The sequence below is a fragment of the Falco peregrinus genome, chromosome 5 (assembly GCF_023634155.1).
Source record: "Falco peregrinus isolate bFalPer1 chromosome 5, bFalPer1.pri, whole genome shotgun sequence".
Taxonomy (NCBI): Eukaryota; Metazoa; Chordata; class Aves; order Falconiformes; family Falconidae; genus Falco; species Falco peregrinus.
The window spans coordinates 37,226,113-37,298,201 of NC_073725.1; the positions used below are offsets into that span (position 1 = coordinate 37,226,113).

The 72,089-nt window shown below is 42.8% G+C and overlaps 1 protein-coding gene across 1 annotated transcript; it reads left to right on the plus strand.

Annotated features, from left to right (window-relative positions):
* The first annotated feature begins 20,071 nt into the window (after positions 1 to 20,071).
* On the plus strand, positions 20,072 to 26,816 carry SEM1 (SEM1 26S proteasome subunit). Its single transcript, XM_055805810.1, has 3 exons — positions 20,072 to 20,232; positions 24,551 to 24,644; positions 26,613 to 26,816. Exons 1-3 carry the CDS (start codon positions 20,157 to 20,159, stop codon positions 26,653 to 26,655), a joined length of 213 nt encoding a protein of 70 aa, XP_055661785.1. The 5' UTR covers positions 20,072 to 20,156; the 3' UTR covers positions 26,656 to 26,816.
* Positions 26,817 to 72,089: the final 45,273 nt, after the last annotated feature.

The window sequence follows — 72,089 nt, forward strand, 5'->3', positions numbered from 1 at the left end:
CAGTAGGGAACTCGGTTGTGAGATTTGTAGGAAGCTTTAGCTTGTGTGAAATCTGTGAGATTATTGCTTGAATTAACTTTTAGCTGAGGAATAAAGTATACTTAATGCACTTTTAAAGCTCTGTGTTTTACTTCCCCGTTTGTTTCTATAAAAGGATGCTTTCCAAGCTGATCTGTGCAGTATATTTGTCCCTCTGGGTTTTACCTTAATTTGCTTGGTTGATCCAGAACTAAGAGACTCAAATATCTGGTCCCAGAAGTTATTCTTTTACTGTGAACCACTGTAATTTCTTTCTTGCTTTCCATTTATAAGACTCCAGCTTGCAAGACTGCAGTTTTCAGGTGCTGGAAACCTAAAATGCCAGCGCTTCTTTTTAGTGTAGTAACTGCAAAGATAAAAGAAATCAGTTAAAAAACCCAGAACAGTTGTTTTAGCCCATTCTGCAGGTGATGTGGAAAAAAATACCAGGCTGTTTAAAATGAAAAGAAAGAACAAAAAAACCCCACCAACCCCAACTTTTGCATATGGCTGCAAGGCAGTTTATTTTGAACAAAACCCCTCTAAAGTTATTCCAAAATACTTGCTTGTAGAGGCAAGGCCTTTCTGTAGCAGCGAGCATATTTAGGTGTGTTGCCATCTGCGGGGTTAGCAGATCTGCTCCGACCAGACTCTTCCCCCATCAGCTGCCAAAGGCCACCTCAAATAGCAGAGCAGCAGGAGACAGTGCCAGCCTTCACCCCTTTTATGTCAGACAGAAAAACTTTTCCATGTCCCCCCTATGGGTTTCTTCACTCCTCAGTAAAATACTAGAAGAATTGTATTAATTTCTCTGGCCAATCTGAACAGGAAACACTGCTGGCAAATAATGATGTTTTATATTTGCAAATTTGCTTCCCCCCCGCCCTGCATCTAGCTCCTTTTTAGGGTAGGTAGGGTAGGCAGCAGCCTACTTTGCCTACCCTTAAAGCTGGCCCTGGCAAATGCTGTGTTGTATTCCCACTGAGTCTATGAAGTTTACAGAATAACAGTACTGCTTTAATGTGGCAAATGGAAAGGCCAGAGACGGGCCAAAATTACTTTGACATTTAAAACAATTCAGCATCTTTTGCTTTACACTTTCGCTGACTGCTGGAGTTGAGAAACATTTAAAAAAATAAAGCTTTACAGTTTCCTGTTAAATCTAACTATTTCATACTGTGTAATTAATTGTGCCCTTGCTCTTTCAATCCTCTCAAACTGAAATTATTAACATTGTGGGAAGCTGTGACTTTTACAAAGATGTGTAGTTTAAAAACTGTGAAGAAATACTGACTCAAAGAACAAAGCAAGAGGAACATATAAACATTCTGTCAGGGAAGGAAAAAGCCCATTTCTTCACTTTTTGTCAGCTGGAGTCTCTGAATTCCCCCACCTTGGAACCTCTTGTGAAGGGAGTAATTTGAAGTAGGTGACTGTGGATGTACAGTATGGTAGCATGAAAATCTTCTGGCTCCACAGCACTCACGTGCTTTCATCTATGTTACGTGCTGTCAGCTGCACACGACTCAAGGAAATACTCTGTTTGCCTTTCCATCCCATTTAATACCCAGGATCAACTGAAGATGAAAAATTGGGGACTGGAGTTATTTGTCCATAGTCTATCTATTTGTTTCACAAAGTGGGGCAAGTAGCTCTGTGTTGTTCCTATTACTATACCGTAACTCAAAAAGGAAACACTGCTGTGTGTTTTCTTACTATTTTCCTGCAGCCTGGCCAACATAACTGCTGGCAAAAGCGCAAGAGCAAGCACTGGGATAAAACACTGCTGGCAAATGTCCTTGCTGCTGCTTCCCACACAGGTCCTACTGGTGGCCTCTGTGTCTCTCGTCTGGCGGATCCTTCTGTCTCTGGAGGCACATACCATCCTGCTGATAAAGGAACCAAAGAAACTTCATTACTGCAATGCCAGATCAAAACCAACATGAACCGTGATGGTTAGAAGGGTGATGACTCCCTAGAGCTGCCCATGACGACTTTGTCATACTATAGAAAGATTGAACAGTATAGTTCTAACTTAAATGCCTAGCCTCTGGCTCTCTTATCCCCTAGTGAAGCAAACAAGAAAATAAAAACAAAGGAGCCTGAAGTTTCTGGGGAACATTATTGACAGGCCAATAAAATACTCAAAGAACCAAACACGAATCTTGCTTGAAGAAGAAATCAGGACTTTTACCACCAGCTCTGGTTGAAGCAGGCTGTGTCTGCATTAGGGCAGGATGAGATGTAGTTGTTTTTATCCTGGGATCAACTAAGCAAGGATGCAGAGTCCTACCAGCTTCCTCCAAGTCATGGAGAACTGCACCCAATGCTTCGCACCAAGAGGACTGGATCATGGCTACTGACTTCAAGGAGATGGGCACGAGGTCTTTCATCTCAGTGGCTCCTGTGCTGATGCCAGTGGATTCCTGTGCTGACTGGAGGTGAGATCTCCTGTCACTACCCTGATCTCCGCACCCGACAGAAGTGATTTTTCCTGGCGTCTACCTGTGTGTCAAGTCAAACCCTGCTGCAAATTTTAAGTAGAAAAATTTAGTTAATGATCAAACAAATCCTTTCAATGAGATTGGCTGGCAGGAAGAAGGAATAATCACAATAGGAATAACACAAAAGGGAATAGAGGTGTGGCTGGGATCTCTAAAAGAGACTTGGGAGGTGAGTATTTGCGATGTCTGGCAATTAAGCATCCTGCTGCCTGTGTGAGTTTATCACCCCAAGTTAGGTGTTGAGGGTCCATACAGAGGGTAAGGGCTTAGTTTCTCAGAAAAATTAAAGCAATTAAAATTAGCTGTTCAGTGTCTAGGAATGAAAGTCCTAAAAGTCAGCAGCTGGAGAAGGGAACTGCCCAACCTAAACTAGGAAGAAAGGCCAGTATTTCTTACTTGCAAAGAGAACATGTTATATCAGAGCAATTTTCCCTCCTCTTTTAATCTACAACTATACTGGACACCCTCATACAGATTTGTATGTGTCTGTGGAGAACGGAAACCTGGATTTACCAAAGTTTGTAACCCAAAATGTAGGTAAAACGAAATGCAGAAAGAAATGTTGATCTGTCACCTCTATTTGTTGTTCTTTAAATGAGGCAGTGAGCCTGCTTCTAATGAGTAACTCCAGAGACAAAAGAACGGGAGGCAGGAAAACAGAAAGCTCTGAGATTAGGTGGGAACTTCCCAGGAATTCAGGAGTAAAATCCTGTTTTTCTGTGAGGTGAAACGATTTTTTGAATTTTTACCCCAAGACGGTGCAATTTGGGCATTAGAAGTCTGTATTGCTTAGGGAATAAAATTACTTGCTACAGCTCCTGGAGTAATTTATTCCAGAAACAAAATATATTTTAGTCTTTTCACTTCTATATTTTTAAAATAAAAGTTAAGATAGTCAACACACATGCAACGCTAAGGGAATTCTTGTTTGTAACAACAGTAAGAATATAGTGAGATCCAAATTACTCCAGCTGGTAACATATAGGAACAAAAAATCTCTGTCCTTCGGATATTTCCATATCTTGGGCAAAAAAATATAGCTGACACATTAGCATGGATTAGCTTCACAGACACCACCAACTACTCCATATACTAAGAACCAACTTATACACCACAGCAGCTTTCACCGTTTCCTTTTTCCCTGTCTTTCAGAGTGATCCCTATTTATCTTAATTCCCACCCTTCTTTCCTGAAAGTCCTTGTGTGAGAATGTTCTGGGGCAGGATGTGCTTGCTGCTCTGAACCAAGGATTGAATAGACAATGTCCCATTGCTGTTGTCTTGGCAATATTTCACTATCATTATGGAAAAAATGGATTTATTTGGTGTCTAAAAATTATTGCTGGTGTTCATAACACTATTAACATATTTTTTTCATCAGCTATTGTTATCTATTTACCTGATCCTATTCAAATCATAACATATGTAAATGAATAAAACAAAAAAGCATACTGGATACAGCACTCCCAGCTTTATCTCTTGGTTGCTCTTTACCTACTGGTGGGACACAGCCAAAAGACACAGCACAGGCAAAATAACATTTTACAGGTGGCAACTTCATCCCGTTGGGAGAAGAATTATTTGCCACAGCTGGCTGTAGTAGAAGACAGCTGGACCCCAACAGCTAGGACGTTAATGGCAGTCCTCTATTGCAAGCTTTTTCAGTAGTGTTGTGACTGCATTACTTTCTGAGCTGGGGACACTTACTGGCTCAAATCTGCACACACTAGTTGTTTCAATCACAGGAATAATGTGTGAAGCACATACAGAAATGTTTCCATAAAGGAGTTGCTTTATACACTGCCTTGCAGCTGCCCTCATTTTCTGAATATGAGTCAATTGAGGGTAAGCAACTTCCCACCTTGCTTCTCATGGAAAAGATATTCCAAGGCAGTAACTATCAACCTTTTTTTTTTTTTTTTTTTAATGTGAAAACCTGAAAACCCTTTCCAGGGCAGAAGTGGATCAGGCTGAAACCTGTTAACAATAAGGCTGCTTTTCGTAGGGCTTTTTGCAGACTTCCCTACAGTAGTCCCTCTCTCTTCTCCTTCCAGACTGTCTCAGACCATGGGTTTAAAAACACTGTTCTGAAGCTAGTTTCCAAATGACAAGATAAGGCAATGAAACATAAATCCCTCTGGCACTGGTATGTTATATTAGAATATTTTTGAACTGCAGGGCAAAATGATGTTCACAAAAGAACAAAACAGTAAAGTTGTTTCATAGGGACATAATCTAACATTGACTTCAGAAAAGTGTATTTGAGTTGTAATTGATTAAACAATTTAAAAGCCTTTAATGAGTTAAAAATGTGATTTCTTTGTGGCTGCGTTATGGTTGGAAAATTGATTTCTTAAAGACAAGACCGCAAATTCCCAACCTGGGTTACTGTGCTGTCCCCCACCAGTCCTCAGACGAGATCGAGCTTTTGAAGCAATTTTGCTTTTTACTCTGGTGTTATTTAGGTATGAGCATCAAAGTTGTGCAGTCCTAAAGTTACAAGTGTGAGGATTAACTTCTGGTTTCCTTCCTTACCCTCATAAACACTTATCCCATTGAGATGGGTTGGTGACTAGTTTTTTACTATTGCTCTTTTATTGTGGTACTTTTGTCAATGGTCTTACAGGAAAAGTGTTGGGGTCTCAAAGGTTACTTTAGGATTTTGACACTTTCATCCTTCTGTGGCATTGTACAAGTAATTCGGTGGCATCTCAGAGCATAAAAACAATCATTTGTGAATTTGTAATGAGCTGGTTAACTTAGTTCCCTTTGCAAATCAAATTAAAGAAACCAACTGGGAAATGTCCTGTTTTGAAGGATGGGTGGTTTTTTTTCCAGGGATGGCAAACAGGCAAAGTAGATAAAAGCTGATATTAGCATTCCTGCGTTTAGTTCCTGTGACTATAGACATTATAGACATTAACCTGTTTAATATGAATACCGTCTCTATAGCCCTCACAAAATACCCATAGTAGGCTTTATGCTGGTAATAAGAGCTAAACCGTGCTGTATTTCATTTCATTCCTGCTGATAGCATTTATCAGCGAAATCTGGATTTAAAAACCCCCAAAATATGCAATTTAAGCCTCATCATAACTGGACTGCTGAGGAGGAAAGTGAGGGGATTATCTGGAGCCTGGAAGCACAAATATAAGAGTGTATTGTCAGCATGGGCTATAGGCCTTTTGGCAAACGGTAGTGTAAGCTTCAGCTGACAGGCCTTTTCGCAACTGACAGATGAAAATATGAAACTTAAATTCTTCATGACAGATAGCTGTGCTGAATGAAGAGGCCAATGGGACAGTGCTGAACTGGGGGCGAGTGACATGTACAGGCCCCGTGTCTGCGGCGCAGGGTGGCTCTTTGTGACTTGCACACAATTAATTTCTCCTTAAGACTCTCCCACTTTGCCAAGCAAACTGTTATAGCAGACTGTGGTTCCCCCCCCCCCCCCTTTTTCTTTCAGATCAACATCTTTTTTTCAGCAGATGAATGCAGAGTCTTAAAAGACCCCTTAAAAGGGGTGGCAGATTAAATTTAATATGTAGGCATGAAAGATGTTTCCTGGATGTTTCTCCATCGGACCTTTCCACCCAATCTAACACGCTGCTATTGTAGGAAGCCTATTCACTGGTTTATGAACCATGCTTAATCCGCAGTGATGGCAAGCTTTGTCAAAATTTTTTAAACATTGTATTTTGAAATGATTGCTCCTTTCTGTCAGCACACCACCCCTCCAACCCTTCCTGCTCACAGGGTCACACTCCCAGCCAGGATGCCCATTGGTGCAGGATGGGGCTCCTGGTGCAAGATGAGCAAGATGCAGCGGAGCCCAGCCCAGCTCCCTGACTCCAGATATGGGTTCGGGATAGCAGGGAAAGCCCAGCTTCCACACCTGTGGTTCTGTGCAGTCAGAGGCTGACAGGGGTCGTGGCTGCCTTTGCTTTCTGAGCCACTCCCAGCCCTGCTGCCTGGCTCTCTCGTGGCTCCATGACTGGTGCTTGCAGCACCTGCCCATGGGGAGGTCACTCCTCTGTGGCCCCCCGGGAGCCTCCTGAGGTTGCAGCCGCCCCCCATGGCCATGCAGCTCCTGTGCCTACCACCACCTCGGCTGCCAGCACCAGTTTCCAAGTCAGTCTCCTTCCAGCTGTGCTCCATCCAAGACACGGCCAGCGTGGCTGCTGGCTGGTTTCCTGGTAGGAAAGCTCCCGGCTTGGCATCCTTATCCTTCAGGGTAGCAAAGGTCTCCTCTGGCCTTTGAGTCTATGAAGAAGAAAAAAACAACCAAGGAGGTTTTGTTAGTTTGTTTGCTCCTCCTTTGCAGGGGGAAGGGCCCTGCTATGGAGCCGTTATGGTCTTCCCTGTGCTTTCAGCCTCATCACTGTGCTATAAAAAGGGAAGGTGGGAGCCAAGAATAACAACACACAGTACGGCCTCTGGCCAATTCCGGAGTCATTACCTCCACAGAATTCCCTCTGAAGTCAATGGACTGTAGGATCCAACCCTTAATATTTGTCTTCTTTTATACAATTTGTAATTATCAATACAAAAAAATAGAAAACCCTGAGGTAATATGTTAATTCTTACCAGATGTACTGTACATATCCTTATATGCTAGAAGCCTGGCAGGACTGCAATGTCACAACAGACATTTACTGAAGTACCTGGGGAAATGTAACAAAAAGTGTTAGTAGAAAATGGTCTTTCAGCTAAATTACCTAATATATTTGCTAATGGTATCTGATTTAAAAGCCATAAAAATACTAAGTTAAAAGCACATTAGAAGATGTGGTATATTTATAAGTGTTTGTCACCTTGGCAACAAAAGCGAAATTCCAAATCTAACACTAGCTTTGATGGGCCAAGACCTTTGAAAATTGATAAATACCAGCTCTTTATAGCAATGATCTGCTTTCAGTGAAGAAATACCGCTCTGTAAAAGGAAGTTCTTCATCGCATAACAGGATTTCTGTCAGCTTTCAGCTATGGTTTTGCCCTGTCTGCCCACTGTAGTTTAATTTTTTTAAGTCTTGACAATGAAAACAATAAATTTTCTAATATGGTAAAGCACTGATCTCTGTTTTACCCTTTTTTTGTAACCGCAAGCCTTAATTTCCTGTATACAAACTAGGTTGGTTAGTGTTGCACTGAGCTCTAAGCTGGCCTTGGTCAGTTTGCAGATCTATAGCTCAGATCTGGTGGCTGTGATGGGGGCTCTTTTTTTCCTGCCTATGAATAGTTGTGCCACAAACACTAAATTATGTATGCCCTGATAAATGTAGTACCAGTTTCAGCTCTGCCTCCCTATGTAACATATAGTCCCATAAACCCATGCTTTAAGACTAAAAGGAAAGCTCTTTACTCACTTGTAATGTGAATTCTTCCAGTATATTACCTCTGCGTACAACCAGGTATAGATCCTTGTTATCTTAATTCTTGTAATTCCCTGGTTTGCCCACTGATCATGACTGGAGAACATAGGTCAGACCTACACAAAGAACCACAGTAACCAGAAAGATTCTCATGCTGTCTAGTGGACCCCCTTCAACGCTGCAATGCTCTGTCTGTGTGATGGCAGCAAGCCTCTCTGAGGAACTGGGAGTCAAATTAACCATGAGAAAGAATGTCCCCAAAACTGAGCAGAAGGGTGGGGGGGTTATGTGTTTCCAAAGGTATGCAGACAACAGACTAATAACACCCTTTCTCTGTTAAGGATTGTTTCCATAAATTCCCCTTTCTGAGCAAACAACTACTAGAAACCCACCTTTGGCAGATAATGGCAAAATTAATGGAAGGTACTAACACTCCCCTAGTCATTTAGACACTTTCAAGATGGAGAAGCATTACCAAGCATAATTACCCTTCACCTTGTATCCTCAAATGTGATGGAATGGATTAAACAGCTTGGCCACAGAAAGATAAGTGAAATTTGTGGTATGTGGGTCATCTATAAGCAGAGGTGAAACCCCAATGGGTTCAAGGGTCCAAAATGTCTTTAAGGAATAGAGAAGCCTTTAGAGAGTTTTTGGTAGTGCTAGATTAGACCACTGAACACCTCATATCCCTCTTTTTCTTTCTCTTTTGTGGACACTTTCATTTTCCTTTTACATCTGATTCATGAGGTTGACAGGTGGCCAAGAAAGGCAAAGCAAGTATGAGAATCAACAGGAAAGGACAGAACCAGAAAGGACATGTGAAGGGCATGGAAGGAGTGGAAGAACTGCACAGCAGGAAAAGTTTCCATCAGCAAAATTAGGTTAGGACAAGCTCAGAAACATGTTTTGCATGTTGAGCTGTTGTGGTGGAAGTACCTAGGTTTTATTTAAGGCATAGTAAAGCACAGCTAAATTGTCCATGATCTCAGGAGACACTGAGCCAAGCTGCTCAGAAAGTCTGTATTTATTTTTCATTCAAATCAAGTATCTAGGGGAGAGAGGAAATGTGTCAATATCAATGAAAACTTTGGAGAAGTTGCTTTGGAAGGAAGAACTTCTCATTTCAGGTGTTTAGGACATCTCAGTATCAGTGCATAATTCTGCTGGCCTGAGTCTAGACTAAGTTTGTTTTTACATTTTATAGGAAATCTAAAAATACATAACTCTATTCTGATTTAGATTTCCCAGTGGAATTGGTAGTGTCTAATTTTCATCATGAACATATTTGGCTTTTGTTAAAATGGATGAGGACTGCGAGTGTCAATCAGAGCGGGCCTCCAACCTTGTACGGTGTTTCAGTGGATTGAAGACCACAGCTCGATCCTTCTCCGTCCATTCTGTCAGTTGTGCCCCAGCATCTCCTGAGTGAAAATCTTCAGTGAACCATAGAGCTGACCCTTATATTAGTGAAATTGCTTTCTAGCAAAATACATGCAATTTATATGGAGCTGATAAAGCCTCTATTAAGACACTGGTTAATAGATGTGGTTGGAGCTATTTTTCAAGTATTGATAATAGGGTGGAAAAAGCATTTCAATTAACTGAGGTAGCAAGAATCATATAGATAGACATGTGCTCTTACACTCAAGTGCACAATTTTCACTGATTGATAAACCTAACACACCACTTGAGACTACATTCTAGTTACATCACTTCACCATTAAACTCTTAATTTACCCCCAAATGAATAGATTAACATTAAGTAAACTCTACTGAAAAATTGTCCAATTCAGTGAAGCTTTAATATAAATTTGTAACAGCCATAAAAGAAAGTTACAATTTATCATTTGAAAATCATTATTTAAAATGTATAATTCAAAGTTTCTATGCAGTAAGTGTTTCAGATGTGCTTGTCAAGTTTATGCAAAACTGCAAAGGACCATCTGCAGCATGTATATAATATAGTATATATGTATATAACATACACAACTACCTGTGTGAATATAAAAAAAAAGAGTGATTAAATTTTATTATGAAGATTACCAGACACATCGCTTTAGCAAATTTATATTCATAGTTTCTGTTTGATCTTATGTATACCTTAGATAGATTGGATTTTCCTTTTGTTTAAAACAAATAAGTAGGTTATATGATTCTGTCAATCAAATCAGCAATTTATATGTTGAAGAAAAAATTACTATATTATAAGGGCATTTCTGAAAGTCTTTGAAAATGCAGAGAAGGTGGAATCACCTTAAGAAGAGGTGTAAAACCAGTACTGTTAAATGATTGTCAGTACTGTGGGCCAAATTCTGAGGAACCTGGAGTTGTTCTGTGAACACCAGATAGCTGAAACCCACTTTGTAGTATCTCAAAGAATTTGGACTCTGGTATGCAAGGTTTGGCTGTACACAGAGCTAAAGGCCAACTGCTACTTGCTTTGTGCTTTTAAGAGAAGATAATTTTCCATTATACCCAAAAGGCACAAGTCCTTGGTGAATATTTGGAGATCCTTAGGGTCATTAACAGTATGACAAAACATGATGCTTCTAAATAGTCTTGTGTATCTTAGTTAGGAATTCTGAATATCTGACAGCATAGGTGAGATCTCTCGGTGTCTCTTTTCTTTCAGTGTTAAAAAGTATATCCATTTTTCCAATTATCTTTTTATCTTTGTGTTTAAACTCACATAAATCAAGGGCTAGGCATTTGGATGTATTCAGTTACACTGTGCCAATAAACCATGCATGTGATAACTGGTTGGGAAATCAAATTCTAAATTTAGTCATATTTATGGGAATTGAGGAGCCATTGCTTCAGTTGCATCTCTCAGATCTGCATGTGGTTGTTTAAATTTATTTTTCCTTGTGGCTTACATACAGCCTGCATAAACACTGAACATACAATTTCAAACCTAATCGTTTTGTTTTGGTTATAGTTCAGACTGCAGCCATGTTAAACCACTTCTGAGGGAAGACACAATGGCAAATATGAATTCTTCCCTACAGATGGCAAGGCAGTGAAAGACAAAGAACATAAATACTTTTTTTTTTTTAGGTGCTGACATTTTATACAGCCTATAAATCCTTTGCCATTGATGTGCAAGAACTTTTGTAATGATGGTGCTATATGCAGGCAGAATGATGCAATGGAGAGGATCTAAAAGTCCCAGCATTGCAGAGACTTTTTTTTTAAATAATTAATGTTATCTTAACTTTAAATATATTAACAGTTTCCTGAAAGAAGGGAAATTGTCCTACTGACTAAAGTTATGTATCTTACCAGTCAGCACAAAACCGTTGCCTTAAAACAGCTATGTGTTCTGAATGGTTTTAATAAAATCTGTGCTACTACATGGGGAAAAAAACTGACTTTGTAGGTTTGCAAGAGCATGAAAATAAGATTATAAAACAATCTTTCAGACCTCAAAGATCTGATCTACAGAAGTGCTTAGCTTTAGCATCTCTGGGTGTTCGGGATCTTACAAAATCAGGCCCAGAGCCTGAATAAGAATGTCACCACAAGACATTTTCATGCTATTTGCAGATTTTCTTTACAATACCTCCAGCTTTTGATTGTGCTAAAGCCTTAAAAGCAAATCAGAGAAAAGACTCCCCTATTGTGTATCACAAAAGATACAGCCAGAAACAGAAAAACTGAGGGAGCTGTTTCCTAATGCAATCCTTCACATGACAATCAGTTTAGATCTTTTACTTTCTTTCTCAGCCAGCCTCAGTAACAACGTACTCAAATCTTTTTTGCTGTAATATACTGCTGTAGGTGATCCTACCTGCTTTTAATTTTCTTTGTATGTTAGAATAATAATTAGCACCACTGTAATATCATATGAGCCTGCTTAATTGTATAGTTTGCCTGTTGTAGTTTAATAAGTACTTAACACATAAATATATGTATACATATACAATGCAGACAAAAGGATACATATAGTGTATAAAACCATTGGTTTTGTAGATTGGTTTGACTTTTTACTCTGATTTTTTCCGTGTAAAACACCCTTCTACCTTTACATATCTAGATAGTGGCTAAGGGGGTGCCAGAATGAAGTTCAACCCAATAAAATCAAATGTTGCAGCTTGGGAAGGATTACCAAGCATTATTTCTCATGTTTTGCTAGGTCAGCAGGGCTACTCGTTAGCAATGCTGGCAGATTTATTGATAGATACCTAGACGATTTCAAGGGTGAAAAAATGGTGATTTTTTCACCATTTACTCTGTTGCTATTTTTATAAGCATTCCAGCTGTCACTGGTGCTATCATATTTGAGTCTCAGAATTAAAGTTACAAAAGATTTATGTGCTTTGGAAAGCAAGCCAGGAACAGAGAGAGCCTGTTTTCCAGGGTTTTCTTAAACATACCGTTCAGAATAAACTACTGTCTACCAGAAGTGGAAAGGACTATCAGTTATGCATGGTTGTATGCACAACAAGTCAGAGTCTGCCCTGGGCTGCTGCATTTGTGTGGACAGGTTGGATGAGTTGGATTAAGATCAGGATTTGACCCAATAGCTCCTCACGGTTCTGATTTGACATACTGCATCAACATCACTTGCTAATCTAAGAAAAACAGCAGACTTTGATTAGGGTCTCAAGACTGTCCACATTTAGAAAGAAATTAATTGATGCCTCTGCTAGTGGATAGTGGCATAGCATTTCTTCATTCATTTCTGTGGAAGACCGCTAGATGGTTCATCGCTGGTGCTGAAGGAGGCATGACATGTTAACAGGAGCTCTGAGAAAGAAGGTATCCTCTGCTTTGCAGGATGGATGAGGAAGAGCTTTGGGGCTCTGTGGGTTTCTACATATAAAACAACGCTTTGGGTCATGCCATGGTCACCGTGATCTGCTTTTCCAGCCGGGGTGGTTCTGCAGCCCCTCTGCCTGAGTGGCAGCTGGCAGCATGTGAGCTGGGGTGGCCAGCATGGTGGTCCTGCTCATGCCCTGTGCTGGCCCTGTGCTGCTAGCACCTGTGCTGTATTTCCCAGGAGCTACATCCGTGGCTTCAGCATCAAAACATACCTTAGACATCTGACTTTCATTTGCTGCAGAAGTCTATGTGATAAAATACACCCATCTTGCTGTCCTGGCATGCTTGCAACAAAGATGTGTATGCAAGCTTAGGAAGTAAACTACCAACGGCAAACGCTTCTTCACAGGTGACAGGTGAGCCGTGCTGGGGCAGAGGAGCGGTGAGAAGCAAGGAGCAGTGGAGGGCAAGGAGTGAACTGCAAGGGGCAGCAGACAGAAACCACTGTGCCTTGGCCCCAGCTGCCTGTGTTGCCCCTCGCTGAAGGGACTGGGAGGGAGGGAAAGTGGGAACCAGTGGTGAAAACAAGGGGAGCTGAGGTGAGGAAGGAGGGAGGAGAGGGGTTTGTCTGAAGTTGAGCCTGAGGAAAGGTGGTTCCCTGAGTGTTTTTTCAATAGTATATGGTTTCTTCTTTTTCCCCTCAACACCCAAATCAGTAATTAAAAGTTTGTGTTAACTGGCAATAAATTAAAGTAAGTGAAATTGCCAGAGCTGAGGCTGTGTTGCCTGTGAACTGCGGAACAGCTGAAGGACAGCCAGGGCTGGTGAAAGCAGGCTCCAGGGTACGGAAGGGCTGTAAGTGTGCTCTGCTTACTAGCACAGAAAAGCCAGTGTGCAAGCTCTGAGTGACACGTAACTGCCACCGCCAGCTCCCACCAGACACACTGGTGAAGCTCTTGAGGGGACAGCTGAGCTAAAAATGACTTGGAGGAACTCTGCCAGAGGAAAAAATGTGGGCAACGTGGGTGACTCCTGTTACCTGAACTTGTAAGATATTATTTAAGTCCCCTGACTTTCAGTACGTAATTATGAGGCAAGTCTTCCTAGGCTCCTTAATATAGTCAGAGATAAGACAGGTCCCTTCAAATGACATATCAGGACTGATACTTAACCCAGGTGCTCTGAATCTCTACCTGGAAGAGCCCGTTTATCTCTGTTTTCTGAACTGAGAGTCCAGAGGGGATGTCTGGATGAGTAAGTTCCCTAAGGTGAGGCTGGTTTTAGGTTTGGTGGCCTGACTCTTGCCCTTGAAATCGTCTAGGTATCTATCAATAAATCTGCCAGCATTGCTAACGAGTAGCCCTGCTGACCTAGCAAAACATGAGAAATAATGCTTGGTAATCCTTCCCAAGCTGCAACATTTGATTTTATTGGGTTGAACTTCATTCTGGCACCCCCTTAGCCACTATCTAGATATGTAAAGGTAGAAGGGTGTTTTACACGGAAAAAAAGACCTACTCTGTTCACCTGATTCCTAGTGATTCATACTAACCTGTCCAGTGAATAGCTCATGTTGAGGTTACCACAGTAGAGTAATCCCAGGGTAGACCTGGCAGAAATAAGGACAGTTGCACAGTAACGTGAAAAAGATACTTAAGCACCAATAGCAGTTATTCCAGTAGGAATGCAATTCAGTTGCTTAAACACAGGCAACTGGTACCGTTTTAGAAACCCTGGGGTATTTTGCCCCATCTCCAACTGCCATTGGGAAGTGCCAAGGTCTCCCAGATTACATCAGGCACCCCTGTGTTTTAGGGCATCTCAATGAACATTAGAAACCTTTGTTTAGGCAACTGAATTATACCCTGACAGTCTTGATACTCCCACAGAAATGCAAGTCATGGTGAATGGTACCTAGTAATCAATCATATTGTGATTACCCCTTACATATTCAAAACATCAATACAATTTGCATCGAGGCTCAGCAATAAACATTCTGCCAAAATAGCTACATGGAATATACAGCTGTCCCAGAATTACTTGGCTTTTCAAAATCTGGTTCTGGATGCATCTGTTACTCTTCCAGGATGTAGAGCTGGGAGGCCAGAGATCGTGTGGCCAGAAAATGAAAGGGGAACAATACATAGGAAGCTTCCTGCACCCTGTATGGAAGAAGATTCAAAGGAAAATGATGGTGAAAATTTGCTATGATGGACTAAGAGAAGAAAGATGATACTAGGAATGGTAAACAAAGACAGGAAATAGCCTCCTGGTGCTGTTAGTTCTTGATTAGGAGCCCGTTCGGTTTTGGCTAGAGGGCTAAACCCAAGGAGACATTTTGTCAGCCCAAATGTGGAGAGAAAACAGAAAGACAATAGAACAATTAGACAGAGGAAGAGAGCAGAAGTGAACAAACATATTGCCCCTATTACAATGACACACAGCTACAGCTTTGTAGCAATACTGCCCAGCTGCCTTTAGACTAACTGAAAATGAGAAAATAAATCAAACTTTCTTTTGACTGTCAAGGGTAAAGAGAACTGTTTCTTTTTCAGCCACTGGTAACCTGATAGCTTGCCATAGTGTATTTCCCATAAGGAAGTCTGCAAAGCAACATCTAAGTGTTCCTTGTGATTAATATTCCTTATGATCTCCAGCCATCTAATCACATCCTGACCTCAGTGAGGGTCAGCTGTGAGAAGGGATGGGCTGTGGGATCAGGGTGGGCTACCAGGAGGTGCTAGTGAATGATGGAGCAGCTGGAGAGAAAAAGAGGACCTCTGCAGACGTAAGTAAATAAATAGTGGGAAACCAAAGGCACTGACCTCCAGAATAATGCCACAGGTCCAAAGCTACACAGAGCTATCGGAAGAAGCAGGGCAATCCATTCCTAATGTCAAGATACAATGAATGTAGGATATGCTTTTTTCTTCAATTGAATCCTTCAATTGACTGCTTGGACTGCCAGACAGGCTATAGAGCACAGGACAGATATTCTGCCCTGCATGGTTAAATCTTGCATTCCGAATGGTAACAAGCTTTCCTATGTTTTTGCTTTTGTTTTTTCCAGGAGCTAGGTGCTTTCCTGGACATCTACCAGCCTGGACTGTAAGACACTGTCTCTGCCATCCAGATAAACTGCGTGGGCGCTGCTGGTCTGAGCCAGATGCATCTGAGCTGGTGGTCTGTTAGATGTAGCACCTCTGCACACGGATTTCACATTATGTCAATGAGCCCAGCTGGATCAAATACACACAATGCCAATTTTCTTTGCAGCACAGGGTTTCTCTGAATAGGTACTGTTTGGTAGCCTGAGACCATGCAGACCTCCAAACCAACAGTTTACCCAGGGTGTCTAAAATCCTTAATATGGCTCTGAGATTTTCTTTCAGCAGGACACCTTTAACTGCTTATAAGCAAATTAATTTCCAATCTGCTCTATTTTCGTTTCTTAATATTTTCCTCAGAATATGCTTTCAGCCATTAAAGCATCCAAGTCGAAGAAAATGGGCCCAGGCATTGGAATGACTAATAGTCCCCCTAAAAAAAAAACCCTGGAAATCTGAACTAGCGTACTACACACATTTTTGTTTCACCTTGAAGAAAAAAGAAGGTTCTAATTCCAAAAAAATGCTTTATTTCGATTTTTCATTTATGCAAATTACACTTTGAATAAATAAATCTACATAATCTCACCTCCCTGCTAGACAACTTGCAGTAACATTTGCCAAGAGAAAGACAGGCTTTTTTGATCCTAATGCATAAAACATGCTGAATAAAAAAAATTAAAACAAATCATATTGAGTAAATAGCTGTTGTGCAGCTCTGGAAAGAATAATAGAGGGACTGATGAATTACTCAGGATTATCTTGTTCAATTCTTTCAAACATGCTACCAGTTAAGGGTATATTTAAATTAAGGTTTTAATAGATACAGACATATTCCAAACACTGAAATCTATAGGAGTTTTTTCCCTTAATTTCCATGGAATATGCATGTAGACCTCTCTGCTGAAGTATCCAATAGTGTCAGGTTGTTGGTCCTAGAAGACCAATCTACTCATCATGTAGCTGATGTGCAGGGGCTGCAGCTCCATGAAAGCAGATCTCTTAAACTGTTCTGGGAACGTAGAAAGTGCCTTCCCTGATTTGATCAGAACTGTTCCTTGCTCTGTGTGTCCTCTGTCCATGGGAGATACAGGCTTGGTGACTGTAAAGATTGCCACTGGTCTTGGGACTGCAACAGGGGAAGGATAAAACAAAGATCAATGGCAGTATGTTCTGATTAGGTATCAGTGGCCTTTTCCCACTCTGATTGCATAGGGTGGATGCTGAAAAGCAACTCTTACTCTTGATGGTCCAGAAACCATCAAACTCCAATTGTCCTTGGGGCTTGGACGCTCTTCTGTAACCCTTCAAATCTCTTCTCACACTGGAAAAGCTATTCCGGACAGCTGAAGCCTTATGCTCTCCTCTCTAATTAATTAAGACTAGTCAGTGGGGCTAGGTCCACCAAAAGGCTTGAGTATTATAAACTGCATCACCAAAGTTTTAGATGCTGTGATGATTTGTAGGATTTGAAGATGTTTGTCACATGCTTCCTGAGGGTAGTAACGTATGGAATATATAAAGCCTACTGACTGAGTAGGAAGTTACCTAAGAATGCCAGTAAGAAACCTTAAGAAAATATGATTTAAAACCATGCCTCTGCTAAGAAATCACTGTTACAAGATTGGCACTAAAATCAGTGTTTTCTAACAGCTACCTGCAGGAGGATAAGCTCTTTCTACCTGTTTACTTTATAGCCTGGTACTTAAGAGCATATATCTGGGATATGGCATGTCACCACCAACAACCACCTGCCAAGAGGGTTTCTCTTTGTTAGGCTATTTGGCGTTGCAGACTGAGTTACTTGTCAAATCCGCTCCGCCATGAGTGAAAATACCTGAATATACTTTGGAAGAGAAAAAGTCTGACCCCTAAATAACCAGCAAACAGCCTGGTGGTTGTGGCACTCGGCTTTGACATCAGGTCAAATCCAACTTGGACACAGTGCAGGTTTGAAGGCAAGCCTGTTACCTTGCCCACCAGGCACCTCTTCCTGCAAGGTCTAGCAGGCTGGCTTGGAAAACACCTTGCGCAAATCACGTCCTTCAAGCAGCGTAGGATGGGCATACGGCAGATACCTATGCCCTTGGAGGCCTTGCTAGCATAGGTAAATCTGAAATACTTTTTGTTCATATTTTCAAGGTCATTTCAAATTGCTTGGACTAGAAACTTATTTTTCTCCTTTTTAAACAAGAGCTAGGTTCCTTATTTAACCACAAAACTTCAGAAACTGTAAATTTAAAAAAGCCATAAAAATGTTGAGATTTATAATAAAAGGAGGAGGCTTTGACACTATAGATTTTTGTGACAACGTAAGATTAAATCTGGCTTACTGATGATACAGGAATACCCAGCTCCATAGAGGGAAGTGCAAAGGAGGACTCAGATCCAAGCCTGACTGTGGTCAGTCCCTCTGTAAGTAAGACACTGCTTCAGGAGTTCTTAATTTCCCTTGTTTCCCTGAGCAGTGGCTGGCCATATTCCGTAGAAAGTGCAGATTCTTCTCTCCACTGGCACTCTAGAGATTCCTAACCAGCAGCTCTGCAGAGAAGGAGGAGAAAAGGGGGTGGAAAAGACTGCTGTATCTTTTCTTCACAGCAGATATGTAGGTAAAGTCTTCAAAACAAGTTCAAGCTGCTTCCTGCTCTAGGGCTACTTAATGCTACTTGTCCATAGGAGTTTCCAAGCTACATTTTTTTCTTAGATAATCTAGGTGCAGTTGAGCATCTCAGTATTCCCCAATGTGCTGCAAACTCAAAACCTAAACATCGTTTAGTTCTAGGCAAGGCAAAATCTAGAGGGTTTGAATATGGGCCTTAGCAACTGAATGATCATGGATCTTTGCAAGCTTTTGATATGACAGACCCCTATCCACTTTATGACTTTATCTTGTACTCTCTGGATAAAGCAGGGTATCTATTATTCCAAAATGCACGGTTTGCTAAAATTCCCAGCCAAGTTGTAACTAGATTCCATATATTGATTTATTAAACAGGAGCTTCCATAATTTTCATAATCATCACTGTCAGTCAGTCCTTCCATCACATAAAAATAAAACATGACTACTCGATTAAACCTTTCATCTGGCAGAAGGGCTCATTTCCCACCTTGCCTTAACCGTGGCCGCATGCCAGAACATGCTTATACTGGGTTGAAATGGAACTATATATGAATTCCCACACCAGTTTTTTGTTCATTGTTTCCCTGACTCTAAATCTAGGACACAGTATAACCCAGCTGTGCAAGTCATTGTCTCGTGAATCAGCTTCTCAGAGAGCCAGGGAAAAACACCCCAGCCCCTCCGACACGCCGGCAGTGCTGTTACAAGGTGATTGCCTAGAGAGGAGCCATTGGAGCTGCCACACGCACAGACTTGTTCGGGCTAGTTAAATGTTGAACTTTGTTTAAATTGTCAACAGAATCTAGAATTAAGTGAAATGAATACACTTTGGAATATTTTTAAAAAAAGACGTTTGTATTTTTCATGTAACATCCTAACTCTGATTGAATAGTTTCGGCATTATCTCCCTTTCCAGCTGCTTCCTTGTTTCTCTGATGCGATGAACAAGGAATTTAAGATAGTAAATTAGATGTAGGTTTTGAAACAATGTTTCAGAACCCCCCACCACCATAGGTTACAGATTAGAAGGACTGAGGGCTGATACTTGATAGGTTTTGCCTGAGTATAGATCAATAATGAAAGAATATAAAGAGCACACGTGTTCAGCAGCGGCAGCAGCTTGTATAATTTGGTCTGCTGTTGCAGTGGACAGATTTATTCTGCCCACAGTATCGGAAACACGCTTGACGCTTTCCACACGGGGGTATCTTTCAGCTCGGGCCTATGCGGCACCGCCAGCTCCGGGCAGCCCGAGCTCATTCCCGAGCGACGGATCCCGCTGCCACCAGCCCCGGCTGGGGACCCTCCGGGCCGGCAGCCGCGGGGGCCGTTGCGGAGGGTGGGGGGCGCGCACAGACGGCGGCGGGCGCGTACCCGCCGTACGGCCTCTCCTCCTCCCTGCCCCCCGGCACGGCTGCGGCCGATGCTGCGCGGCCGGGCTCCGAGACAGCGCGGGTGGCAGCGGGGAGCCCGGGCCGGCGGGCTGCCTGCGCCGGGAAGGCCGCCCGCAGGGGACCCCAGCGGGAGGCGGGGAGGCAGCGCGGGCCGGGCCGGCGGGGAGCCCGGAGGGAGCCGGGAGCGCCCGCGCCGGCCCTGTCGGGCGCAGAGGGGGCGCGGGGGCGGGGCCCGGGCGGGCGGGCGCGGCGGGGCGGGGCCAGGCGTCCGGGAGCCGCGGCAGGCTGCAGCAGGGCGCAGGCGCGGGGGCGGCTGCCGGTTTCCCATCGGTCTCCGCGGGCGGCGGGACGCGGTGCTGGGGCGGCAGGCCGAGCATGTCGGAGAAGAAGCAGCCGGTGGATCTGGGGCTCCTGGAGGAGGACGACGAGTTTGAGGAGTTCCCGGCCGAAGGTGCCGGGCCGGGCGGGGGCGGGAAGAGCAGGAGGCGGGAGTGGCGGCCGCGGCCGTTCCGCCTGTAGGCCGCGGCGGTTCCGCCGGTAGGCCGCGGCCTGGGCCGGCCCTGTCGGCCGCGGCGGGGAAGGAGCGGGCGGGAGCGGTGGCGGGACCGGGCCGCAGTTTGCCAGCGGGGCCCTGGCCGCAGAGCAGCCCTCGGGGACTCCGCGGCGGTGCTGCATGCCGCGCTCCCGCCGTGCGGCAGCGGCGTTGTGGTGCCCCGCGGGTGCCTGCCCCCCGCTGCGGCCAGAGGTGCGGGGCTGCGGCCGCGTCAGAGCCGGGGTCAGGCACGGTCGTGCTGCCCGTGCCGGCTGTGCTGGTTTCAGTGCTGGGCACGTCGCACTCGGAGTGCTGTGTCATTGTGCGGGAGGGAGCGGGAAAGAAGTGCGGGAGGAACTTGGAGCATCTCAGCTCTTGAGATGAGAATCGCTGGGGAGAGGAGGGATGAGGGCTGGAAACCGAGTGTGAGGTGGAAAAAGGTGAAAAGGAAATAACATTGTTATAGTTGAAATTGAAATAACTAGAGTACGAAATAAATTTACTAAGTATTTATTAAGGCAGGAAAGCAAAAACAGCGCGCTGGGCGGCCGGGGAGTCGCAGCTCCCTCCAGGCTCGCAAATTCCAACAAGTAACACAGCCCTTTTATCCTCAACTTCAAGGCCGGTTTAAGCAAACAGTTATGCTCTCAGTCCCGTAGCAGGAAGCTGTATATTACAAAACTAATCTATTTTTACACTAAGGTCTAGACGAAGACAAAGGTTGTCATAGTAACATGAGATTATGGTTTAACATTGGCCTTGAGAAAGTACATCTCGAAACCTCATGGTTAACTCTTTTCTCGCCAGACAGAACGTTCTCAAATCTGTTGCAGCAAGATCATTCCGTTTGTTAAAAGCCCATTTGATCAGCAAATTACCCTTAGTTACTTATTACAACATGCTCTGTAGCTATTCTGAGTCTCTTTATTTTCTGAAGCACAATTTATGTCTTCGTTTGCTTTCCATAGGTTCACATATATTGAATGAGGAAATTAAATCTCAACTTCAATAAAGCAACTCTGTGTCCTTTTATAAATGTAGTCTTGATAAGACCCTCATGAGGGCATGGCTGTTTTCATTGTCCTTAATTCTGGGAATTGGCCTAAGCTGTGGATAATGAGAAATGTTACAGGGTTTTTTTCTGTGATGTCTTGGTTACATGTGGGTGGTTTTTTTTTTTCTGTGGCCTTACAAGCCTTAGGTGCTCTGAATCCTTCGCTACCAGTAAAAATAATATTTTTGCACTTACTGACAGAAGTTGTTACTAACGGAGTCGAGATGATAGCTAAACTCAACTGAGAAGAGTAGCACTTCTTTTCCATATGTTTCCTAAACGCTCAAAAAAAGTTTATCTTATTTAATGTAAATTAAATATTTGCAGCAGGTATGATGGTACTCTTTGAAGCATGCTTCTGAACCTAGGATTGGTCAGGGCACTGAGATGCTGTTAGAGAAGATGAAACTAATTCTACTTGAATCTAGTTGTACTACTAAAACAAAGTACTGTGAAAACTTTCTTGGTGGAACAGAGATTTATTTATTTATAAGAATGACTACAGTCAGGCTTCTCGCCGATCTGTCTTGCAAAAAATAAATTCTAAGGAGGCCCACTTAAATCTTCCAAGTGAGAGAATAATTTTGAGATGTTATAAAGAAGTTCAGACCACTTTGACTGTTAGCTTCAGTACTTAGGAAAGAATTATGATAACCAGTTGCTTAAACCCATGTCAAATTGTTGTTGTTTCAAATTAACCACCATTTTCTATGCGGCAGAAAAACTTTGCCCTCTGTTACCCAGTTTTTATCCAAAGGAAATTAGATGATACAAACTTATGTTAAGGGACAAAAACACTGGCTTTTTGGGAATGTCTTTTATTCAGACTTAAAATTTTTCTTCAAACAATTTATCAAATCAAGTTTATGTATCAAAAGCAAATCTGTCCTATTTTTATAGGACACTTTATTTGAAGTATTGCATAAGTATATAGCATGGTAGATTCAAGTGTATGTGAATTGGTCTCTTAAGAACTCCTTGTACAGTGCTTTTCAGAGTGTAAAACGTAACATGTAAAATGATAGGATTTTAGGTTTTTTATGCTCTAAAACCTGTTTTTTGTTTTCCCAAGTGCAAAATATGGCAATCAATGATTAGTATATCTATATATATATATATAAAAATGTAAGGACTACATGACAAGTTTATAAAAATTGATAATTTTTTTTTTTTTTTTAGTTTTGGTGTCTGTTAGTAATATTTAATGATAGCAGGCTCTCAGATGCTCTTAACACTTCCAGTCCCAGATTTTTTTTACTTTTATTGAGTCACAGGCATATAATGTAGCTTGTAATAGTAACTTTAGTATGCAATTCTGGGGTGTAGTGTCCACATACAGAATATTGTAGAATCTTGTACCTGCAGTGATGAGAATATAATTTAGGCTTTGTTTTCACTCTCTTCCGCCCAGTGTGGAAGATGACATAGGCCTTTTTGACTCCTACTCACCTAGTGTGATTTGGAGCCTGTTCTCACAGTCTCCCCAACTGACCTTTAATGATTGAAGCTGCTCTTTGCTGTGCTGGATACTAGTTCCTAGGGGTTTTTATATCTCTTTTTTTTTTTTCCCTCCGATTTGTGGAGCTGCCTGAGCTGCTTGCTTGTTAGTAGATAGAGAAGTTTGATTTTGTGTTCATTTTAAACTGTTTTGAGCTTTGTTTTTTTGTATCGTTGAAATCCAGGTAAATGATGAGTGGTAAAGCTCATTAAAAAAAAAGAAAACATTGCATATAAACAGGGAAAGCTTATTGCAGATGGTTCTCAAAAGTCCTTCCCTTCAAGCAACTAGCAATACAACTAAATTCAAATGATGGTTTTTTTTATCCTGCATTTTTTTTCTTCATGTTTTCTTCCCAGTTCCTCCTTCTGCTGTCCTTAGGACCAGTAGGATTTCTATGCTCCTTCACTTTTTCCCCTTATATAACTTATTTGAGTAGGGAAGTTTAATTGCATGCCTTTTATGTATGCGTCTTTAATCCGTTACAAATGGATTTTCCTGTCTCGGTGAATCTCGAATATTAATATTGTTGCCTGTCAGTGTCAGAAAAAGGAGTCGAAAATGGAAGGACCAGCCTTCATTCTTAGAAAGTCAGTTGTTAACAGTGAGTTGGTTTTTAATCTTTTACCTTACTAGCTTTTTTTTTCCCCATACCTCCATCAATGTTTAATATTTCTTTGGGCTTTAGTCCTCAAAGCTTTCTCTGAACAGGCAGCAGATGGCTTACTGAATTGTAAGGGGAAAAATAGTGTTATCTCTTTAAATATACTAACAGACTGAGAAATAGAATGTCACAAGTGTCAAAATCAGGATGCTTCTTATTTTGGTAACATTAGAAAAACTGTGTGTCTTTCACTAGGAGCAAACTGAGAAACTGTTCCCCAGTGAAGTAAACTGACTTGTATTTACACAGTGATTCTGAGCCTTCGTGAGTTTTCATTTTTGTTATACTTCTAAACTAACTAGTTAGCCTGATCTTAACCCTTTTTTTAATAATGAAGCATTGAGTGGGTGATGAGGAATTTATCAAGAGTGATGTGCCAGATTATTATAGGAAAAATAGAAATTTATTAGCAAATGGACATTTAGTGTCTTGCCTGTCTAAGGAAACAGCTTCTGCTGCCTTGGAAACCCAGAAGTAGCCAGTTACGGGTAGCAACTGCCTTTGCAGATGCCTGTCTCAATTTGCCTTTGCTTCTGCCTCACAGATACGTTTTTGGCATTTAACCATAGACTGTCTGCATCTGATGTGAGCGAATTGAGGATCTGTGTGTATGTGTTTTGGCAAAAGCATTTGGTATATATTTACTTTTTTATTTAGAAAAAACATTTAAATACAGGTCTGGAACTGCACTAAGTACTCAATACTGCTTTCTTTTTGTGATGATGCTACAGCTTGTCCATTTGTATGCAAAATGTCTGTCATGAATGTGTTATCCTGCAAGCCATGATGTGAAGTGTGTAATGGGTTTTTTTAACCAAGTTGCAATTTTGTTATAATTCTACAAATTGTGAGGTGTATCTTAGATCTTTCTGTCTTACAAACACTTAAATATGATCCAGACTTTTCTGTTAGAATTACCAGCAGAAGTCTACCTTACCCAGAGGCTAAGCTCATCTGTCAATATGACATGGTACCAAAGCAAAGCATCATACAATATTTAGACCTCTTTTCCTGTCTTTAGATTGGACTGGTTTAGATGAAGATGAAGATGCACATGTGTGGGAAGACAATTGGGATGATGACAATGTAGAAGATGATTTCTCCAATCAGTTAAGGTAACTTTATTTATTTTTAACTTACTGTTCTAAAAGATGGGTAAAATGTTTAAAATGGCATTGTTTAGTTAATATCTGAAAGTTTGAAATCTGCTTGCTTTAGAATAAAAAATAGGTACCTGAAACAGAAATAAATGAAAGCTCTGCTTTGTGCTTTTCTATCTAAAGCCTTTCAAAACCTGACTTAAGGGATTACAGCACAGTGAAGTGCTCAATCAGCGTTTCATCTTTTAATGATTGTACTGTGAGCTCTGAAATATGCCTTATGTCATTGATGTGTTCAGACTTTTGCGGTGTTATGCAACTTTAAACAGTGCAAAGATATCTGCTAATTGTGATACAGTTGATATTTTTTCAATTTAACATGAAGAAATCCTTTTGTAAGGACTCTTCTACATATGTGTGGGAATTCTGAATTGTACTGCAAAGATCAATGGCAAAGGATCTAAGATTATATCTTCCAAGCTATGTGGTATGCAAAGTATGTTGTTACAAAGTGTAAAGTGTTTGGGTTTTTTTTTTCCTGTACCTTCAAATAGTATTGCTATTCTCTGTCCAAATGGACAAATTTTTTAGAGGTCAGTTATCTATACTAATGTGTAAGTTCCCTTGTTTGTGATGAACATGCTGTTTATGAGCAACAACAGCAAAATAATTGTTAATCACATGCTTTAAAAAAGTGATAGCAATTTTCACTTTTAGTGAAGAATTACCTCTAGTTCAGTTGTTTAATCCTCTTTGTCACTTGTAGTTTCAGCTAATCTGTTACTTATGCGTAGTTATAACTTAAATTGATTCAAGCATCAATACAAAGTCACATTTTATGATTAATCCTTCAGTATGTTGCATGAGGAGCAAACTTTCTGTAGTACAGCCTGATTAAACAGTTCCTTGGTTGATCTCCCTTTTAGTCTGATGAAGGTGATCCTTTATGAGAAGATAAAAGAATAGTCTTTGATATAGTTGTTTCTTAGAAGGTTGAAAGGCAGTTAAAGTGTAATAGTGGAAAACAAGTTGATATGTAATGAAACAGACTTTCAAGGGGTAGTGTAATTCTTGATGAACATAGTTAATTTTGACAAACCTTCAATAACTGTGCCTTAATTGTAGCCTGTAGTATTGGTGAACATATACTAGTGTTAAAATGATAGTTTGCAACGTCGCTTGGTTGCACCATGTTTTTATTCCATCTCTAGAAAGAAAATCCTGCAGGTCTCTACTTCTGAAATTCTGCTACTAAATATGTAAACTAACCTGAAATACTTCTAGGGATTTGGACTACTGCATTTAAATGTGCATATACTAAGACTAGGAGATAAAGCAGGATGTGCTTCTGGCTGGTGTGTTTGGAGGCAGGTGGGAAGCAAAGTGGGGACAGGGCAGGAGTGATGTTGCTGACTCGCTGTCCTGGCCACAGCTAAGGGGAACAAAGCAATCTTTTTCCCTCAGAATTGTTCACTGGAAGTTGTATTGCACTGAGATTTAAAAATAGTGCACTCCGATATCTATTGAAAACAAAGAAAAAGATAAAATGATTTTGGGAGTACCTGCATTTAAGTCATTCAGATTAGTGAGCTCATTTGGTTTAAGGAAATCTTGAGAATAACTGTATAAGATAATATTTTGTTTTTTCTAATGTGTCTGGAGTTGTTGCAGGCTCACAGGTGCTGCCTTGTGCCATATAGTTTTGTTCCAGCCATGATGGATCAGAGGGCAATAACTATGATTAAAAGAAGTATTTGAATTTTTCACTTAGAAGTCACTTCTAGTGATCTGAGATACTAAGCTGAAGTTGGAACTGTAGAGTAAGTGAGGTTAAGGTTATTGGTATGAACCAAAAAGCAGTATGACATGTTCATATTCTAAAATGATTGTATATTATGCAGTATATTTAATTTTTTAAAAAATCAAATGTCTGGCAGTGTTTTATTTGTATGTTTTAATATACTTCTCTGTTTTTCTATACAGAGCTGAATTAGAAAAACATGGATACAAGATGGAAACCTCATAGTTTTGCTGAATATGGAGTGGTTTAACATTGAACTGTGGATAGACTATGTTGAGAAAGGAAGAAAAGGCGGAGAATGAGAAGACATACTTAAGTTCATTATCTGCTTGGATTTATTAATGTTTTGTATAAAAAATAAAGTTTTTAATCTTAGTCTAGTCATACATTCAGCCTCTACTCACCTGGTAACTTGTATTTTGGTTCTGAAATGCCTTGTGTGACAGAATTCACGGACTTGCCTAGAAAGCTACTAATGATCTGTCAGTGGCTGATGCTGTTGCACCAGCTCCTATCATGGGGAACTATTTTAATTACCAGAGTGAAGATGAGAGAACATTTCTGTCATAGCGGATGTGGAGATGTCAAAAAGAAACAAAACACTCTTGTATTCCAATTAAAATGCGGCAGAGGTAGAAAGGATTTTTGGGGAGTGATAAAGCTTATTTTGCCTTAAGATTTTATTTCATAATGACTTGTTTTATCAAACTGGCATCCACATAAAATTACTAATAGACTTGAAAGATAAAACCTGCTTTAAAGTGCGTCTTACAGCAGAAATCCAAACTCTCCAATCTTGTCCTGTCATTTCTCAAGCCTGTTAAAAGAGGAGGCCTCTCTGGAGGTGGAAGAAGTTCTGTTCTCATGCTTATTTAAGCCTAGGAGTCTCTGCTGAAATTGCCTCCAATTTTGCCAGTTACAGCAGTTCATCTGTCTCGCACAAACGTGCCTGCTGAGAACGGAAATCAAACTTAAAACTCATTTCATGGAGGCCAGCAAATAGTTGCCAGATAGATAATAGCAGTAGCGACTGGATTCGATTACTCTCTGAACTAGAAAACAGAAGGTGGAAATTAGAAAACCTATTACCAATTCCATGAATCCTCCCCAAAGGAGCTGTTAAAGCTGGTGTACACAAGACAGGGAGATACAGTGATCCTGGAAGTGTAGGCCATGATTGCAAATTAATTATTTTTTTTTTTAAGGAAGGGGCAAATACAACTACGTACTCGTGGAATTTGAATTAACTGGTTGATTTTTCCACAGCTCACTGAAGAGAAACAGAGATGTTATTTAAAGTGAGCTTTCGGAATGAAGGTATTAGTTGATGGACACGCAGTAATGGTATTAAATGCTTTAACCTTGTTAATTAAATAAGTTATGATGTTTTAATATTATTAATTAATGCAAAATTCTAGGAAGCTTCCCCCTCCCAAAATAATTTAGGTGGTCCTATATTTATGGTGGAGACAAGATTCAGTATGACCCTTACTGCTTTCTGGAGATAGCTCTGTAAAGACCAAGACCTTCCATTGCCATCTGAATGGTTCTGCCAAACTGAGTTTCAGATGGTGTTGGTTGCCTTCATTTTGACCAGTTCTATACAGCTTGGGAAAAGAAAGGGAGGCCCTTTCAAGTAGACTTGCTCTGCACTCAAGTAAGTGACTTGGATTGAAATGTCTGGGTCACGCAGCCCAACTCGGTAGAATACGAAGTCCTGGAGTTCGTATTTTGACAAGTAGCAAATGAAAAGTCTGTGTATTGGGTGGCAAATTGCAATGCAAACACCTTCAAGTTAGTGTTGGGAGCTTAGGAAAACTATGTTCAGTACAGTTCTGGGATTGCTGGTGTTACTAAAACATGAATATTGGGAATTTGAGTAATGAGAATGACCAAAAGAAGATGACAGAATAATTATGGAGATACCTGGTGCAATCACTGGATAGGGACAGTTGCTTTCCATTACAGGATACTGGAAACCTAGCTAAAGCAGCCCTGTCCCACCAATTGCTAGCAGCAGGAAGAAGCCATGGAGGTGGAAAAGCATCTTTGCCTCAAGAAGTCTTAGTTTTTGCTAAGCTGCTTGTCTTGAGTTGTCTTGAGTCAGTATCTTTTTCTATTTTCTTCACAAAAGTAGAATTGGAAGGGAAGCCTAGGCTGAGATAGTGTGATGGCTCTGCACTCATGCAGTAGTAACCTTCAGCTGCTAGCACGTGACCTGAAGCTCCCAGCTGGAAAAAAAAAACAACCCGGAGCAATCTGCTTTGAAGGTTGATGATATGGTCATGTAATGTTGTCTGTGTAACAGAATTTATTGCAAAGGAGTAAACAAGTCATGTACAAAGTGCTTGTAGCTTTGTAGAGAATGTAGCTTATCACAAAATCAAGCACTTCATAGTGGCTGAAGGCCTGTGTAATTGCCACTATTTTTTTTGCCCTGCCATTTATTGTGTGATCATACGGTTCCTCTTAAACTTTCTAGTATAAAAATGACTTGGGAATTTTTTTACTTCAGATTGACTGGTTTTATTTATTTCTAAAAACTGTAAAACCCTGTTGGTTTTGAGACAGCCTTTTTTGTTTACCCTTTTTTTTGTGTGTGTGTGTGTGTGTGTGTCTTTGACAGCGTTGGTGTTGTAGAGGGAAGCTGAGGTTGTTGGCCTCAGTCAACATAACGAATTGACAAGGCCATAACGAGTCACTGTAGCAATTTACCCTAATTTACCTGCTGTACAACTTCAACAGGAACTAATCTTCCCAAGTGCTTGGAGGCTTGAGTTTTTTAGACTGGTCATGCTGGGAGTTTTTCTTTCGAGGTCTTCCTGGAGATGTTCCAGTGATCCCTGTTAGCTGAGGAATGCATGAAGTGTGGGGGAGAGGAATGTTTTGGGGGTGTGAGAGAAGATGGGGCTTTGGGAAGGAGGATCTGCAGCCTGGCAAGGGTGGGAATGTGGTGGAGAGAGAGGTTTGGTGAAGATGCGAGCGGAGGAGAGGTACTTTCTAGTTTAGAAAGTAGGACACCGTGCACGTGGTGATGGAGTGTAGGCTACTGAGTAGTCTGTTCCCCGTTGTGGGAAGGAGGTGCAGGTCACAAAGAGGCTGAATTGCCCTGTGTTTGGGGACCAAACCTCAGCAGCCCATCCCTCAGCCGAGCCGTGAGACTTGAACGGTGTCATTAGTCGAAGCGGCATGCGTCTGCAGCTGTCCTGTACATGAAGACGGAGGCGACGCGCAGTGGAGAAGGTTGACTCACCCTGGCCTAGATGCTGAGGATGTCCGAAGGCAGAGCACTGTTGAGCTAACTCAGAGGAAAGCTCTGAAGGGTCCCTGATTGCTCAGGAGCTCGGCGCTCTTGCTTTGCCTTGATCCTTAAGAAACTATACACACATAAGAAATGCAAAGTCACAGAGAAGCACACAAAATGGTGAGCTGTCTGGAAAGCCTTCAATTCACTGTCGTCTCAGAAAAGCCCTCGCTGTTTTCCTATTTGGTCCCTGCCTCCTCCTGCTGGCTTGCACAACAGCACCAACAGCTTCCCTAGACACTTTCTGCTCCTGGGCCACAGTGTGTCCTGTTCCCTGCTTATTGTGCTGTGCCCACACGGAGCTGTATGGAATGAGTAAGTTTGGGTCTCCATGTCACAGCAGTGTGCGTGCTTTGCAAATGCTCTAATACATTTTCCACCATCTCTGGGAGACGGAGGAGTGTTTTCCCCTCTTTGAAGTGTGCGCTAATTTTAAGTGCTTGGTGTGAGACCCTAGGACCTCATGTTTCACTGGATTTGGTAGTATGTAAAATGCTCTGCGCATTTGAATGTTTCTTTAGCTTCGGTTACAGCTGTGCATATTCAGCATTTCTGCCGATCAGGATTTATGGGGTATCAAGTCAGCCACCCAGAAAAGGAGGAACGTGCATTACAACCTTTGCAGCTTTTTTTAAGGAATGATGCAAGGACTCCACAAGTAGCTACCTTCCCCTGCTAGCTTTTTTGTGAACCTTATTTTTTCTTACCCTGTTTTTCTTAGAACACTAACAAGGACTAATAAGTCCCCTGAGGGAGGGGGTGAGTATAGGAAAATATATGATCATAAAATTAAATACTATGAGAATACATATGTATGGAAAAGGAATTTATATAGCACAGTTCCAGTTCCAGCATTTCCTATCTTTTAAGTGTCTGACTTTACAGCCCTGATAATGATCTTTTAATGCAGGTATGATTTTGTGTTTGCATAATAATACAGCTAAATTTGATTTAATTCCAAGGCGTGCAGGCAAGTAAGAAGATTGATGCCCAGAAAGTTTTTGTGATGGAATTTTACTAAAGAATGAATGTTATGTAACATTTCAAACACACCGAGATCCTTCAAGATGAAGCGTGTGATATAAACGTAAAATATTTGCAAACTATAATTTAGCAACCGTTTTAAAATCACAGTCAGTATTCCAACCTCTTACATGCGGTGGTTGAGATCCTTTGTCAACTGAGAGCTAAGGGCAGTGAATGTGAGATTCATTAAGTAATTATATAGGAACATTAATTTCAAATTAATTTCAACAGTTGTCTTACACATTAGCAACCAAATTAGGAGACCAAAGGCAAACAGTAATGCAGCTTAATACTTTTAATAAATGAAGGCATTTGAAGTGATTTACATAAATGGGATGATAAGCCCTCATTTAATGGGCTTCCAAACTCTCCCCGCCTCCCCTTCCCGATCACCTTTGCACGTTTCCAGGATGTGGCTGTGCTCTGCATCTCCTAGGCGCTCTCATTACATCGTGCTTTCCTCAAATCCTTCCTACGTTGGCTTCGTAATAAACAGTCAGACTTTCTGGAATTTGTTAGCGTGAGCTGGAACCTTTTAATGCTTCTGAATCTGCAGTGCTGGGAGGCATGGGGAAGGAATGGAGTCACCACTGACAAGGCCCCCAGGAAAATAAATGGTGGAGAATAAAAAAAAGCAGATTAGGGTATTGGGGGATGCTTGCCTACAGGCAGGGCAGGGAGATGAAAACCAGTCCATCAGCAAGTGAATGGGTCACATGTAATGGATAATGACCAGCTCTTTTCATCTTTTCTGCAGTGAGCTCAAGGCTCTTAATGAAAAGGAGCCGGCGCTGGTCTGGATTTACATTGCACCTGATGGAGGCACAGCAGCTCTGTGACTCACTGAGGATGCGAAACCAGCCCTGCCAATACTCCAGCCACTGGCCTTGGGTTCCTGCTGCCGTGAGCAAAACAAAAACACTTCCTTCCCGAGGGAGCTGGTAGTCTGTGAGATGTAAAAGGCAAGAGAGGGCAGCTGGGGAGGGCGGGTGGTAGGCTGTGTTTCCCTTTCTTGTAATGTTGGTTTGCAGTGTCTGAATAGGATGCGATGGAACTATACAACACAAGCCTCTGACACCCATAGGGATTGAAAGGACGAATTTTCCTAGTCACAGGGCTGTTCAGTGGTTCTGTCAAGCTGGCACTAATGTTGGGACCTTGTTTTTCAAGACTTCAGTAAGAAACTGGTGCTATATGGCCAATTCTCAATTGGGGAAAGCATTGGAGCGGCAAATCCAGAAAACAAAGGTGTAACAATTCTGTTTGTGCTCAGCTCAGTACCACTTTCTTACACCAAAAAGAACTGGTTCAGGTCAGAAATGCACAGAGGCATACGTTCTAGCAGAAGGGTTTGATCAGTCTGACTCTGAGCTATTTAAGATGTTCGCTTTCCTCCTCACCCAGGTGCCTGTTGTGCCCTCTGTGCAGCTGAGTGTGGGCTGCTGCTTAACTGGCAGAGCTGAGGCCCAGGCACATCTTCCTCTTGGCCAGCAGTTCACCATGGAGGAGGATCCCAGCGGGACATCAGGGCAAACAGGAAACAATGGCAGCAAGAGGCCATAGAAAAAAACACCCTTTTCTACCTGAAAGCTAAAATGGGAAAAGGATGAAAATCACTCCTGAGCAGAAAGCAGCATCGGAGAAGGTACATGAGCACATCACATGACACTACTGTTAAATCACTGTGAAGAGGGATTTGCTCCAAATTATACATGTGAAATGGCAAGATCTCTAATGTAACCAACAGCATAGATGGATCCATTACAAGACTATTGCTTCAGTGGCTTTTTAGGGCATATTTATCTGTTTGGGGTTTTTTTTTGTTTGTTTTTGATGTTTGTTTGTTTTTTTCCTGGAGCACACTAAAAATGCAGAGGGTGCAGTGCAAAGTGGACCTCATCCCACAGATATGAGCTTAGTTCTGTGGCTCTACTGCCACAGGGCCCATCTCCTGAGTGCTCAGTGCTGCAACCTGCTGTGGCTCTTTGATCTGTTCAGAGCCAGGTTCTGGCTGCAGCTGATGCCCGGACCCGCAGAAGAGAAACAGCTGTGCAGATGCATCAGCAAGGTGGGTGCTACTGTGTGTTGCCCTCTGGGAGCTTCAGCTTTAGCCTAGGACTGTGACTTTCTCCCAGCCTCTGACTCGACATTTCACAGATGAAGCATTAGATGCTAAGAATTATAAGGGATTTCATAAAAATGTGCATTGGATTCTGTTCCTTGCTCAGCTACTCTATGATCAATGTCCATTACAAGAGAGAGCAAAATATTGTTTCATTGCCTGTGAGCATGGGTAAGATTACGTTGGTAGCGTACATCTTTCCTGGGATGTCAGTTCTAGGCATTGCTAGGCTGAGGCTTGCCTCATTAAAATCGTCTGTTCCCCTTTGTAGGTGCTTGCTGACTGTACCACAAAGAGGGTCTGGCATGGGGTAAGCCTTAGAGGTTATTACAGCAGTTAAAAGAGTAATTATAAAACCAATGGGTAGAGAAGACTGCAACTTGATGGAGCTGCAGAAGCTGTGTGACTCACCTTAAATAGAATATATATATTACAGTTATAAATAGGCTCCTGTTTTTTTGCAGTTGCGATGACATATTTAGAAATTGCTGTTCTTTTTAAAAATAACCTTGATTTATACAGATATCTGGGGCTTGCAGGTTACATTGTTTATTGAGAAAACACACACTTTAGCAGTATCTTTCTGTCACACCAGGCATGCACGGTACTTTTACAAACAGAGCATCAGACATGGCTCCCCTGCCCTGAGGCTCTCAGTGAGACAAAACCAACACACAGGGAAGGCTGCAAGAAAGGATGGAGTGGGTTGTGGTGGCTATTGGTAAAACAGCACAAATAATGGATGTTCGGGGGCAGGCAGAAAAAAGGAAAGAAAAGTCTGAGTGAAAAGGTTAGGATGAAGCAAGGGACACCCTCTTTTAACATCAGTGGATAAAATGGACTGGATCCAGCTTGCTCCTAGATTGAAAAGGCTGATATGAAATGAGATCTCTTCCCAGCCTGAAGAACAGCATATCTGAAAGGCACAGGGAACTTGGTCAATTTGTTTCATCTAGGAGACAGTTGGGTGGTGATCTGACCATAGTTCTCAAATTCCTTTATGGAGAAGAAAATTGTCTCGTAAGGAGATGGCTTTTTAACTTCACAATAGAGGCAGAGTAAGACTAGGAAATTAGAAGCTCAAGTTAGACAAATTCAGGCCGTGCATTTTTACAGCAGGTTCTGAATTGAGACACTGAAAGATTTTTCTCCCTCAGATGCAGTGGTCTGTCTACCATGAAGCTGGTAATCAAGATTAGGCTTCTGCTTGATGTTTTGTGATAGCTGAGCAAGTGGGTGTAGGTGTGATGCAGGAACAGCAGTATGGAAATGCGGGTGTGTTAAAGGAGATAAGTACAGATGAGCATTTCAGTCCTTTCTCACCATAGCTTTCCTGTTCTCCTGCTCAGCACTGCAGTGATTTTTGCTGTGTGTCAGTGGTATGCAACGTGAGTTCATACTGTACCGTCTCTAACCTATTCCATGACAGAAGGCACTAAATCAAGCAGCCTGCCTCCTAGGTCCTCATCTCCTCCTTTAGCTTCATTGGTGTCAAAAGGCATTTATCAGTTTCATATTGGTGTGGGATCAGAACCTGGAGCCTGAGGACATGGAGTAAAAATGGTCTGCAGCCATGGGCTGAAGGAAGCACCCAGGGTTATTTGTGGTGTGTATGGAGCTGCTCGCCGGGCACCACTAGGCTGCTGGGTCCTTCTGTTTTTAAGGGGCATGGGTCTTCTGCTCCTCCTTCAGAAGACTGCAGAGACAGGGATTTAAATACAAGATCTTAACTCGATTCCAACTCCTTAAGAACTTTCAAAATACTGATCAAGATGTACAAATTTTCAAATATTTGGTGTTTCCAAGGGACGCTGGTTGGAGTCCAGTAACTGGGGTCCACCCTGCTGGAACTATGTTGTGAGCTTCCAGCTCTGTGTATTGGGAAGCAGTTTTCCCCCTGGGAAGTCATATTAGCTAGAGCACTCAGGGAGCTCCCTCAGTTTTGCTGAAGCCACTTCCAGTTAGGTGGAGGAATCTCATGCTGGTCTCACCTTTGCCATTTCCACAAAGGTTTTGAAAATGGGAGAAAGGCGCAGGGAAGAACCACAGAACTGACTCAAGAGGAGATTCCCCACCACAAGAAATGTAAATATTCTGCATATTGACAAGGTAGCTCAGAGGTAAGTGTCACAGTACAAAACCACCTTAATAATACAGTGAAGGTCCCAGATGCCTGAAGGGCAGCTGTAAGAGGTCAGAGCAGATGCTCTGTGCCCTGTGCCTGGAGGGGTCAGTTGTTGGGAGAGCCTGGCTGGGAGGAGCATCCCTACAGCCAAAGTTTCCCGTCAAGAGATGTGCCGCTGGTGCTGCTGGCAGGTAGACAGGTGTGTCCTGTTCTGAGTGGGGAAGTGGTCATGGAGGAGTGTTTTTGCCCTCATGGGAGGATGTCTCCATGGTGCAAGCTGGTGACATAGTTACAACGAGCAACAAGCAACAATGATTGTCTGAGGCACTTCAGCATCAGCTCTGTAGTGAGCACCGTTAATCGTCATCACTGATTGCTCTTACTAAGACTTCAAGTGATTGGAGAAACTGTCTGACATTCACAAAAGGAGTTGAACCTCTCCACCCTACTGCTGGAAAATCTTGAAAACAAATATATGGTTAGTTTGGGAGGGGATGGGGTAAATCAAATATTGCATTAGTGGTTTTGGAAAAACATATGAGGAGAAAAAAAATGCAACTGTAGAGACAGCAAGAGAGATGTGGAAATGCAAAAGCCACAGCAGCCACTGAGCTGAAGAGGACAAGAAATGTTGAATTCAGGCTGGGACCACCTCAGAGGCAAGAGGCCTTCCTCAGGGAGGTACATGTTGCATCAGGGTGAATGCTTGTGCCTGATCTCCATACCTGAGTGCTGTAGGTGTTATGCCAGTGTCTGGTATGTGGAGCAGCACCAGGGGCTGGGCTGGGCCTCTCTGTCTATATGTCAACATATTTGTTTACAAAGTGATGGCAAGCTCCCAGACGGATGTCCTTTGGGGACAAACCTTCCCTGGGTAGATACTCCTCCTTCAGGAGGGTGTTCTGGTTTTCCTTACTTTGAAATGTTGGAAATAGTTACTGGTTTTCCAAGGACACCTCGTTGTGCAGGCCATTGCACGTCCCCACCTGGGCACACCCTGTGGCATTAGCCAGAATGTCTCTGGACAGAAATTTTTATTTTTCAGAAAATATTTAGTTCCTGAAGCCAAGAGTCTCTGCAGGAATGTACCATGTTGAGCTACACTTTTCAGCTCTGAGATCAGGATAAACACAGAAGAGAGCAGGAGACAGTACAAGGTTTACTGGCAACTCCTTATCCCAGGGCAGGGAGCAGCTGGGTGGGCGGACGTCCCCTTCCACACCCCTACCGACCACCCACCAGCAGAGGACCTGTGCCTTAGGTGTAGGGGTGGCAGCCAGACCCACCGGTGATTTGCCAGGCAGGGTCTTTCACTCCATCACTTGTGCAGAATTTCATCAGCTCCTGGGTGTATGCTGAGGAAATGGAAATAAATGAAAATTCCAATTTTTTGGGAATCCCATACTATCTATTCAGCAGTATTTCTCCTGTTTGCAGGGATTCGCAGTCTGAGACCCTGTTGGTCATTTATCTCTGGTAAAGTTTGCTGAATTTATAGCGGTGTAGTTCTTGCTATTTTCAATCACCCAACACTTATGTATCTGAAACTTGTATCTTCTCATAGATACCTCATTTTTTGCTTTCCCCTGCTGAAACTGTCTTTCTTAGGTTGCCAGAGCTGTCTTTTAACAGGCTTACAGACCACAGGAGAGCTTTGACCTCAGTACAACCCCTACCCTCCCTGGGACTCAACCCAGATGGGTCTGTATTTTGTTACACCTCCTGTGGACCCTGCATCCTCCAATCTGTCATCTGTCCTTCCACCTTGGTCAAGGGATTTAGTAGATGTAGTTGCCCACAGATTTTTTTATTTCTAGTGTGCAGAGTTAAAAACAATCCTCTGCTCAGAAAAGGTGCAAGTTATGTGTAGGGGTATTGGGCCAAAGGAAGGGACACGGAGCTCCAGGACACCGAAGAGCAAAGGGGAGCTCCCCTCAGCTGCCACCTTGGAGGGAGCAAAGGCGGTGGGGTGGGAAGAAGAGCAGATGTTGCCTTCTCAGCAGGGTCAGCGCTGTGATAATACAGTACGCTGTTTTCAATATTCCACTTAACTGCTACCACTGGCACTCTTACAATTAGCAAATAAGTGAATTACATGCTATTAATGATCACTAGAAATTCCTGTGAGACTTTCCTATTAAAGTGGTCTTTCATGTTACGAGGCCAATGCTCTCTTTGATAATCACCCATTGCTTCGATGGCTTTGAAGTTGCATTTCTGTTTCATTTGAAATAAAACTGAGCAAAGGCAACATTGCAATTATAGGCCTGTGTTTGTTTTCATTGGGAATGCATTAGCATTTCAAGGGAAAAAAAATCTGCCTAAAAATCATCAGGTGATCACCAGAGCAATGCTCAATTAAGGTTGTGAAGTGACGAGGTGGAAATCTGTGCTCCCAGTAATGAGATGGAAGTTGAGTAACAGCAAAGGGAATGTACATAAAATAGGAGGTGTGCAGAACTGCATTACAATAAGGGTCATCAAATAACACACACGGTGTTGTGGAGTTGGCACTGCTGATTTTGCTGGAGATTCAGCAATTTAAGTAACCTAATCAAGTGTCATAATTGATTGGAGGTTCGTTTCCTCTCTTGGAAATCATTAAGGGTGGTCATTGTTTGCTAAAAGCATTTAATACTCCCTGCAATGGAGCAGGGGTATTTCTCCCGCTGGCTGACAGAAAGCTGTTGCCACCAGCACAAGGCTGGGGAGCATGGTGGCCAGCACCTCCGTGCCACCTGCCATTCAGTCCCTAAAAAGAGGTGCAATGCCCCCACACGCAGAAGGACCCCCACGGAGAGGATGATGGGGCTTTCACGGCAGCTTTGCCAGCCATTAATGAGCTGCACTTGATGCCAGAGAGGGATGTGTGTTGGGAAGCGGTGTTGTGTGGTGTTGCTTCCTTCCTTGTGTGAAGGACCAAGACATCAGGACTTTATTACTCAACTTGCTGAAAAGCAGAATTTCCAATTAAATCCTCCCTTCTGAGGCTGACAGCCGCCCCATCCACCTCCCACCTCTGGCCAAGGGTTCACAAGGAGGACCTGACTTCTGTCCTCAGCTACGTGCACTGCTGGGACCCTTCAGCCCCCGCTGCCCTGCTTGCAAGGGAGGCCGGAGACGCTGAGCCTGTGAAGCCAGTCCAGCCCCACGCTAGTGACACTTGCTTGCGTGCAGGTGTTTGCAGCTGTGTGTAAAAAGAATATGTCTGAGGGCAGAGGTGGCCAGGTTTGCTCCTCGCGTGGATGGTGGGCACCACTGGTGTGAACTGACCCCTCACTCCTTCCTCCCAGTGACACTTGCCTAAGGCACATACCTGAAGCCAGGCAGCAAAACTTCTCCATGGCAGAGCATAGCTATGGAAAACGGGATCACCATTGCAATTCCCTATCCAGATCACAGACAAGTTCAGTGGTGTTAAGTACTTCCCATTTTACATGTAGAAAGCAAAGCATTACTTCTTTAACGTGCTTTGAAATCACCTTTCTTGGTACATCTAGCTCATACAAAAGATAACACAATCTTAACGTTTGTCAAAAGGAATGTTTCAGTCCATAAGAAGTATTTATTTTATTTTATTTTAAGAAGCACTTGGAAGATAGGCAGCTTTGTTTTTAAATGAAATGTATGCAATGTTAAAAAGCTGCCTTTCTTGTAAATCAGAATTTCTGACCTCTGAACACACAAAACGGTCTCCAGTGAGCAGGTTTCTGTGGGCTTTACAGAAGTACTTTCACCAGGTAGCTATATTATTGTGGCAACTTAGTGTAATCATTGTAATCAGCCAAACCAATTACAGAGTAACAACCTACTGTACACATAATATTCTAGGTATATATTAAGGATGTTCTGTTAAAATTGGTAAAAGTCCTCTATTTCAGCAGCAGGAAGAAAAGCCTTCATCACTAGGTTTTTTATTTCATACTTCATTTCAGTGAAGACTTAAATATAGTTGCATTTACATTTTGCACCTTGGAAAATATTTGTGTTTTAAAATAACACATTAAAGCTTTGAGCCTGAAAACACTAATGCACAAGAGTAACTTTATTTATACATTAGGAATATTTTAGTCAAATGGTCTAATGTTTGCAGAATCAGATTCTGAAAAATAATGTACTATTTTATGTTGTACCACTATTGGTGCAAAAATTAATGGATGCATTATTTAAATTAGGCATTTAGAGAGAAGCTTTGCAGCTTGGCTGCTTTTTGCTATCATATCGTTGGAAGAAACAAGTAAATAAAATCTGAGGGAGTGGGAACTGAAAATAGAGGGAATGAAATGAAAACACGTGAAGCATTCAAGATGTGAGGCACACCTGCTTCAGCCTGAGATGTCCCAGATTCAGAGCAAAAGCAATTTTCAGCCTTCCCTCCGACCTGGGATTTAGTAAAACTCTTGATCCGTCTTTTCACATCTGAAAAATCCTTTCATCATCTTGGTCTCCATCAGCCCCAGAGGTTAAAGCTTCCCTTTGAGCTCTGATTATCACAGATGTGGCTCTGTATGAGTGGAGACCCCGGTTTTATCCAGGACTGGCCTTTGCATTCAAACTCAAATGCCTTTTCTCCCAAAGCTCACACACACCAATTTGTTTAATGCTCTGGATATTAAGTATAGTCTTCAGAGAGAGCACTTGGGACTCTGCTGAAGCAAGATCACTTTTTAACTAGACGAGCAAATGGTTTGTGGCTTCAGCCAGGATGGTGAGCTGCGCTTGCTCGGACGCTGGAATGAAGAAGCTGAAGTCACCAAGCAAGAGGAAATGCAGCAAAACTTTCCCATGGAGAAATGAAATATTACCCCACACAGGCCAACAACAGAGGTGTTGGGTTAGTAAGGTAAGTGAATCGTGCCTGCTGCGTGATGCTGTCCTACACAGATAACCATGTTTGCTTCTGGGAGTGATCCTTAGCAGACATTTTATTAGAGTTCTAAGTAGCTGGTAACGGGAAAATACACCACCTGCCTCCATCAAACACACTTCTTGACTCCTTTAAGATCAGATTTTGACCCCAAAGTTGTGGTATCATTTTTATTGCTGTTTCTGTCACCCTCAAGTAGCTGCTGTGGTCTTGTGGTATCTACAGGAAGGGTGCCCACGCCAAGGCTGGGTCCGTAGCACACTCCGCTGGGTGATGAGGTGGGTGAGCTGTAGCTTGGAGCTGATGTGGAGATGTGGTGCTCTTGCATGGCTAACCAGTTCCTGCCAGCATCACTATAATTTACCGGTAGCAAACCAAAACCCATACTTTCAAAAAATCCCCCATTATAACACCTAGCTAAGTAACTTTTATCCTGTCCTGTCACTTTACATTCGCAATCCACTGTTTCACACCTGGGCCACCAAGCTGTGGAGACCAGCCCTTCCTGCACACTCCTTTGGCAATATTTGGACATTTTGCTCGGAGGTGCACCAGAGAGCTCCCGAAAGCAGCAGAGCCGGTTGTGTGGGGAAGCTGGGAGTAGAAATACCAATGTGAATCAAACAACTACAGTCACAACCCTCTGTCTAAAATAGCATCTCAGTTGCACAAATTGTAGTTGCAACTCTTGACTCCTTCCCAGGCCTGAGGTCTTCACTGGGATGGAGAATGGTCAGAATGGGACCCCTGGATGGGACATTTTGTGCTCACTGAAATGGGTTATTGCTTTCCTGAGTAAATGCAGTGTGGGCTTGTTGAGAAACAGAGCTGAACTATTTCACTTTCTACACGATGGGTGGTTTTCTACAGCATCATGACCCACAGGAGCTCAGCATCCTCTGTGAAGACCTGACCATCTACTTTTTGTTTTGGCTCTCTGCACCTGTCCAGTTCCGCTTCCTGCTACAAACATTTCTGGGTAAAGCTTTATTATACACTTCATGGTGCATATATACTTTTTGACTAATGGCTTTCAAAAATGGTATCTGCCTTTTTGTCCTAAATAGACCCCTTTTACACAATAACTACAATGCATTTCTGACTGTGAATATGTAAATAGGTGAAAATGAAAATGCATCCACTGTCACACAGAATAACATTGCAGCCTTAGACTTCAGATCCATTCAGGATGATTTGCTAACATTTGGTACTCCAAACTGAAGTGCCAAAATTGCCTGTCTCGTGCAATTTTCAAACATTCCACCCACACAGAACGAAGAAAAAATAGCTAGCTCCAAGAGAGAGCAAACTCCATTTAACATGTTTTACAAAGTACTAAATAGCTTTCCTATTTCAGATGAAGAACAGAGAATGTGTCCTTTGTACTGTACTTACCAAGTACTTGTGATATCATATATTCCAGGTAGTTTCAAAGATACTATATCATACTGCATTACTATAATTATTTATCAAAACCACAATCATGTAACTTTGTATGGTCCATGAGCTCAGTGGGGAATATTTAATTTCTATTGCTTTTAATTCCTTGAAGAAATTAAATAATTTCCATTAAAATTATTTTGAAAGACTAAAGCTTTCTCTAGTCTGCTGGCTAAATACAATTGCAACTAATAGGACGTTTTACGTATCATTCAACAAAAAGGTGAATATCCAGCAGTAGTTAGTTATCCTTGATCCTAGGACTGGTACTGCCCTCTGTATTCTGGGTCTTCTGCCACATCAGAGTTTTTTATAGACAGTAGTAATTGTTTTTCCATATGTAAAGACATTTACAGAGTGTACTTCATAAACCAGAACTGCTGTTTGATCTGAGAGGTGAAGGGTGGCTCCCTGTAAAGTCCATTTGCCTGTACAACAGCTGTGTTTCTACAAAAAAACCCTGATTTCCACAAATGTAAACCTGAATTAGGGAAGAGGGTAAAGGAGAGGCCCAGTAAGCCTTGTGCAATGGAGTCCAGGCTCAGGGAGGGGTTGAAGATCTACAACAATTACTTATTACTAATGAATATTTTATCTGAGCTAGGTACTGCCCTTATAGTTTGTAGAAACCTAGTTCATGAACATGGATAACTGCGGAGCATATACACCATTTTGGCTTATACTACTTTTCTCCAAGAGTATTGTTATATTTTTGTTAACAATTGTATTTACAAACTTCTGTGAGAAGGAGCCATGGTTTCTCAACATGGGTGACAATTCAGAAACCTTTGAGGCTACTTTGTATTAGGTAATCTCCCCGAAATCTATGCTTCCTAAAATGTCTAAATTATTCCCATGACCTTTAACTTGTTTAAATCAAGCAGATTTTCCCTTAAAATAATTAAAGGTTCCATGCCAAATTATTGCTAATTTGCAATTGATTCATATGTGATGCAGAGTACCCTGGAACTGGTTATAAAGAATTGTGTGGGTTTTCCATAAACTTGGTGCGTTGGATTCAGGTCAAAACTTGTAGTCAGGACAACTGACCCTGGAAAATACGAACTTTTCTATGGCAAAAGGAAAGCAGCCTTTTGAATGGAGGATGCCTAATTTGTGAATATGACATAGTGCAGACTTCCTTGCCATATTTCCAGCATTTTGTTTTGCCCTCTGGACTTGAACTACCAGGAGAACAATTTGTCTTGTGATGTTTGCTATTTCTGCTGCTGATGCCAGAGTAAACGAAGGAGAGAAAAGGCAAGTGGAAATTAAAAAGGTGTTACATGCAGCTCAAAAACTAAGGTTAAACTTTAGATGTCTTTTATTTTAGCTCCTCAGTTTTCTCTAATATCAGCTGAAACATGTGGCAGCCACTTCTGAGGGTAGGTCCCTGTGGTATTTGCCAGAACAATCAAAAATCATAGAAACGCCCCAGAGTAAAGCCTGGTCAGAGGCAGTGTGAATCACTTTGAGCTCTGAGCTGATGCGATTGCAGACAGAGCGTTTGGCGGCAAGCTGGCACATTCTCCGCCGATCCATGCGTGTCCCCAGGTGCAGGTCCCGCCGTTCCCCGTGCCGGCTGCACGGTGCTGCTGAGCCAGCCCCTGCTCCATGGAGCTGCTGCCAGAACCAGGCCAGGGTGGACACTGCCGGCGTCCCCAGGCAGGCGAGCCACCGCGCCCCAGGGACGTGGCCGTGATGCTGGCCGAGAGCTGGGCCCAGTGGAAAGCTGCCTTCTGCAGTTGGAGCAACAGCAGTTTTCCCCGGTGGGAAGCGAAATCATAGAGGAATTTTGAGTCATCAGCTTGCTGCTTGCCCGTGGATCAGGAGTGATGGCTTTTGGCCTCGGTGGCTGTTTCAGACCCAGCCTCTGCAGCTTTCCTGGCAGCAGCAGGTGCTGTTGCATGGGCGTGCGGCAGAAGAAAGACCTTTGGTCCAGAGGGGGTAGATTTGATGGAAGAGAACTGAATAAGGAAGGTTACAGCGATGTTAAAACAAACCTAGAAGCTTGAAAAACGTTACTGATGTGCCAGAACTGAGTGAAGGCCAGCAACTGCAATAGCTCAGTGAGAAACCGTGACACTGTGCCCTTCGTGAACTTGAGGGTTCCTTGTGGTGGTGCAGGAATCTCCAGCACCGTGGCTGGAAACCAGCAGGACTTTTGCTCCCAATGTACTGGGTAAACACCTACACAGGGTCTGCACCATGCAGAAAATGTCTCCCTAGTCAGCTCCCAGCAGCTTAGGGAGAGTTCCCAACTAACCGCTCAGAAATAACAAATGTTTGGCTGCACTTATGGTAATTTCTCACTCTGCTCCCTCTGCGTCAAAACGATTATGTATATTCTTCAGAGTCAATAAAGTTACTCAGCCCCGAAGCCAAAAACATGTGTTGAAAAGCTGAGGTACATTAAAGGCTCTTTTTTGATTCTAGCCATTTCATACACATTTTCCCTAAGCTGTGGCAGGCTTCCAGCGTAGCTGAGTCCAAATGTTGCTCCTCTCACAGGCACATAGTTTGTTCGCATAGTAAATATGCATGGTACATCTCATCCAAAGCTTGAGTTATTTCTTCTTGCAATGCAATGTTTGTTACTGACCACCGCTGTGTAGAATAAACCTGGTGGCACCACCTTGGCTGCTGCATGTGAAAAAAAAATGCTGATCCCTCAATTTTGGGAGTTTTGACATTTTTTACTTGCATTTATTTGCACATCTCTAAGCATTATTCAATTGTCAAACAATCATGTGTTGGTGGTGAGGAGGCAGGTAAGTTATAAAAATGAATTGGCAAGATTCTTATTTGCAGAGAGTAATTTGTCTCCACTGTAATGCATGTATATATTGTCAGATCGGTAGAAAGGAGCCTTCTTGAGAAATGAGAATCAGATTCATCAGCTCAGTTTCAGAGTCATGTTCGCTTGCTTTATTTGCATAGCATAGCAAAGAAAATCCAGCTCTCCTGCTGTTTTCCATTTCCCGAGAGCCCCCTTCTCCCCTCTCACCAGCCCTCCCTTTACTAGTCCCACATAAATAGAAAATGGTGCCGGCATATTTTTCTATGTAGAAAAAGCAGAGAGCTTGTAACCTCCCTTTCTGTCAGTCACCATGCGCAGCCCTGCAGCCCTACCTTGGCTGAGAGCTAGGTGATGTACAGCTACATCATTGCCAGAACAGCATTTCTTCCCAAGTCTGTATGATCGCTGTCTCTGTTTTCTGTCTTAGCCATAAATCTGCACAAAAAAGGATGCTTCTCTTTTGCTCTTGCCTTCTCAAGGCCCTGCTTTTAGCAAGAGCTGCTGGGCAGAGTCTGGTGACATAGAGGATGAGGTTGCGCTGTCTCCTTTTGGGGCACACCAGTCACGGGGCATCTGGCTCTTGTGAAGGTCAGCACATGCCTGGGATATTCAGTGGTTATAACAAATGGAGGTTCCCAAACCATCTGGTTACTGCTGTCTGATTTTTCCTGCTGTACCTGGAAACTGCTTCTTGGTTTTATTCAGACCGTTAACTGGTGCCAGGACCCTACAGCCATAGATGGCTCTACTTGTCCCCCTGTACTCGGCACTGGTGAGGCCGCACCTCAAATCCTGTGTTCAGTTTTGGGTCCCTCACTGCAAGGGGGACATTGAGGTGCTGGAGCGTGTCCAGAGAAGGGCAACGAAGCTGGTGAAGGGTCTGGAGCACAAGGCTTATGAGGAGCGGCTGAGGGAACTGGGGGTGTTTAGCCTGGAGAGGAGGAGGCTCAGGCAGGACCTAATCGCTCTCTACAGCTGCCTGGAAGGAGGCTGTAGGCAGGTGGGGGTCGGCTTCTTCTCCCAGATAACAAGTGACAGGACAAGAGGAAATGGCCTCAAGTTACACCAGGGGAGGTTTAGTTTGGATATCAGGAAAAGTTTCTTCACTGAAAGAGTGGCCAATCATTGGAACAGGCTGCCCAGGGAGGGGGTGGAATCACCATCCCTGGAAGTGTTCAAAAAATGCATAGATGTGGTGCTTAGAGGCATGGTTTGTTGGTGGACTTGGTAGTCCTGGGTTAATGGTTGGACTCAAAGGTCTTTTCCAACCTAAATGATTCGATGATTCCATTCTATGATTCTACTAACTCTACTACTCAGCCATAGTATGACACTACTAAGTATGGCTTGTAAAACCATACCTAGTTGGACAGCTGTCCCTCATTTTCACTGGTTCACCACAGTGTCACCATTGCTGCAGCATCTTTTGCATTACAAGTAAATTTGAAGAGATGAGGCTGGCAGCAGCCACGTTGTCAGTGGGTGTAATGAAGCTCAGCAGAGAGCTGAGCATGGCAGGATAAAGGCTGGAGATGCTAGGCCACAGCTCTTCACAGATCTTCAGGTGTTTTTGGAATAATTTTTCTGGCTTTTATTTTTGGGATCCTTAAAAAAGCCACAGGAACCTGCCTTTTCCTTGCCTGGGGCTTCTGCTTCTCAGCCTCTGGCAGCTGCACTGCTCCTCCTGTTCCATGGCATGTCAAGCAATGTGTGATATATCACAATTGCCCCAAGGGTGGCAGTCCCTGGGGAGAGCTGACAGCACAGTGCGGATCAGCAGAGACTTACAGTTATTTTCAGGTAGTTTTAAAGATCATTCAGTAATTCCCTTACATGTTCTACAGATTCCAATCAAGATTTTTCCTCTTGCAGTTTTCTAAGTCGAGCAAAAATCACTCCCTGTTTCCTCTTACAAGCAAGAGGACTTTGCATTTCAGAGATGCGATGGCAAGCTATGAACTTAGAGCACTGGACTTCAGAGGCAGGAGTCAGAAGGAAACGTATCCGGTCTTTTTTTTCAGTTTCAGAGAGGTTAGAGCCACTTCCAATGATTTTGAGGTAGTTTTAGGCATAGTCTGCTTGGTCTCTCCTTGGTCTCCTCCTTCCATATCTTCCCTCACTGGCAGTCACACCTTTCTGTCTATGTCCTGATAGCAAGCTGGAGCCAGTGAATCCTGTCAGACATACACTAGACATACTCCACCACAGACTGTGAAGCCTCCAGAGTCCCTAAAATGTCCTTTTTCTCAGTCCTTTGGTAAGGAAATTCAATCGAGCATTGGAGCAGGTTGCCCAGGGAGTCTTGCAGTCTCCATCTGGGGAGTTTAAGATCTGGCTGGATAAAGCTCTGAGCAACCTCATCTGATCTCAGAGCTGACCCTGCTGTGAGCTGGAGGTTGGATTGAGACCTCCTGAAATCTCTCCCATTCTGAATTATCCTGTGATCCCATATAGTGAGTCAGGTCAGTATGGTATGGTCTTTCTAAAGCTGCAAAAAGTTCAAGGATATTCCTCATTGAGACCTAAGGAGGGAACCCTGAGGAGAAAAAAAACCCCAACAAAATCCATCCCCCTCCCCATGAGAGTTAAGTGATAAGTGTGCTGTGCTGGCACAGAATCTCTTTCTCTCCGTGCTAGATTATGCAGCGAATCCATAGCCTGGCTGTATGGTTTGAGCACACAGCACTGGCACGTAGTTTAGGAAGACCCTCCTGGCTGTAAATGATATCTCACAGTGCAGCACTGCAGAAGAGCTGAAGCCCTGCTAGGTTTAATCACCCTGCTCTGGATATCTGCTGGCACCTTTGTCCTAGCACCTTCTGCACCATGCCATGGTTTGGCCCTACACAGCTGCTCACTCACTCCCCCCTGGTGGGATGGGAAGAGAATCAGAAGGGTAAAAGTGAGAAAACTTGTGTGTTGAGATAAAGACGGTTTAATAGATAAAGCAAAAGCCACGTGCACAAGCAAAGCAAAACAAGGAATTCATTCACCACCTCCCATGGGCAGGCAGGGGTTCAGCCATCTCCAGAAAAAGTTGGGCTCCGTCACATATACTTTGGAAGACAAACGCCATCGCTCCAACTGTCCCCCCCTTCCTTCTTCTTCCCCCAGCTTCACAGGCTGAGCCGACGCCATACGGTATGGGATATCCCTTTGCTCAGCTGGGGTCACCTGTCCTGGCCGTGTCCCCTCCCAGCCCCTGTGCCCCCCCAGCCCACCCGCTGGTGGGGTGGGGTGAGGAGCAGAGAAGCTCCTGGCTCTGTGTGAGCGCTGCTCAGCAGACACTCCCTTGCTTAGCATTCCATTATGATTTTGCTGTGGAAGGAGGTGGCGATTTCTGTGTCAGGGCAGCCGGGCACAGAGCAGGACCTAGATAACAAGTACAATAGAACAAAGATGGTGATAAAGACCTTTAAAAAGCCTTAAAAATCGGTTGATATTCTCCTTCCACAAAATCAAGGTGTTTCCTCAGTCCATACGCATTAACCATTCATGGTCACTGATAGCTGGCTGGGCAACCAGCCGCCCAACAGATCCCATGGGCACGCGGTGCCGCTTCCTGGCATGTTTGTGTGGGTAACCCGAGGCAGTTAAATTGCCTGGTTAGCATCCCTTTCGCTCACCCCCCTGCCATAAAAAAACGCTGCAAAGAAAGGAGAGGTGGGGAGAGGGAAGGGGGAAGGGGAGATCTTGCAGAAGTTTTCACCTGGATACAGTTGCTATAGGAACCACTTACGGAGCATCTCGGTGCCTCCACTATACAAGGAGATTTGCCTGCCCTGAATAGCCGGCAAAGTGGTTTACCCACAAGTGTAGACTTTCGGCCCCTGCTCAGCCCCAGAAGGATGGGAGCTCCTTGGCTGGCGCAGCAGGGACTGCTGGCAACTGCAGTGGGGCAAGGGGCTCCCCTGCTCCATGGGGGAGGACGTGGGAAGAGAGATGCTCTCTCTGCATCTGCAAAGAGTAGTGGCAATGGTCAGAAGGATGCTGAAATAAATGGTCAGCAGTGGAGAGGGAGGATGAGAAGAAGCCAAGAGATAGAGACAGAAATCAGGACTTTTATTGCAAAGGGAGCAGGAATAGAGAAAGTGTATGTAAGCTCTGGAAGAAATGGAGTAGTGGAAAAGATGAGACATGAAATCAAAGCTGTAGAAGAGGTGGGTGGCATTAAAGGTGGAAACCTTGGAGAGTGAAGCAGCATTAGTGGAAAGTGCCTGGCTTGGTGTTTATAATGTGCGCTGGGGTCCTTGGATGAAAGGCCTAAGTAGAAAGAGCAATACCGCGTTTTTTAATATAATTTTGATAGCGTTGCAGTAGCCATTAGCTTCAGTCCTTGAAACCTCATCTCGATGAAAACTGTGGTGGTGGCTCCGTGTCATTATCCCACTGCTGCCTGTGCATTTATACTTGATGGTCTGGTACAAGTGCAGATTGCAGCTACTGGAGCAGGGGTCTATCAGCTGTACATTAGGGCAGCTCTTGACCCTTGGTTTGTGGGGAACAGTTCACTGGCAACCAGAAAGAGACCACAGACAACAAGTTAATGACCTTTTCCTACCAGTTCAACAAGAAAAGTAACTGTAAAATTGACATTGTTGGAAGACCCTGTATCAGAGGAGAATGTTACTAATCGCCACAAAGCAGAGAGGGAAGACTGTGAGGCACGGAAAAGATTAAACTGAATTACACAAAGGACACCCAGGTTCAGCAAAGCACTTAAGTACCTGCCTAATTTTAAACCAGGACTAGTGCAAAGTATGAGCCAGTTTGGAGCGAGCAAAGAAGGAGCAATCTAAGGATGACTCAACAGAGCAGTGTCACTTCACAGGAACAGAAATGAGGAGAAGAAAAGCAGAAGGAAACTTTAAAATGGCTCAGAGTAGACAACAAGTAGGCAAGCAGAGGTCGGGTGAAGAAGTGTAATGTGGCAGCGGAGGAAGGCGGCAGCAATAGGAGTGAATAGCTATTATGATAAATGACAAACAGATTACGGTAAATCTTCTTGATGGCCTATTTGTAGGCTGCAAATCAACAAGGTTTGGAATCTGTTTACCACGTGATGTGCTTTAACTTCACAAATTAATGATATAACCTTAAAGAACTTGAGCTAAATGCACCACTTCACAAAATTACACAATTTATGTAAGGAAACCTAGATTTCACATGTCAACTGATGTAAATACAATATTGATATAATTGTACTTTTTCAAAGATATGCATTTAGAAACCCCACGTAAATTAAGCAAAAGCAAAGTATATAGACTATTACGTGCTCTTTATGCACTGCCAACAGACCATGGATTGAAAGTGTTTTTCCTATAGTCGGCTCTGCAAAGGCCTGCCACCACAGAGCTCCTGACCTCAACAATTACGTTTGTTTCTGGATAGGTATTTATGCCTAGTTTCTTTCAGAAATATCCTGTCACAACTGTCCATGTTTTTTGCCTAATCCCACAAAAGAAACAAAGCAGCACATTTGGTAAGAGCCAGGAGCCAGTCACACCAGCAGCTGACATGCACAGGACTGCTTCAGGTGGCAGTGTGCTTTAGACATGCTGGCAGTGGTGGCCTGCTCCCAGCCATCCTCTATACAGGCAGTGAGTTTTCCAAAATTACTGCTTGTGGTCAGTGGATTCATTGGTTCGAGCTCAGAGTTCTCAGAAACCTGGGACAAGCATTTCTCCCTTGACCTTGATGGGTGATACACAGGTCTAACCTTCAGGCCTTGCAACTGCTCAGTCCAGGAGAAAGCAATAGATTTTAAATATCTGTAACGCATTCAGGGCAGGAGTCAAACAACAAAACACAGGTTATGGGTTTCTGTAGCAGAAGGATGTGATACAAATAGTGGAAGAGAAAAAGGGGGGGGGAAGACATTTATGTTGCCAATATTCAAGCTGAAGAAATAGGCTGAGGTCTGGGTAAGGGTGAAAAAGACTAGTTGAAGAGTTTTACTATTATGTCTCAGGGCAAAATAGATATGTCAAAGAGTAAAGACTGTCATATGAGACCAAAGCACCAAGCTTATCCTCATTCTCAGCAGGGAAGATGCTCTTTCACTGGGACAGTGGAGGTGAAGGTAGGCAGAAATGATGAAGACAGCATAAGTATTTCAGTGTGGAAATGCTCCTGAGAGCTGGGAGGAGGACGGTGGGACTTGGCAGCTGGAGGAGAGGATAGAGGCAAGAGGGGTGCTGCTGCCCCGGGCACGGGCCCTCGGCACCCTCCAGCCCATGGGGACCAGCGGCTCTCCCCGGGCAGGAGAGCTGCTCCTCTGCCAGGTGGGGACTGCCTTCCACAGGCTTCTGGGAAGAACTCCTTTGCATTAAGCCTCCTCTTTGGCTCTGCTGATTAGCTGTTGACCCAGATTCTCCTCCAAGAGATCTGTCCTCTCTTTATTTTTCTCATCATCTCTACTGGTTATTCTGGATGTGTTTAATGTCCATACAAATTGAAATATCATAATGTCCCAGGGACCTGGTGATGGCAGGGAGCTCTGCAGACTGTGCATTGTGTAGGATAAACATTTTCACATTTTCTAGTTCAATACTCTCCTTTATTAACAAAATTGAAACTTTTCTTTTTCTGGCTTATTATGAGATGGAGAAAACAGACTTTCCCACTGTAATTTCTCTCTCCCATTCATTCTTCTGTTACCTACTTTTCTCATAGCTCCCCTTTTCGTCTCTTATTGAAATCTGACCCAGTTTTTCATTCTCTCTTCAGAGCAGAGTTTTGCCAGCCTGGCTCAGCAGGTGTCTCTTGGCTGGCAGGATCCCCTTCTCCTCGGAGCCGGGAGGAAGCAGAGCTCTGCCCGTCTTTGCAGCTGGGGCTTGCTAATGCTTTTCACAAAGGCTCTGCAGCACCCTCCACACAACTGAACGTGCTGTTATTTGCTTGTGGGCTGTAGCTGCACATTAGGCTGAAGTCTTTGAGCCGTCAGTAGCGTTCCCCATCTGCCTTTCTTCAGTTGCTAGATTTGGTGCAAAGACTGTAGGATGTAAGAGTCACTATTTCTGCTTTCCTTCCACCCCAGCGTGTGTTATTTTGCTTCTGTGTTGTAAAGCAACACTATTTATTACTAGCATCCCAATCTCACTGGCATCCCCATGTGTAACAATTATTGTTATTACTAGGGTTGAGCGGTGTAATAATACTCAACATGTTGCCCCACAGGGTTTTTTATCCTCAAATATGAATTCCTGGCTCCACTGAAATCCTAATAGATTTCAACAGATTTTCAGGATTTTGTCCCTAGTAATATTTATAACATCGCTTCAAAACTCACAACAGCCCAAAGAAGTGAAGTTCTGCTCATTCAAATGAACGTAACACCGGCATGAAATCAGTGCAAAACAGTGAGAGACCAGGTCAGAAATATTCAGCGTTTCTAGGTTACCTTGCACTAGCTTCCACTGCAGCTAGAATGTTTTCAGATGTTTTGCAGTGTTAGTAGGGTGGGTCCTGATTTTCAGTTGCTTTCCCCCCCAAGAATAAAGCCACATAAATAACAGATCCAAGCCATCTATGCTGATAAAATAAAGCTAAAACTGAAATCTTTTCTTCCCAGGAAATCTAACAGAGAAAAATATCCTGATTGGCAAATGATTTTTCAGTCCTTTCATCAAGCGAAACCTGGCTCTTGAGGTTTGAGACACTGACTCATTTTTTCGAAGGAGCCTGTCCAATGACAGATCTTTGACAGGCTTGAAACACTGCAGCAACCTTTAATTTAGAGAAATTATTTCCAGTAGGGAAAGCGGCTGGTCATGTGCAGGACTCAAATTAGGACCAACAACAACAAAAAAACCCTCCAGAAATCAGGATGCATCATAGCATCCAAGCTTGGCTTAGCTCTGAGGCTGATTTGTGCCTCACCAGCAGCTGTTCAAATAAGGAGCTGCCCCGAGGAAAGATCTGTACAAATGACTGGGTGGGTTTGGTTTTTGTTTTTTTCTTTGGTTGTTTTTTTTTTTTTCAGTTCCTTGCCTCTCACCTAAAACCTTGAAACAACTAGTTGCCCTTGTGGTGGATGATTATAATAATTATTGGAAAACAACTGAAGTGTGATCAGGCAGGGAGGGCAGTAATTGAAATATTGACAGGTGGTTGCTTTGTGCCTAACAGGAGTTTTTAAGATCAGCTGCGCTTTGAAGGGCTCCCAGCTAGGATGCTTCTGATAAACTCTTTAATTAACTGTGTTATAGATTTTACTGCAGGATCTACAGAAATACCACAGAAAGGCCTTCTAGAAGAAGCTGTGAATCTCATACAACTAATTTTCTGTAAAGGAATGCTTTAGTACATAAGTTTTTATATAATTTTTTTCTTATTATTCCACCTTTTGTTTTTGCGGGTGACGTGTATATAACAAAAGAGTTTGTCTGTCTTCTCTGATGGTTAAATATCATTGATACATGACAGTATCACAATTGGGTGATACTAAGGTAATCATATCATGAAGCTGCAAGAAAGGGCAGAGTTTAATACCCAGACAACTGTGCCAATGGTATGAGGATGACTACTTTTTAAGGATTCTGTGAGTTTATTTGGGGATGGAATGCAGTTTATGGCCTGGACAGCAGATGAAGCTAATACTAAAAAGTATATTTTTGTTCAAGCATTGCTTATAATAGAACAAAATCAGAGTGTTTCCAGGATACTGACAAATATATATTCCTCAAAATCTGGTAGAAAAAAAAAACATTCAGAAAGGATGCTGAATGTGAACCGCTTCCTGAGGCATTCCCTTCTTGTTAAAGGTGATTTCATCAATTATTGTCCAAGAGTTGTACAGAAGATTTAAACACCCAGTCTTGCAAAAGTTCCCACAGATTTAGTTTTTTCCTGAAGCATGAGGTCTGAGACAGACACTATCCATCGTTTTGGACCTTATAAATGATCACGCACTTTTCCATCAGCTGGTGAAATGGTATCCATTCCTTCGGTGGCAGAGAACGCATCCCTGGAAAAAAGGCAATGGTCAGGTGTCATAAATAAGCAAAACATGAAGGACAGGGCAGGGAATTGCAATTCAGTTTGCATAGGTAAGTAGCTTTTACAATCATACACACACAGGATGAGGCTCCTGCATCAACTGAAACACTTTTGTTGTTGCAATTGATATTTCTGAGTGAGCTGATTATTTGTAATTTAAGGCTACTGATCTTCAGTAAATGTTGCAAGTAATTGGACTATCTTTTCAACTGTCTGCATAACTTCTGCCAGGCCCACACTTAACTAGGCAATTTGAAAGCATCTCTGTGGTAGCACTTACTGGTTCATTTCTAACATTTTCATATTAAGTCTGTTAATAAATTGCAGCATCCTTGCTAAAACCTTGGAAACAGCATGAGAATCTGTTTTCTGCTGCAGCTTCCCCAAAAAGCATGTGCATGCAGCCTCCCTGAATTTCTCTGCTGGGCCAAAGTGGCACAGACAATGGACCTTGCTCTCATTTTTGCTTCACTTGTGCCAGAGTGAGGCTTCTTCCTCCTGACATCTGCCAAGGACTGTATTTACCAGGGTGTATTCTCACTGCTGCTGCAACTTGGTACCTCGTGGCATGTTTCGAGGGAGAGGCACTAGCTGTGGGTCTGAACCATGAATACAATTTAAATGTACCCTGTAACTACTTGTTTCAAACTAAGTAGATGGCTGGTGCGCTGCAAGGTCCATGGGAAATGGATGGGAGAGGAAAGTCATCCCTGCGACCATTCTCCTCTTGCAGAGTGCTTGGGGATTATCATGCAGAGACAGAGCACAACTAAGGGTCATCGCCTCTGAGGGACACGAGGACTCTGGCTGAGGGACAAAAAGGGAAAAGGGACCTGTACCCCTGCACCAGCTTCCCATAGCCCTTTTTGTAGAGATGATTAATGAGATTTTTCAGGTGTTCAGTACATTCCCTGAAAAACATAGTGTTAGGCAAAGGAAAGTCTTTGCAAATTCCAGAGCAATTCAAGGGAAAGTTTCAGCCCCACACATAGCCATAGCGCAGGGTGGGGAACAATTCAGAAAAGCCAAACCTGATGGGACTTTCTCTACATAAAAGCCTTTGACTTGCTGAAATACAATGTAACTTTGAATATTTAATTAATATAGGTCATTACTTTTCTCATATGGATAAAAATACCTGCCCAGGGCCTCAGAAACACCTCACTTTGGGTGGGCTGAAACTATCTGAATCTCAATTACATCTTTTTTGTTCAAGAACAAAATTTTTTCAAGCTGACTTGAAGAAAAAGGAATTAAAAAACTTCTGCAAATCCTGCCTCTAGCCAGCCAGCAGAGCAGGTTATTTGTGCAACCTGGCATGTGGGTGAGAGGATGGTGTCCCCCCTGTTTTGTGCTGCGCTGCATGGAGAACATGTTGTGCGCCCTGACACGGGAGAGGCTGTGCTGGCCCACAGTCCTGTCCTCAACACACGGTCAACCACATGGCCAGACCTCTTCCATGAGCCTGTTCCCATGCCTGGCAAGCTGGAGCACATTTGCCTTGTCAGTACCTGTGGCTTTCTCCTATTTAGAAATAAAATTAGATCATCCTGTGTCTTGCTTTCTCACCCTTCCTTCGATCCTTCTCACAAGTACTTGACAGGAAGAACGCCTGGGGAAACAGAACAGGTCTGCTGAAGTTCAGTCAGTCCCTTGTCTTCGGTTGTTCTTTTTATCTGTTTTGGTTGCCAGACCCTGCAAAGTACATCCTCAGGCAAATCAGTAATATAAAGCATTAAAACAGACAGGGCAATGTTTCAAAGCTGGGCAGTGTCTTGAGCAGCACTTTTGGTTACATTTATTCCAACTCATAACTAGTTTTCAGAGGGGCTGCATCTTGGATTAACAGGAGTTGCAGAAGCATAAGATATTTATTTGGGTGGCTAACTTCAGCCAACACACAGCTGAAAAAGCTGGCCTTAGTGCTTTGATGGCCACCTTTTCAGTGGAGAGAACGTGTTTTATTTTTTTCTATTTTTCTATTTTTATATTTATGAGGTAAATGCTCAATTTCTCCTCCAAATGCTGATCAGCCTTGGCTCCAGTTTGAGGGCACTCGGTGATTCACACCGCTAACAGGGCCTTTATCTCAAGTGTTTTTAGGGTGTGTATAGCTAAGAAAACCAAATAAGACACAGGTGGTGGTGAATCTGGACTTTTAATGTAGAACAAATCCTATCACTATGTTACTGAACCATGAGACGCAAAACTGTGTAGTACCTCTACTTATAAAAGATATGGTGAGCTCTAGCTTCCTATTTAATGTGCACAGGTAAGAATCCAGAATTATGGAGAAAAAGGAAAGATTTCCAAATAATATTGAATGAAGAAGACAAGAATTCTGAGATTCAGAAATATGAACTTTTTACTGATTAGATTCTCTGAAGAAAGTTAAATGTGTTAGAAAATGAATATAATAAAGACATCCAGAAAAAAAAAGGCAATACTAAACTGAGCTCCTTGTGTCCACGCTGGAGGCAGTCCCACCAAGCTGTAGTGATTATTCAGAGCTGGGTCCAGCCTGAAGATTGGACACGGATGCAAAAGGTAGTCTTACTTTTTACAGACATGGGAGGAAACCCATAACCACTTTGTAAATGTTGTCACTTTATGACCATGTGGATTTTTCTTTGTAATCTGCCTACCTACCTACCTATTTAATGAAAAATCTGTACTTAATAAAAAGATAGGACATTGACTGAAATAATTTTGAGTGCTTATTTGAACATCACAAACAATGATTTTTTTTTTAAACAAGCAGCTCACAGCCTGGCAATAGAGGTAGACACAGAAAGCCCTGATCGAAACAGGGATAGGGAGGACAAAACCCCCAGACTATGGCATGTGACCTGGGATACACCACGTCAGCCTTGCTAGAGGAGGAAGATGCATGGGGGTGAGGCCAGGGGAAGGCAAGCCTCTCCTTCCCATCTCCTCCCCAGAGCATCACAATGAGCACTTTTTAAAATGGCCACATAAAACTGATAGGTTAATGACTTCGGTGACATTTTGCACCATTTTAACTCTACTGGCCCAGACCTGGTGGCCAGTAGCCTGCCCTCTTTGTTTCTCCATTTGTGGAATTGCCTTTCTGGTCTTTGTGTAATCACCTGATTCACTGGTGTCATGGGAGCTGCTGAAAAATGCATTCTCTGTACCTAGGAAGAACCTGTACAAATATTCTCAATAAATAAATAACAGTTGTCATTTTCAAAATATGACAATCTCCAGTTGCCTGTGCTTAAATTGAATGACATGTCATTTATCCTAATAGATGTGAATGCATGTATAGTACATATGAGTGAGTCACCTAATTCTTATTCACCTCAGCCTTGGTCTCAGTTGGGGGCAAGTGCCTCTAACAGGGTTTGGATGGATCAAATCACAAGCAGAAAAATCTTGGTCAATTATAGACGCCTAAGGCTAAAAGGGAGGTGTCTTTTTCTCATCTTTTTTTTTTCTTAATCTCACTGAACACAGAATGCCCCTCCTATCCATAGGCTTACTGAAGGAGCAAGTCAATCTCCGATTTGTGGAATTTCTGGGAATATCTTTTCCCCCTGTAATTTAACATGACTCAATTCTCCATCCTGATAATACAAGCAGTGAGAAAAGCTCCTAATCCTATTGGCATACCCTCTTGTCAGCACCTCTTTATTTCACTGCTTTAAAGGCTCAACATGTTTTCATTTACAATAAGCACTAAGATAACTGCAGGTGCCCTCTCTAAAAGCAAGGTTAACTCACCTGAGATGAATTCTTTTATTGCAAACAAAAGCAACTCATGAGCAGGAAATACAATTAATACAGGTGCTTCCCTGAAACTTAGCAAATGCCATTTGTCTTGAAATGACATAAATCCCTATTATATAAACAGGCCCCAGAGGCTTGATTTGTATTATTTCTGGAGAAGAAGGATTTAAGCAAAAGATAAAAGTAGTGGTGATGGTGGGGGAAAGAAATCCTTGTACCTACAAGGTATTTCTTTGACAGTAAAACTACTAGTGTGCTATTTTGTGATTGTATTTAAAAATATGCAAATGACTTGATAGAACCAAAAAAAGCACAGTCTAGATGGGATTTCCAAGTTAACTGATTTTTGCTTATGATGTGTAATATCCCATGTATTTGTAACATACCACTCAAGCGTTCAATCTGACACATGAACCTTCTAATGATTTGCTGTTTGGTGATTCTAAAGTCAGATTTTTCTGAGCATGAAGCATTGCCAGACCCCGAGCATCTTGAGTCTCCACGGCAGCAGAAGAATGTTCCTTCCCAGCTCTCTTGAGGAGGACCCTGCAGGGTGCACCTTGAGCTCCTGCTCCTGCTGGGGCGCTTTGCACCAGCAGGAGTGCAGCCCCAGCCCTCCTGGAGGTAGGGAGCAGGGGCAGGTCCATGGAACTGCCTCTGCACCCACCATCTGCAAGGCTGCTGCTGTCCCTAGGGATGCTGGAGCTCAGGGCTGGGATGTCTGGTGAGCCCACACAGCTGGAGAATAGGGCACCTCCTGGACAAAAGGTAATATGGATGTTTGGTTTGTGGCTGGCACCAGGGTACCGTGTCCATAAGCACACTAGAAATACATCAACAAGGAGGCAGACAGGGAGGGCAGCAGCCTGCTGGATGAGGTACTACTGTCAAAATCCTCTGTGCTCTTTCCAGCCCTGCTGCTGACTTATACTAGGCAACCTTAGGAAACCACCCCACCTTTCCAAAACTCTTCACGCCCCTTTCCCCTGCCAATTTCATCTAGCTAGCCTTTCACTAGAGGCAGACCATGAGGCTGCAGTTTTTTTAGATCCAACAGCTTATCTTGCCATGGGCAAATCTCTCTTACATGGTCTTCTGATAAATGCATGCTCTTTCCTTGAGACCATGTATCTCTCTTCCTTTTGCAATTAACAGTGTGAACCCTTGGTGTTTAGAAGCACGTAGGAGGAAGGTGTAAGGCTATAACAGCTGCTTACAGTCTAACAAACCAGTTCAAAATGGTATTTAGATTATAATTTCTCTTATCTATTTCCCTTATAAATCATATATAATTGCTTAAAAAACACACTCCAAAATCACCTAAAACAAAAAAAGGTGAAAAAGAAATTGTAACACTTAATAGGATCATCAGACAAACAAGTGCAATTATGTTGACAAGTATATTACACTGTTTTAGATATTCAGCTGTATCATCCCCAAATCCAGTATCCTTTCTTTCTTAATCCAAAAGCTGTGCTTTGTCTGATGAGTGTTCCTGGTTTTAGCAGCTCAGGCTCTAATTTTTGCAACCAGCCCTGCTTGGTCAGATTTCTGCAGCCCTGTGGAAACTATTGCCTTCAGGTTAACTGTGACCCCACCAGGTGTCAACCTACAGAAAGGCAATTGCATCATCTGGGCCAAAGCTGAAATACTGAGTCGGGCTGGTCCCCTTTTTCTTCCCTATGTTCTAATAAGTATTGAGAAATCAAAGGAGTCTCACACCTCTCCAGGCTTGAACCCATTGCACGTCCCAAATGTCCTCCATTATCCATTGGATCTTCAGCTGTCAGAAAAACTGCTGGATCGGTCCCTTTACCCTGAAAATTCAGGACGTATTCAGACAGCTACAGGAATGTTTATCAACCTCAGTCTGCAGACACTACCTGCTCCAGAAGTGACAAGTTGACGTGATTGTATGCTCAATTAAACCCGCTCTTCTTTTTTAAACAAGTGCATTAGACTACTAAATTATGTGCAAGTTTTCTTGTACACTTTGACTACATTAAATTTAAGATGCCAAACTTTGGCTGCAAACCTTAACTTGGGTTTTTGGAGAAGAAAGACTTAACACAGCTTTTTTGACAGATATTGAAGTAAAATAAAAATTGCTTTAGAGTTTTTTCCATTTTATGGAAAACATGCAGCTTCCCCAGGAAACAATTCTTAAATGTGTAATGTGTAAAATGAAGTATGAAAGCCCTACTTTCCAGAAGTCTCAAGAACAAGCAATTCCAGCTGACGTTGGAGATGGAGAACCATTACCTGAAAATCTAGTCCCGATGTTCCACAAAACCTGCTTTAAAAACTTGACTAACTATTCAACTATATACCTAGATGGCAGGTGCGGTATTTTTGCTTTAGGGCTCTGCTCTTACAATTAGTCTCCCATGAATGGGCCCTTTCCTTTGTGTAGAACCCCACTGAAGTCAGCAAAGGATTTGCATCTAAAAATAGAAGTAAGTGTAATAATTTGCTAAAATTATATTCCAGGCTGGCTGACTGGCCTGTGAATATAAATGTCCTTTTGGGGAAATAGGATACTTTTATAAGAAAAGCTATTTCTCCTGAAATTCTTTATGGTTTTTGTTGTCAGACGAATGAAAACCCATCACAGCAGAAGCAACAAGCTTCTCCTGGTGCTACTATCTCTTTCTGGGGTATTCACAACTTTAACAGAAGGAAGAGTCAAGCAAGTATCTCTATCTCCAAAAGTGATTTTTAGTTTTCCTATAAATGGGGGGTGGAGAGAATGTTTCCAAGGAATAAAAAGTGCTTGAGGATCTTTCAGAAACTGAAGCTCATCACCATTTCCTTACTTGACAGAGTCATACTACCAGAAAGACCACCTCCTGCACAGTGAGCCTCCTGAGCAGAACTAGAGGCAGATAGCCTACCTGCCCTTCTCACTGCTACAAGGAGCCTCAGAGGGACATGTCATGTTCATTACCCCCACCATGGGTTGGGGGTGTCACCTTGCCAGAGTTCAGCTTCCAAGGCTGGAGGCTCCAAGCTCATATCTCCTTCATGAAGCCGTTTTATTTTCAAAAGGTCAGAGTCTGCTGTAATTCAGGAGGTCACTGAGAGGCATTCATGCCTGAGATATTGAATGCTGAATGGAAAGAGCTGATGTAGGAATAGCACCACTGAAGTGCTTCAGGTGTGTTGGCCTTCACTGTAGCAATCAGTCACTTTCACTGGTTTTCCCACCCAGCTGAGACGGAAGGACAAGCCACTTCATTCACGAGCATTTCATGGGCCTAAATCGAATCTTAACCAGAAGTAGCTGATGGTGCAACAAATGCTGATGGAGGGAAAGGAACTACAAAGTAATGAAAACATTGTAAGCAACAGGCACTTATAGCAGAGGGATGGGAACCAATTCCTGTATCTGGGCATATTAGCCCTTCAGGGATAGAGGAGTAGCCAGACCTGCTTTGTTACAAACTTCCTAGGGCATGGTTCCTGAGCATTGGGCTTTATCTGGGAGGCTGAACTGCATCTCCTTTGTCACTGGAGGAAGATCATTGCAGGAAATTTCTTTTCCTGTCATTTCAGGAAAGGTCATTGCCCATGAGACTGGGGCTGATTGGATGGAGTAAAGGCAAAGGAAAACAAGGGGCTGGAGAAGGAAAAGCACATTTGTTTTTTGCTGGATTACCATTCTGCAGCTTGAATGTGTTGAACATGTACATCTTAGGCATGACAAGAAACCTCTCCACCAACTGTTTGTGAAGAACTTAGAATAAGAAGCCCTATTATGTCAATAAAAAATACACTAAATATTCAAAAAGGTGCTGTTATTTATGGATATGACTTTCAGATGTGCCTGATTCCTAGCTAGTATTGCTCTCAGTCAAGTGAAAAAGAGTTTTACTATAAAAGTTTGATGTTTTTTGAAAATCACACCTAATAATCTCTCAGAAGTTATAAGGGAAGTTACATTAAATCTAGGGAAATGCAGTTATGTGCGACGCAAATTGACAGGATTAGATATAAATTCTGTACATGCAGGTAGATAGACACAAACGCTCATTTGCAAACAGACTGAGACAGCCATTACCAAGCACTGGTGCTATTGAGCTGCTGTGGTAGATTTGAAATTCTTATCTCATTCTTGCTTCAAAGTCCAATTGTGCTTGCAATTGTTCTGATTATTTAGCAGAGCACAAAAGTAATATTGTTCTCCATCTAAGAGATGTTTCTTATGCAGAAGATAAACACATGTCCTTCTTTTTGAACACTGTCTTCTCCCCTCCTCTCTGTCTCTGTCTATAAGCCAAAACTTATATTAAGATGGTATTTGTTCACCAATTTTTCTAGTTTAAAAATCACATATTGTGACAGACCTTCTACCCTGCTTTGATTCCAATGCCAACATCACGTCGTACACTGCATGAGCAGAAAATACATGGCAGTCTCCAGCTGGGGATTTTTCCAGCATGGCAGATTTCCCAGGTGTGCAGAAGGAGCCTGGCTGGTGCCCATCTTGCTGTCCCTGCTGCCTCCGGCATGGGAGCAGGAGGTGGCAGAGGGGCTGGGCTGTTCCAGCCACAGCTTGGGTGAGCTGCTGCATGCTGGAGCTATGGGGAAACAGGAGGCCTAGGTTTCTTCCCAGACCCTCTGGTCTCACTGGGTCTTCAAAAAAAAAGCCCCCTGCCTGCCCTTAAATATATTGAGAATTTTGAAGCTGAATGCAATTGCCATCCCCATAAGCTCTATTTCACATGTGGGATGCACACAGGCTATAGGCAACGCCAAATTTTATGTCTTCTGTGAATGACACCAGGGTGATAGATGTCATATGAAAGAACAGATAACTAGAATGCATCCTGACTTCAGAGCATGCAGAGAAAGAGTGGGGAGAGGTAGTAGCTAGCTGGCACTATTTCCATAATTATAACTAAATAGGCTTTTAGCATCAGCTAAGCCCCCATAATCTAATACTAGTAATCTAATCAAAGACCTTGTGAAAAACAGATTCTATATCCATATGATGATGTGATGACCTATAAAATGATGATAGATGTTCCTAGCTGGCATCAGTAACTAGGAGAGAAAAACAGGTTTATTTTGTGCATTATCTGAAAATGTAAATTCCATAGTTATATGCTGATTTGTTCACAGAACTCTGGAGTTCCAGTTGTTAAGTCTGTAGATGGGTTGGATGGAGATATACAAACTAGGAATAAAAAGGCATTATAAAACATAGAATAGCATGGAGTAGAATAGCATAGCATAGCATAGCAATAAAATAGAATATTTCAGTTGGAAGGGACCTACAACGGTCATCTAGTCCAGCTACCTATCACTTCAGGGCTGACCAAAAGCTAAAGCATGTTATTAAGGGCTTTGTCCAAATGCCTCTTAAACACTGACAGGCTTGGGGCATTGACCATCTCTCTAGGAAGCCTGTTCCAGTGTTTGACCACCATCTTTTCAAACCTTTTAAAACATCATTGTGTAAGGCCTTGGCTAACAGAAACAACGCCTCTCCCACCTATTTTCTCAGCATCAGACAGTATCAGAGAAAAAAACTGCAACATATCCAGCAGAAATCAACTCTACCTAACACATAAGAGGCAAACCAAAACTGGCAGAAAGAGAGGACCAGTATCTTAAACTTCACCGTTTTTCACTGCAAAGATAGGACACCCTTTGACCAGATCTTCTGCAAAACAGATGTGTTTTAATCTGAAAGATTAAGTCTAGAATTGGTATTACCAAAACAAGACACACTTTGTATACAGTGCTGCCTCACACAGCAAGTGGTTGTTATACTACTTCATGCATTATATTAAGATGCCAGATATGTAACTAGGAAACTATTAACAAATCACTTCCACAGAGATTTCAAAAAATGAAATAACATATTGAAACAATAAAGAAAAATAAATCTAGGATTAGCAGACTGTCTTGGGTTTGCATGGCAAGGTTTTGGTAGTGGGGAGAGCTACAGGGGTGGCTTCTGTGAGAAGCTACTAGAAGATTTCCCCATATCCAATAGAGCCCATGACAGCTGGCTCCAAGAGGGACCTGCTGCTGGCCAAGGCTGAGCCCACCTGTGACCATGGTAGTGTCTCTGGGGTGACACGTTGAAGAAGGAGGTGGGAGAAAAATGCAAAATAGAAGCTGCAGTGGAAGAGAAGAGTGAGACTATATGAGAGCAACAGCCCTGCAGACACCGAGGCCAGAGGAGAAGCAGGGGCAGGAGGTGCCCAAGGCACCGGGCCAGAGATGCCCCTGCAGCCCCTCGCAGTGAGGCAGGCCGTGCCCCTGCAGCCCAGGGAGGTCCATGGTGGAGCAGATCTCCACCTGCAGCCCAGGGGAGGACCTCACACCGGAGCAGGTGGGTGCCCCAAGGAGGCTGTGACCCGTGGGAAGCTCAGGCTGGAGCAGGTTTGCTGGCAGGATTTGTGACCCTGCAGGGGACCCCGCGCTGGAGCAGCCTGTTCCTGAAGGATGGCATCCCGTGGGAGGGACCCCACGCTGGAGCAGGGGCAGAGTGCGAGGGGCCTCCCCCTGAGGAGGACAGAGCAGCAGAGACAACAGGTGATGAACTGACGGCAACCCCCATTCCCCGTCCCCCTGTGCTTCTGGTGGGAAGGAGGTAGGGAAAATTGGGAGTGAAGTGAAGCCTGGGAAGAAGGGAGGGGTAGAGGCAAGTGATTTTAAGATTTGGTGTTATTTCTCATTATCCTACTGTGATTTGATTGGTAATAAATTAAACTAATTTCCCTGAGTCAAGTCTGTTTTGCCCATGACAGTAATTGGTGAATGATCTCTCCCCGTCCTTATCCTGACCCATGAGCCTTTCGTTGTATTTTCTCTCCCCGGTCCAGCTGAGGAGGAGTGATGGAGTGCTGTGGTGGGCACCTTGCATCCAGTGTCAACCCACCACACAAACTTACCTCAAATTCAGCTGGGGTTCAGATTAAGGAAAAATGGATTTAATCTATGTGAAATGTGTAAGAAGGAACTCCGGGTCTTGCTTCTTTTAAGTGTGGAGTACATATTTAGAAGTGCTGAATATTTCAGTGTTTATATTAAATCCTCTTCACTTCTATATTTCATAGCCAATTCTTTCTATTTTCCATTTGCTTGAGAAAAAAAAAGAAAAAGAAACTTTAAGTTTAGGAAGAAATCCCTGCTATCCAGCACCATGCAATTAGCATATATGAATAGGAAATGAGTTCCTGCTGCTTTGGACCATTGTTAATCCATATTGATGGAGTAGAAAACATGACATCAACTGTAAAAATCCAAGAACATTCCTTAAAATATTCAAATGATGTGCCTGACCCTGTATTCACTCTGCATCTCAAATTCTCATTGACTGTGGGTGCCTGGAATGCAGGAGGAATGCAGGATTAGGTACATGGCTACGTGTGGTATGCCTACCTTGACAGCGAAAACAGTTTTTGATTCTGTCTGAAATTCTCCAAGGCAAATATTCAGGTCAAAGGAATTGTACAAAAAATACACACAAATTTTGTACAGCTGCTATTTGTTCTGGGCCAGATGCCACCATGAGCTGGATGGGGCTCTGTTTAGCAGCTGCTGCTGCTATGTGCACGCTGCACCACGCAGTGCTAGAGGAGCTAACCACCCTTTGAGCTCCCTCAGTAGACCCACACCTGCTTGTTCTTTCAATGTCTTATTTTTTACAACCTTTGTGCAAACTGGTAGCAGTACAAACTTGTTTTTATTTGATGGCTTGCAAGGGTGGGAGAAAAATATCATCAGCCTGATGATGGTTGAGACACTGAGCAATTCTGTATTTTCTGGGAACTTCTCAAGAATTAGCACTGAGGAAGTGCCCTGGGAATTACTGAGTAAAAAAGATTCAGGAGCTATCTCAAGTGGTGTACATTAAAGCAGCCCTGAGGCTGATCTTAAATGCAGCCAAAGCCAAAATTAGCTCCTATAGCACTACAGATAGAAGCAGCAGTGTAAGAGTTCACAATCACATTCACTTTCACCATCCCTCATCTTTTCTCATCCTCTCCTATGCAAAAAGTGTCCCCTTTCAAGCCAATAGATTGTATGTGTATCTTTTCCTCCATTAAAAAATGCAAATAGAAATACCATAGTCCATAAAAGATGTATCTCTGAGTTAAAATCTGTCTGTGAGAGAATATCTAAGTATCGCTAGAGTCTCCAAAGAAATGTATCTGTGTACCTAATATCAGCCTGCCATGGCGTGGGCTGGCTCGAGGGCTTTCTCTCAAAGCCCATTTACTCAAATCGTGGTTCACAAATTGTTGACCTTCTCAGCTTTAATGACATCTTCTGAACCACCATTATTGATAAGGGAAATGTGTGAACCATTTCTCACCCAACAAATAAAGGTTCAAGAGTTTTGAGCACAAGCTAGCCCTTTACTTTTCAGACCAATCTTTCTACCCCAAAAAGTCAAAGCCATTAGTCCATTTTAGGATTTGCAGGCTGTGAAATGTCATTCTAAAAAGAACATCCATTATTGAGTTATTGGAGTACAAAAGCTGCCTTATAAAAGTATCACAATACCATTGATAATAGCTTTGGCAAAGGCCTTTCAGGTCATCTAGTCCAAACGCCAGCAAGGAACAGTTACACTAACCTTTTGCATTAGCCTTGTTTTGAACACCTCAAAACTGAAGCAACTCCACGACCAAAGGGTTTGTTCCAGCACCGATTTTTTTCTCCTGTAATCCCCTAAACCTGACTTTTCCTTAGGCCTCCAGTCTCTTCTTAGCTTCAGCAGCACAAAATACTTCTTTTCTGAATTCCTGCAATTTTTACCTTAGATATGTGGAAGGTCTAGTTTGGATGGTCAGCTGGTGAACTGACGGATTTCTCAATATTTATAAGCTGTTTTCACTCTTTTATCATTTTGCCAGGCTTTGAGCTGATGCTTTTCTCCCTCTTTGAGGGTGCAGAACTTCATCTGAAGGATCCAATCATTTCCAAATTCAACGACAGGAAGAAACATGATGTTAAGATATTTGGGTGGCATTTTTTGGCAGAGGGATCTTAAAATATCAGAGAGAATGCTTTCTGTGGAAAAATATGCTTTTCTAAATCAGCACATAAGCCTGTTCATCGTAGTATTTGGCTCTGGAAAACCTGCAAAGAGAAAAGAGTGGGTTGGGACAGATAATCTGTCAAATCAATATGAACCACCTAAAAACCTGGCAGTCCATGGGCAGTAAGACCTGACTGGGAAATGCAGGAGAGTTTTGAGTCACTTGGCTCCAGGAAAAACTGAGCTTGGTAGTTCTCACTGCCTTGTTGGGATACCAGATAAATTCTCAAATAACCTTGCTGCAGAAGAGCAAAAAGAAAATGTCAAAGCATTTCAAGGGCAGAAGTAAAATCTTTAACTAGGAGTCTTGATTTTCAATGGATTTTTTTTGTGTAGCCTAGTGAATAAAGCATAGTGATTGCAAATCCTCATTGGATTATACTTTTAGAAAATTATTTAGCTTGCTGCAATCATCACATTTACCAATCACCTAGTTCATACTGAATTCCAGCTGAAATCTCAGAAGACTCTGTTTTCTCATGATATTTCAGTGTTTCTTCTTATGCACCAGCCATGAAGTAGAGAAATGCCAAGTTTAAGCCTAATGAAGAATAGGAAAGAGAGGTTGGAGGGCCTCTGAAAAACGGAATTCAGAGCTGTCCATGCACAGAAGATGTGCAGGCCTCCAAAGGTGGGGTGACCTTCCAGTCCTCACCTGCCAGACCTTGTGCCCTGCTTCGCCCCCATCCCTGTGACACCATCTCCCGCAGCCCCCGTGGAGGCAGGCAACTGGAGTCAGGTTGGTGCTGTTGATTTGCAGCTGCCTATTTCCTAGTTGCTACGACAACCCACCAGAAAATACATCAATAGCTGTATCATCAAATCTCACAGACCCAGTGACAAGCGATATCTGTCACATGAGCCTTTGGCTTGGGCCGTAGGCGCCAGCAATGCTACACCGCTGCCTCCACGGCAGGGCAACAACACACAGGCAGGCCACCCTGGTCAAAGCCATGGTGTGTTAGCACGTGGCAGATGCCCTTAGCTGGCTCCTTGCACTCCGAGCTGCTAACATTAAAATGTCTCCATGAGGTTTTGTTTCCTATCCTTTCTATCCAAATTCGGGATGAAGTTTATGTAAAATGAGCAATTATTGCATTCATTTCTTTCCTCGCTTCTTCCCTGGGCTAGAAGTATTACCAACAGTGTCCTTCCTTTTTTCAAATCATGTATGAAATGGAATTATTTTTTCAAACTCTTACCAAATTCTGTCTAAATGAGGTATCTGTCTGATATTGCATTCCCTGCTTTGTGTGCTTGGGTCTGCTTAGGAAGTGAAGGCAGAGCCTACCTCTATTTCTCAGTACAATAAAAGATCAAAGCACACAGAAGCTGTGTCACACTGTGTATTTTCCCCCGGTATATGTTATTAATTTTGTTCTTAGCAAAGCTGTGTCATTTTGACTCATGAGAGGAAGGGATAGCTTCTCCCTCCATGCAAGTAGCTGGCAATGCTGCCGTTGGTATATTAGACAATGGCCAAGTTCATCCCGCCCAACCTTTGGGGGAAAACGGGGAAATGAAAGACTCTTCAGTCATTGCTGGATGTCAGCTCCTAATTTTAGCCACTCAGCAGTATTTCTGAGGGTAGATGATTGCTTTGAAAGGCTCTTGTGATGTTTCCCCAGCCATTCAAAAGCAGTGTATTATTTTTAACTTGGAGCATTTTACCACCTTCTTGCCCACCAGCCTGCCTGGATTTCTCCCTTATTACGACTCCTACACTGGAAACATTTTCTGCTCTCATTATTTGAAAAGTAGAAGTTACCAAAGCTATATAAATAATTCATGAGCAAGCATGCCTGCCATGTGTGGGAATAAATTGTATGTGTGTGAGAGGAAGAGTTCAGGGGGTACAAAAATTGGAACAAATGAGTGCAAAAGACACTAAAACCAGGCTGGATTTGTGGCTAATTTCTACCAGGCCAATAAAATGCGCGGGAGAAAGAGCAGGGGAAATGGGCTTGAAGTGACGACCTAACCTGGAAGCAATTTGGGGCCCAAACAGCATGTTACATGTGTGTACACCATCTGAGTACATGCTCTGTGTAGAGGGGAGTACAAACCGTTGCCTATATCTGTACCATAATATGGCTAACCACACTCATATTCACAACTAATGAAAACCAGCCAGTAGTACCTTTTACCTCCCTCACAGTAAAGGGATTACACAAGAGGAAGAGAAGGAAATCGGTGGTGGTGGATATCCTCATTTAAATAAAAATTTGAAATAAATTAGAAATAAAAAATAAATAGAAAAGCTACTTTGAGTAAAAATTATTATTATTAATAGTAACAGTAATAATAGTAACAATAGCAACAATAGTAACAATAACAATAATAAAGCTACTTTGATTTAGATACGTTTTAGCTGACCTATTGTGTGTTTGGGAAACTTTGCAGAGATGTGGGCCTTCGCAGTCAGCTTTGTCATTTCTTTGTCCACTGATGCCACTAGAAGAAAAAGAGTTGAGATACTGAGTGCCCAGCCACTTCAAAAGGTCAGGAGAGGGCTCAGTGCTCTGCACATTTTGGTCCAGGATTTGAACTGGAGTGCGGGAGGTGCAATTCTTTCTTGGAGAAATTCTTAAGGCATTCATTTGAAGAAAAAAAAGCCACAATTTGCAATTTTTGTTGTAATTTGCAAAGTTGTAAGGGTGCATAGGACAGATCTGTCACAGGATTTAATCCTCTGTATGTTGGGTGCTGGGATTCTTGGCTTATGAATACCAGCCCCTTTTTCCTCCATCATGAGCATCTTTGGCACAAGGACATCAGGGTATCTCCCAGCAGTGATCTGAACATCCAGCCCAATGAGCTGGGAGCTTGTAGGCAGGCAAGCGACCACTTGGGAGAAGACTGTGTGTGGTACCCCATCCCTCTCCAGGACCAATTGCCTGACTCAGGATGGAGGAGAAAATCTGCAGCGTCCTTAGGACAACAGCTGAGGTCTCCCTCTGAGTTTCTGGACATGGTAAGATGGGCTCCATTTTAGCTCCTGTAGTAATTAAGAAGCTGAGAGATGGATTATGCATATTTCCCAGTGACTTTTTACCGTGAAGTAAAAAGTACCTGTCTGGGCTGCTGCTATAGCCAGTGGAGATGAATGGGATAAGGCACCCCAGACAGATGCCCATTTCTTTCCACTGACTATTGCCATTGCTTAGACAACTCTCTTCAGCTATATGTGACTTCTGCTTACTTCCAGATGGCTAAAATTAAACAAGGTGGATCCTGTTCTGGGTACCTGAAAGCAAAAGTCAAGTGGTGAGGCACTGAGGCATCCCTCACCTATTTCAGGAGTTAGGCAGCTGTGGAAACGGGCCTTTTGGCTCACAGGCTTTGCTTTAAGCAAATATCCTGGCTAACCCTTGCCTCAGACAAAGCTGCTGGTGTGTTCACTTCCTGACGAGGCTTCAGGAAGAATAAATAAGGCAAAGCAAATGCTGAAGATTTGGCCCACTGAGTATTAAAATAGAGACAGGTCTTGAAGAGCATGTGGAGGCATGTGCAACCCAGTGCCAAGGTAGGCTCAGCATTTTCCTGCTATCAGTATGTGCATCACCTTTGACATTGCTTGACAAAAACATGTTTTATAAAACAGGCACGTTCCTTCCCCACAGCTCACAGAGATAGAGAAAGTGAAATAATATTTTATGAATGGGAAATGAAATTAGCCTGAAATTACAGTGATAAATGTAGAAAATCTTAATTCACTTCAGTCAAGTGATTAACTTCTGCCACTCCACAGTGCTCAGTTATTGCAAAGTCATTTGGTGACATTAAACAATTAAACTTTAGACCTGGGAATAATTTTGCAAATCTTTATAGAACCATAAAGTTCATTATTGGTTTACATGCTTGTGATGAAATATGGTGTGTAACTCCAGCTGTTTACTCTAGCATAAAGCCAGCCTCTGGATAGAAAATGATAAGCTCTGGGCAAACTACCAACTCTCCATCAGTCCAGCTCTCCCAAATAGCTGTTCTTTGCAGGGCAGAGAGTTTCTTTGTTTCTCATAGTGAAAAAGTTCCTGGAAAATAGTTCTCACGGTAGTAGTCCTACCAGAATGATAACTGTGGGCAATAGTGCTCAGAAACAATCCCAGGGACAGCCGGGCTCTGCTGCTGGTGAGCACCGCTTACCTGGGTGGTGTTTCAGAGGCTGCAATTCACCTCACCTGGCATTCAAAGCACTGGAAACACAGGCGTTTTAACTTTGCTCTGCAATATTCAGCCTGGTGCCTTTCTTCATGTCATTATTCCACCACAACAGGAACGTTTTCATTGTAAATAGCCCTATTTCTGAGGAAGAAAACTGGGGCCCTTTAGGAGGAAAATTGTTGTTTTACTGAAAACACATGTGAAATGTCATGATTTCTCATTTTTTCACCACCAAATTACCATTTTGTGTGACATGCAACAAAACCAGAACATATGTATGGGTGTGAAAACGGGTAATAACACAGAGGAAAAAATGTAGTGAATGTTCTCAGTGATTTCTCAAGACCCTGCTCTTTTTAACAGAGTAGCTCTAATACACATTAAACTAATAAGCAATATGTATTTGATTTCCATAACGTCCTTGTTGACAGTAAAGGCAGCTAATTAGCATAATTGATATTTGTATTTAATTCTCAGCTGTTTTCTTACATAATTTTGGAGAGAGGCTGTTGATGCTTGCTATCCAAGCAGTGGGTATCGGGAGCAACCACGCTAGTGGCACAGGGGTTTTTTAGGGGTGGGCATGGACTCCAGGAGGTTTTTGCAAGCCTGTGAAGCAATAGTCTGTTGCTTCTATGACAGACCGGGGCTTTGCAGGCTCACCAAAACTTCCTGGGGTCTGCACGCAGCCACCATCCTCACCTGGGCCTTCTTCATTCCTGGCACCACCATCCAGGGTCTACAGCTTGGAAACTAATTTTTGAAGCCTGGAAAAGTTAATTTCCAAGCAGCAGCTTTTTTTTTTTTTTTTTTTTTTCCACATTCTGGCTACCAAATGTTATTTATAATAAGCTGCAAGACTCCAGAGGTGATACCAGTGTGGCAACAAATCGCTGCATGACAATACTACTTACTGTAGCAAGAAACAGCTTTTCTCTGTGACCGCATTTCTAATTGAGCTGTAAGAAATAACATTAGAGCAGTGGTGTATAAGCAAGAATCATATTTGTATGAGGCTCATGGCTTGCTGTGGCTCATCCAGATACCACTTTACAACTTCAGTCATCAAATCAGCAGAACCACAACAGGCTCTGGTACAAGCCAAAGGGGAAAGTGCCATTGTAAAACTGAATACAGCTGCTTCCATAATAGAACTAATTGCATATTGCATCGCAGAGCTAAATTAGTAGTGAAAACAGTTATAAAACCAACAGACAGTGAAACATGACTCACCAAGGAATTGCTGCCAGTTCGGCGAATTCTCACTGGCCCCAGTTCAACAGCCCACACCTGCATTTTCTGAATAGTAAATATATAATAAGGCATAATTACTAGAAAAACACGCAGCACTCCAAATGTGACAACACGCTACTTGTTTATTGGGACAGTGAATAGTATATAATAAGTTTGACCTGAAGTACTTCTGAGCCACCTGGGGTCACAATGCGGAGGGGAGGTGGACAGCACAATCCTGAACCACGTAATCCACAAGAGGTTATCTGTAACATAGCTGACGGCTGCTTCCCATTGACATGCTGAAGTGATACAAACCTCCCTATGCTACTAAATCAAAGGAGAGTAAATAGGAGGAAAGCATAAACAATAATCACTGTTAAAAAAAATAATCAGATATTTATAGCCTGGCTTAAATATTCAAGCTGCAATGACTTGGGATGTTTCAGCTGACTTTACTCACAATAATAGCTCCCTCAATAAAAAACAGATGTAGAAAGTGAACTTCATCTGTTCCTTCTGCTTATGGTCCCTTCCTCCCCTTTCTTTCCAGAGGAGTTTTGTGACTGTGCTGCCCACAAGTCCCCAAGAGAGGCAGGTGGAAATCAGACCCCAGATTCAGGGAGTGCACTCATGGGGTTCGGTCTCTCCGCTGCAGACCTCGGAGCCGGTGCTGACTGCTGGAGCCCTGGCAGCACCTGGGCATGGCTCCGGGCACAGCAATGATTCCTATCTTGAACAGCGATTTTGAAGGGCATTGA

Bases quoted from the DNA above. Each gene is read 5' to 3' on its own strand.
- SEM1 (XM_055805810.1), top strand. From the start codon at position 20,157: ATGTCGGAGAAGAAGCAGCCGGTGGATCTGGGGCTCCTGGAGGAGGAC. The intron at 20,233-24,550 runs GTGCCGGGCCGG...TCCTGTCTTTAG, and splicing joins TGAGGAGTTCCCGGCCGAAG to ATTGGACTGGTTTAGATGAA. The intron at 24,645-26,612 runs GTAACTTTATTT...TTTTCTATACAG, and splicing joins GATTTCTCCAATCAGTTAAG to AGCTGAATTAGAAAAACATG.